Source organism: Phodopus roborovskii, unplaced genomic scaffold (genome assembly GCF_943737965.1).
Source record: "Phodopus roborovskii unplaced genomic scaffold, PHOROB, whole genome shotgun sequence".
Taxonomy (NCBI): Eukaryota; Metazoa; Chordata; class Mammalia; order Rodentia; family Cricetidae; genus Phodopus; species Phodopus roborovskii.
This window is the reverse complement of record NW_026126636.1, coordinates 13973232-14043384: the sequence shown is the minus strand read 5'-3', so window position 1 is coordinate 14043384 and position 70153 is coordinate 13973232. Positions and strand designations below refer to the sequence as shown.

At 49.0% G+C, this 70153-nt stretch overlaps 4 protein-coding genes across 4 annotated transcripts in view; all 4 read left to right on the top strand.

Moving 5' to 3' along the window:
* The window catches only part of Galp (galanin like peptide), an 8612-nt gene extending 3343 nt beyond the window's left edge, over positions 1-5269 (top strand). Inside the window, exons 2-5 of the mRNA XM_051207106.1 lie at positions 978-1026; positions 3555-3635; positions 4912-4989; positions 5226-5269. Coding sequence (XP_051063063.1) covers positions 978-1026; positions 3555-3635; positions 4912-4989; positions 5226-5269 — 252 coding nt within the window. The remainder of the gene's footprint in view (positions 1-977; positions 1027-3554; positions 3636-4911; positions 4990-5225) is intronic.
* Positions 5270-16236: 10967 nt separating this feature from the next.
* Positions 16237-21274, top strand: LOC127238487 (zinc finger and SCAN domain-containing protein 5B). The gene is made up of 5 exons (XM_051207105.1): positions 16237-16590; positions 16908-17075; positions 18364-18510; positions 20000-20147; positions 20601-21274. The coding sequence occupies exons 1-5, from the start codon at positions 16237-16239 to the stop codon at positions 21272-21274; spliced, it is 1491 nt and encodes a 496-aa protein (XP_051063062.1).
* Positions 21275-31318: 10044 nt separating this feature from the next.
* On the top strand, positions 31319-56989 carry Eddm13 (epididymal protein 13). Its single transcript, XM_051207104.1, has 11 exons — positions 31319-31403; positions 34949-34973; positions 37406-37417; positions 39201-39205; positions 42220-42246; positions 45248-45304; positions 51447-51473; positions 52657-52683; positions 53904-54025; positions 55291-55328; positions 56965-56989. Exons 1-11 carry the CDS (start codon positions 31319-31321, stop codon positions 56987-56989), a joined length of 450 nt encoding a protein of 149 aa, XP_051063061.1.
* Positions 56990-64610: 7621 nt separating this feature from the next.
* Positions 64611-70153, top strand: part of Znf667 (zinc finger protein 667) — an 8317-nt gene continuing 2774 nt past the window's right edge. Inside the window, exons 1-3 of the mRNA XM_051207806.1 lie at positions 64611-64689; positions 66229-66355; positions 67603-67695. Coding sequence (XP_051063763.1) covers positions 64657-64689; positions 66229-66355; positions 67603-67695 — 253 coding nt within the window. The 5' untranslated portion in view covers positions 64611-64656. The remainder of the gene's footprint in view (positions 64690-66228; positions 66356-67602; positions 67696-70153) is intronic.

Sequence of the window (70153 nt, the reverse complement as noted above, 5' to 3'; positions counted from 1 at the left end):
CTGCTCTGGTGGCCCTCTCTGCCTCCTCTACCCAGAATCCTCCTCATCTCCTAGCCCCGCCTATACGCCCTGCCTGGCTACTGACCAATCAGTGTTTGATTCGTCAGCCAATGAGAGAAACATATATACAGAAGGACATTCCCCATCAGAGATGCGCCTGCCTGCCTGCCTCTGCCTCCTGAGTTGGGATTAACCGGATTCTGAGGATGTCCTCCAACGCCTCTACCTCCTCAGAGTTGAGATCACACATTTCATTCAATGCTGGGGAGAGAGCCCAGGGATACACGTTTGCTAGGCGGACGCTGTACCAACTGAGCTACAACCTCCATTGTGATTTATTTGTTTCAGTTTTTATTTTGAGGCAGCATTTCACCAAGTTGTGCGGGCTGGTTTTGAACTCACTCAGTAGCCCAGGAAGTCCTTGAAACTTAGAATTCTCTTTTTGTCAAACCTGCCAAAAAGCCGCACCACCAGGCCTGGCTATCAACATACTTATACAGTTTATAATACCACATTCCTTGTTAACTCCAAGTACCACACTGTCCAGTTGCTATTGGAATTCATTCATCGCCCAGCCCAAGCTGTCATGTTTTAGACATCATATTTCTCACAGTCTGTCTGTCTGTCATCGTGTGTGTGTGTGTGTGTGTGTGTGTGTGTGTGTGTCGTGCTTTGACAGTGAGAGTGTGGAGGTCATAAGATAACCTGCAGGAGTAAGATCTTTCCTCCCACAAGGTAAGTCCTGGGGGTTGAACTCAGGTCAGACTTGGCACCAAAGCACCTTTACCCATTGAGTCGTCTTGCCCGGGCCCTCCACTTGCTAGGTTATAGGAAGTCTAATTGCACAGGGCTGAAAGAGGGACTAAGCAAAATATGTCACTGGCTAGTATCAAGGCGGTATGGCGATCTACATCACCGTAGACTTCGGGGATCTTGCCACTTTCCTCTCTTAGTCCTCATTTCTTCATCTCTTCCAGGGACGAGGAGGCTGGACCCTCAATAGTGCTGGTTACCTCCTGGGTCCTGGTAAGTTCTTTTCCTCCATGCTTCATCCCTAATTCGTGCCTACCCAATGCCGATGGCTTTGTGACCCAGCAAAGATGCTGGATTGGTTGCTTTTACATCACAGTTGCCAGAATAGTTAAGGGTGGAAAGATCCATTGTGGCTCATGGTTTCAGAGGAGTTCGGTCCATCATGGTAGGCAAGGCTTGGCCGGCTGGCATGCATCACGGAGGTGGGTGTGGAAGAACCCAGGGATCTTTATGTAGCCAAGACTACTACACCCTTCAAAGACCCGCCCCTAGTGACCCATATCCTTCAGTTAGACTCCACCTTCTAAAGGTTCCACAACTTACAGAAATTGTAGGAGAATGAACAAGTGTTTAAAACCTGAGCCCATAGTGGATGGTTCAGATTCAAACCATTACATCTGTATCTAGAGGAGCCTGCAGGGTCAGCCCAGGCAGAGGTCTGTGTGCAGAGCCCGTCATGGTGTTCAGGCTCAGTCTCCCTGTGTCTCCATTTCTGGCTCTGAGAACAGAGAGAACAATAGTGGTCCCCACATTCGTGAGAGGTTTGTGAGGTTTAAGTAAGTTGTCTATGTAGCTCAGTTGGTAGAGCTCCTACCTAGCACACTGTAAACCTTGGGTTTGATGCCAGGACTGCATAAAATTGGGTGTGGGATCACACACCTGTAATCTTAGCACTTAAGTCATAGAGGCAGGTGGATCAGGAATTCAGGGTCATAATGAGCTACTTAGGGAACCCGAGGCCATCCTGGGCTACCTGAGACTCTGTCTAAATAATAATAATAATAATAGTAATAATATAAAATAAGAGGTCCTACCCAGCCTACAATCCACAACCCCAGAGAAGCTAGAACCCTCTTTCAGAAACAGATGGAAGCAGATGCACAACTAACCACTGGGCCAAGCTCCTGGAGTGCGATCGAAGTGAGGGAGGAGAGATAATGTGAACAAAGGAGTCAAGACCATGATGGGGAAACCCACAGAATCAGCTGACCCGAGCTAGTGAGAGATCACTGACTCTGGTCTGACAAATGGAGAACCTGCATAAAACTAAACTGTAGACTCCGTTAATGTAGGTGACAATGGTGTGACTGGGACAATACATGAGGCCACTGGCAGTGGGTCCGAGATCTAACTCTAATGCACAAACTGACTTAGTGGAGCCCATTCTATGCCGAGAGACACCTGGCCCAGCCTAGACACAGGAGTGTGTGTAGGGGGTGGAGAGCTGTCTTGGTCCTGCCTCAAGGAGATGATGAGACAGACTTAGCAGACTTCCTAGGAAAGGTCTTACCCTCTCGGAGGAGCAGGTAGGAGATGGAGGGTGAGCGGAGCAGGAGGAGAGGAGGGAAGGGAAACTGGGATTGGCAGGATGGCTCAGTGGGTAAAGAAAGGCACTTGCAGCCTAATGGTGTAAACCTGATGGCCTGAGTTTGATCCTAAAAACCTACATAACTGGGAGGGGAAAGGGTTGACCAGATGGCTCACTGGACAAGGGTATTTGTCTCCGATCTTGATGACCTGAGTTCCCAGTATCCACGTGGTAGAAGGAGGGAACCAGGGGTCAAGTGGCCTATTCATATAATCACATACTGCCGCACGGTGGGTACCAGCCTCTCTCCCCAATTTACTTCCATCCCTGACTCTCCACTTCCAGGAGTGACTCTTCTTAGGAGCATGTGTAGTTAGCCACACAAACCAAGCCCAGTTCCCGCCAAATCCGCCGCACCCCATGCCCGACAATAGGCTCAGCTTTTTAGAAATAAAAGCGGGTTGAGTGTGGTGGAATACACCTTTATATCCCAGCAGTCAGGAGGCACAGGCAGCTGGGTTCAAGACCAGCTTAGTCTACATAGTGAGTTCCAAGCCAGCCAGAACTACATAGTGAGGATTTGTCCCAAAATATAAAGGAGGGAGATGGAGGTCACATGCTAGGGTTTATGAAGTGTTCTCTGCCATTCGCAAGACCGTAAACTAAACTGCTTCACGTTTCCTACGTCTTCAGTACTTTTATTATGAAGTGAAGAACTTTGTTTCTCAGAGGTCTATGAATACTCAAGTCAGAGGCTGGCAAGTTGGCTAGATGGGTAAGGGTGCTTGTTGGCAAGCCTAAGGACCAGTGTTCGGTCCCCAGAAGGAGCAAACTGACTCCCATAAGTTGTCCTTTGACCTTCATACAAGTGCCATGGCATGTGAACTGCTTCCTCTCTCTCTGTTTCTCTGTCTGTCTCTCTCTCTCTCTGTGTCACACACACAACTAACAAATAAATAAATGTAACAGAGAGTAAGAAAACCCCAGGTTGTCTTGACAACATGACAGGAAGAGCTGAAAATGTGAGATTTGTTCCCAGACACAGGAGGGTTAGAGCCCCCCTCTAAGCCGTTGAGTTAGGGATGGTCAATGGGCATCCTATCCCGAGGTTTTGCTTGGAGTTATTCTGCCAAACGCCCGGAGGGCTTTGGTGGATCCTGTGTGGCCTCATTCTATTAACCAGCTCCTCTGCTGTCTCCCATCCCTTCCCCAGTCCTCCGCCTTCCCTCAAAGGCAGAACAAGGCAGGAAGAGGGACTCAGCTCTCGAGATCCTAGACCTGTGGAAGGCTATTGGTGAGTAGCGGCCCCTCCTTCTCAAGCACCCTCCTGCACATGCTCGCTGTTGGCTTTCGGAACTGGCGGATGTGGGCTCCACTCCTCACTGCCTCTTCCTAGGTAGAAGAAAGAACGTGGGAAAATAGTGTAACTCTGTCAGGCTTTCAGTTTCTCCACAGGTAAAATCATAGCCACGACCTCATTTGGGTGTTATCTCGTACTTGGGATGTGGAGGCAGAAGCATCAGGAGTTGAAGTTACCCACAGCTACATAGTTATTTCTAAGTCAATCTTGGTCACATGATACCCCTTCCCAACACTGCCCTCCCCTAAAAAAGTAGGACCAGCAAGATAGCTCAGTGGGTAAAGGCACTAGCAATCTCCAGGACCTACAAGATGAAAGGAGAAAACTGACTCCCATAGGTTGTCTTCTTATCTGCATAGCTGTGCCAAACGTGTGCGCGCGCACACACATGCTTATCACACATATTCCATGCATGCACACATACACACACGCTTATCACACATACCCATGCGTGCATGCACACACACACACTTATCACACACATGCACACACACACACTTATCACACACACATGCACACACACATACACACTTATCACACATACCCATGCATACACATACATACATACACACTCACTACACATGTATACACACCACAATACCCCCCACATACACACATATAACACACTCATCACATACATACACACACCATACACACTACACATACACACACATACATATACACTCATCAAACATACACACACGTAATACATAATACACACACTCAGCACACATACACACACAGTCGCTACACACACACACACTCATCACACACACAAAAAAAAAACAAAAAGTTGGGCAAGCGGTACGAGTCTGTAATCCCTGTGCTGGGGAAATAGATGGCCAGCTCCGCTAGCCAAATGGGTGAGCTCCAGGCTCAGTGGGCAATCATGTCTCTGAAATTAAAGCAGAGAAGGACGGGCTGAAAGCCTGCTGTTGGCCTTGGTGCCCCCCCCCCCGCCCCCCCCCGCAATCGCTCATGAGCATGCACAGTAGCACACGCTCGCTTCCAAAGCCCTTAACGATCTGGCACACAGGGGAACTACAGTTTTCTCAAGCGAGAGTCTTGGAAGCTGACTGGGAGGGGCCAGTGAGTGCAGCGCAGGACTTAACCTGAGCTGCCTCCCCGTTATCACCTGTGGTTCTCTCCATCAGGAAGCCAGCCCCCTTTGGCATTTTAGTCCGTGACGATGCCTTGTCCCTTTTCCTAGATGGACTCCCTTATTCTCGCTCTCCAAGGATGACCAAGAGATCGCTGGTAGAAACGTTTGTCAAACCTAGGATTGGAGGTAAAGACGGGAATGTGGAAGGCGGGCATGAGAGTAGGGGAAGGAGCACCCTTCTGCAAGCCCATCTCCCTTCACACACCCCGCCTCTCCCCTCTCGCTTCATACCCCGCCCTGTCTCTCAGACTTGGCCTCAGGGACCAACTCTAATATCCAAGCCAGTCCCCAAATCGTACAGCTGAGCACTTTTCCAGATAAGCACCTAGACCAGAGCCTGATACCCTTCTCTGTTCCTACAGCCTTGCATGGCCAGACTCCTCAAAGTCCTTTAGGAACCAGTTGAGCTGGGCAGTGGTGATGCACTCGGGAGGCAGAGGCAGACGGATCTCTGTGAGTTCAAGGCCGGCCTGGGCTACAGAGCGAGTGCCAGGACACCAGGACTATTATATAGAGAAACTATGTCTCAGGAAAAAAAATAATGAGTTGAGTGCCACTTCTCTGTAGGTTTTTTTCCCCTGACCATCATTTTTTTTTTTAAAAAAAATTACTCATATTAATTTTTAAAAGTGTTATTAATTTGTTTAGTTTATTTGTTGTTGTTGTTTTTTTTTCGAGACAGGGTAGCCTTGGCGTGACGACTTGAGTTCAAATCCCAGGACCCATATAAAAAGTCATGTGTGAGCGAGCCTAGAACCCAGCCCTGTGCTGGAGGGGGGGTGGGTGGAGACAGAGAAACGCCAACACTTGCTGATTGCTGGCCTTGCTCCAAATTTAGTGAGAGACTTGGTCTCTGGTAAGACAGAGATGGATAGAGACAACATCCACTGTTCTCCACACACATGTGCGTGTGGGTGTGCGTGCACACACGCAATAGAAGAGTATGTGTCGCACTATCATCCTGATGATGACACAACCCCTCAACCTTGACTGTACTCTTTGGCTCTTGTTTTGGTTGGTTGGTTTTTCTAGACAGGGTTCCTCTGTGTAGCCCTGGCTGTCCTGGAACTCACTCTGTAGACCAGGCTGGCCTCAAACTCAGAGATCCACCTGCCTCTGCCTCCCAAGTTCTGGGATGAAAGGCATGTGCCACCACCGCCTGGCTACATTCTTTGGTCCTAGAAGGTACTTATCATTGACATGTCTATGAACCCTCTTGAAAGTCTGTGGGGAGAATGTGTGTAGCTGTGGACAAATAGTAGGCAGAACGAGGAAGGAAAACCAGAAGTGGAAAGCCACCGAGGCTGAGACAACTAAAGAGGCTTTCCTCCCTAGCCTCACCCCTAACGTCACGAGTCCATAGCTGAGGAAATGGCTCCATTGCTAAAGGGCTTGCTATGCAAGCAAGGGCACTTGAGTTTAGTTCTCCAGCACCTACATGCAGGTGGGGCTCCCAGGCTACCTACTCTTGCTTACTGGTAAGCTCCGGTTCTGTGAGAGACACAGACTCAAAAACTAAGGTAGGAAGAGGAGAGGCAGCTCAGCCGCTAAAAGCGCTTTGCTGGTCTTGAAGAAGTGCCAGATTTCCATCCCCAACATCCACACAGTGGCTCACAGCTGTCTGCAATTCCAGTCTCAGGGAATCAACACCCTTTCCTGGCCTCTGTGGGCACTAGACACACATGTGGTACGCTAACATGTATCTGGGCAAAACACAAGTTCACACAAAATAATAAAATAAATTTAAATTACTAAGAGCCAGTACAGCCATGGCCCACGTGGCCTCTCCTACATGGGAATAAGAGTAAATGGATTTCTAAGGCATGCAGGATCTCTGCCTCATTAGTGGAGCTACTCAAAACCCACCTGGGGTTTGATTTTTGATACCCAGGGAAAGACTGACCCCACAAATTGTCCCCTAACCTGCACACACGTGACATGGCAAATGCTTGTACCCCCCCCACACCACACTGAATATACATGCTAATAAATAAAATTTAAAAATTAAAAATCGAAAGGCCCTTAATCCACACAGGACACCCCGAGAGTAAGTTCTCAATGAAGAGGGGATTTATTTGTTCCAGAGGGACAGGGGTTAGGGAATAAGAGGTTAGGGAAGAGAGAGGAGGCAGAGGTGGCACCGGGCAAATGGCAGATTCTAAAGGTAAAGGGGGACCCCATGTTAGGATGAGGTGTTTAATTTTAACTGGGCATGTTATTAGGTGAGCCAAAGGGGGCTTCTGATTGCTGGACTTCAGTAAGTTGATAGCTGGACCTTGGTAGTGAGCCTCAGGAGGAGGAAGTGGCCAAGTCTGGGACTGGACCTTGGTGGCGAGCTTTAGGAGTGCAGTCTAACAGTTTTTTTTTTTTTTTAGCAAGGATGGGATGGAGGGTAAACGGTAAAACCTGTGGGTGCCGTGTTTGCCATGCTCAGGCCTGCTAGAGCCTTTCAAGAACTAACCCATCTGCTGTTGCTCTCCTGTTACAGATCTGCACATACTGGACAGGGATATTTCCAGGGAAGAAGCCAGCCTTCAGTCATAGAGACAGACACACCTCACCCCTCATTCTTTCCCAGTTCAGTCTGCCTCCATCCCCACCCCTACCCCAATGAAAGCCCTCTCAACGCCCCGAGACTACCCTACAACTGTATCCCCAAATCTCACTAAAAGACGTTGTAATATTTGAAGAATTATGCTGACATTAACTCTGCAATGTCTCCTCTGATTGGTTGTTCTTGGGGTGAGAGGTGGCTTGGCGGTTCAGAACAAGCTTTGCTCTTCCAGAGGATGAGAGTCCCGTTTCCAGCACCCACGCTGTTGGACTGGTGACCACTGGTAACTCTAGCACTAGGGGTTCTGATGCCTCTGGCCTCCTTAGGCAGGCACCTGCATTCACTTTCACAAACCCACACACTTAACTTTAATACATCAATGATAAAAATTAATATTAAAAATAAAAGTGGGGGTGGAGAGACAGCCATTGGTTAAAAGCAATTCCTACTCTCAAAAAGGACCCGCCTTCCATCCTCAGCATCCAGGGGTTCACAGCTTCCTGAAACCCCAGCTCTGTGAAATCCAACAGCTCTGACCTCCCAGGGTGCCTGCACTCAGGTACACACAGCCACCCAGAAGCACAAGAGATGGCTTTAAGGGACCCAAAAGAAATGTGGGGGAAGGTGGGTAATCATAGAACATCCCGGCAATATATTCTGACTAATTTGTATTCTCTTTCAAAAAAGTTTTGTTTTGTTTTTACATTTATTTCTAGTCCCTGGAGTCGAACCCAAGTCATGAGAATTGTTTACTTGTTGAGCCATCTTACTGGCCCAAAGTAATAGCATTCTTTTGGGATAATTCTCTGGTAGAATTATTATTACTGCAGACCTCAAGGCCAGCATCAGTACCGGGTCAGCTTCACCTTGGGCCAGGCTCTGACCAGGTTCCCTTAACCCATGCTCTCCAACTTCCTCCTTTCCAAACTGCCAAAGTACTAACTGGGCAGGGATGGGGTCTGGGAGAAGGTCCCATTTCTCTGCAGCCGCCATCTCTGGGCTTACATTTTCCGGAGCAGTTCTGCTAAGTTAAGGTGGTGGTGGGGAACCTGGCTCGAGCTGAAAGCGATGAGCTAACAGAGACTGAAGCCCCAAATGGAGGAAGAAAAGGGCATGTTTCACTTTGGAAAACGCGCATATTGCGCCAATACTCAGTCCCAAGCAGAGAAGAGGCCTCTCTTTCTGTTGCGGGTCTAGGAAGGCCCAGCTTCCCAAGGTAAGGTGTTTGTTAGAAAGACCACTGAAAGCCGGTGGTGCCACACCTTTAATCCCAGCACTCGGGAGGCAGAGGCAGGTGGATCTCTGTGAGTTCGAGGCCAGCCTGGTCTACAGAGTGAGTTCCAGGGCAGACTCCAAGTGACACTTGTAGGTCTGTGTGTATGTGTTTGTGTATACAGGGAGTAAGTAAAGTCAACACTGCTGAGTGGGGCCTAGTCACAACTGAGTCTCATTTTCCAGGGGGAAACGCAGATTCACTGACTGTGTGTAAGGACACACACACACACACACACACACACACACACAGCTTCCTCCCCTGTTTATTATAAAGACCCATTGTTCCTGGCCTCTCTGCCCAGCTCTCCGGACAAAGCCGGATAGAGTCTGACGTTGTAAGCAAGGAAAGGTATTCCAGCATTCGGGAGCCAAATACTGAGTGTTACAGCTCGGATGGAAAGGGATTCTGGCACTCGGGAGCCACAGCCCTGCTTCAGGGAAGGATTTCCCCAGGATAACAGCTCTGCTCAGGCAGGGGAGGGCTCCCCCAGCGGGAAGTTATTACAGTTTGGCTGCAGCCCTGCCTGCTTCGGGCATCCTGCAGAGTGTTCGCTAGGGGAAGGTCTCCCAGGTGAACGTTGTTGAAAAGTTAATTCTCTCTGCTCCACTCTGGCAAACCTCGTTCAAAATATTTACTGGGAGGGAAGACTCCATGCAGCCACAAGCTGAGCAGGCACAGGCTTTATATGGGGCTCCTACGGGGTGCAGGTTTCCAGGGAGATTTGCAGGGTGAGGATTGGTCCGGTTTCAATCGCTGAGCTCAGATTGGCTAGCTAGCTCAGGGATTGGTTGGTTTTTCTGCTCAGGGTCAAGGTTAGATTGGGCTCTGATTTCAGGGCCAAAGTATGTTTCTTTCTCGTCCTTTTCAGCCTTTTGGCTCTAACTTTAGGGCCAGGGCATATTTCTTTCACTGGCTCTGAATTCAGGGACAAAGTGTGTTTTTTTGGCTGGCTCTTTCCCGCTAAGGACTATTTTATTTTACAAACAAATCACAGTTTGTATTTCAGGAACATGATGGCAGTAATTTTTATTATCGAAAACACCTTTTTTCCTCACGAAAATATATCCTGTTTACAGTTTCCCCTCGCTCTGCTCCCAGTGTCTCCCTTTTGGTCTCTCATAAGAACATAAACAGGCTTGGGTGGCGGTGGTGGTGCACGCCTTTAATCCCAGCACTCAGAGGAGTCAGAGGCAGATAGGTGTCTGTGAGTTCAAAGTCTACAAAGCGAGTTCCAGGACAGCCAGGACAGGTATACAGAGAAACCTGTCTCAGAAAAAAAGAAGAAGAAGAGGAGGAGGAGGAGGAGAAGGAAGAAGAAGAAAGAGAGAGAGAGAGAGACTAAGCTAAGCAGGCTTCTAAGGGATAGTAATAATAAAATATAATGAAATAAAACAAAAACACACATTAGAGTTGGACAGGACAAACACACAGAAGGAACAGACTTCAAGAAAAGGCACGGGAATCAGAGGGTTCCCGTTCTGTGAAACATTTTTTTTTTAATTGAAAATAGATTCCTCTCTCATACAATACATCCCAACCACAGCACCTCCCTCCACTCCTCCAAGCTGCCGCCCTCCACCTCCTCCAGATTTACTTTCCCTCTCTCGTGTCCTCCTCAGAAAGAGCAGGTTAACAAAAGACTACAGCCGGACACAACAAAAAACGAGAGACAACGAACCATGTGAAAACAGGAGTAATTCTGCTCCTGAGTTCATTAACGCAGGCGCTGGAGGCATCTTCACCCTCTGCCAAGTACTTGTGTTCCCTTTTCATGAGCTGAATTGTGAAAGCAGAGTAGCTTGAAGGAGAGCCTACCTTCCCTGGCTTCTCTTTGAACCAGGCGGGATTCCCTGTAATTATTTCTGGCTAGCGAAATGTGATCCAAAGTGTTCCTTACCATCTCCAGCAGTGTTTGCCAGCTAGATATCGACGCCGCTGGCCACCTGGCCACCTTGCGAGCCCTGTGCTAAAACTGAGCTTCTGTCAATGTGGGTACATACCGCAGAACACAGCCTCCTGTTCCTTCCCCTGCTTCCGTTTCAATTTTGCATAAGCAAAACAGGTAATAAAGGCAACAAAAAATGAATCAGAGAGCCACTCATTTGCACACTCAGGAATCCAGTGAAAACACTAAGTTGGAAGTCATATAATCCCTTGGCCTAAGCTTGTAAACTCTCTGTTGTTGCTATCCACTTTTAATCCGTGGTGGTCTGGCTGAATACAGGGTGTTTTGTTGACTTTCTTGTATCTGTTGACACTTGATTTGTGTCCAAATATTTGGTCAGTTTTGGAGAAAGTTCTATAAAGGGCTGAGAAGAAGGTATATTGTGTTTTGGAGAAATGGTCTGCAAATATCTGAGATCCGGCTGGGGTGGGGTGGGGGACGACACATCCATCCTCACCCCTCCCTTTCTAACACCCCCTCACTCACCCACCCCACCTACCCCTGCCTGATGTAGTTGCCCTTAGATGAGAAGAGCCATCGGGGGGGTCCTCAAGGCCCTAGCTGGCCAGAAGACATCCATGGGCTGGTTTTGCTGGAGTTTCTTTCCAGCCTGGTCCTGCAGCCGATTAGCCCCAAATAAACACACAAATGCTAATTTAATTATAAACTGTTGGCCAATGCCTAGGGCTTCTTACTGGCTAGCTCTCTTTTAATTATTAATCCACAACTACTAATCTATGTATTTCTACATGGCCATATCTTACCAGAGAATGCCTGGTGCATCTTCCCTGGTGTTTACATGGCTTCCCTCTCTCTCCTTCTTCCTCTCATAGCCCGGACTATATACCTCCTGCCTGGCTACTGGACAATCAGTGTTTTATTCATCAACCAATAAGAGAAGCATACATACAGAGGGACAACCCCCCCCCCCAATCAGGCTGGCTTTGCACGCTGGGCATGCATGTGGGCCTCATTATTTGATAAGCAAATATGTGGTAGAGAAATGAGAAAGAGAAGCAGAGTGGCTCATGACTCTAGAAAGACGGCGACGAAAGGAAACGAAGACTTCGAGGAGTGGCCAGACATTTGTGGCCTGCTTGCCACGTGGGGTCATGGCGAAGGCAATGAGAAATAGGCAGAGAGAGGAGGTCCGCTGGCCACCTGGAGCCATGTTGATGCCCAAGTGCCACGGTCTGGCTCCCTGGTCCTACAGTGGCCAGGGTCTGTGTTGATGTCCACGGTTCCTGTTGCCATCCACCAAGTGCCACGTTGATTCCTGTGGTCTGGGCCACCTCCTGTGGCCATGTTTGAGTCCAGGGGCCATGGTGACAAGAAGACTCAGGCTGCTGCTGAGGACCATGTCTGGGTCCATGGTCCTACCTCAGCTGAGGTCTGTGTTGATCTCTATGGCCCATTATGCCACCAAAGGCCACGTGAAGCCTAGGGCCTGGGCTGCATGCTGTCGCCTTGTTGGTGTCCAGGTATCATGCTGCTGCCAGCCAGAGCCATCCCGATCTTAGTGGCCGGGGCTACCACCTGGAGCTAGGATGTCACCCAGGCAGAGCTGCTGCCTGGAGCCATGTCTGGGTAAATGGCCCAGCTGCAACTGGGGTCTGTGTTGAAGTCTGTGGCACAGGTGGCCACTAAGGCCAATACAGAGGCCTGGAATTTGGGCCAAAGCCTGCAGCTTGGTTGGAGTCTGGGGGCTATGCCACGGCAGGGGCCATACAGATATGGTGATGGGACAAAGGGGCACACTGTATGGCACACTGAGGCCCCCAATGCCACCAGGACAGAGGAAGAGGTGTCAGAGGGGCAGGAAAGGAGAAACGGAGAGGCTTTTTCTTGCTGCTTTGGATTTTGTTGTTGTTCTTGTTTTTGTTCGCTTGCTTACTTTGTTTTGTTTTCTTTTGTGGAGGGGCGCTGCAGGGGTGACGGGAGGTAAATGGAGTGGGGATGCATGATGTGAAACGCCCAAAGAATCAATAAAGAAATTAAATTTAGAGCACGCCTTTAATCCCAGCACTCGGGAGGCAGAGCAGGCAGATCTCTGTGAGTTCGAGGCCAGCCTGGTCTAGAGAGTGAGTTCCAGGACAGGCTCCAAAGCTACACAAGAAACCCTGTCTCAAAAAAAAAACAAAATAAATAAATTAATTAATTAATTAATTAAAAATTATATATCTAAAAGAAATACATCTATTAGATCCATTCAGTTTATAACACCAGTTCTTTAGAGATCTGTATATCCGAGAGTAGGGTATCGAAGTCTCCAACTATCAATGTATTTCTTTTACGAATTTGGGTGCCCTTGTGTTTGGTTCCCAGATGTTAAGAATTATTTATTGCAAGGTCCTCTTGGTGGAATTTTCCTCTGATGAATATGTAAAGATCTTCCTTATCTCTTCTGACTAGTTTTGATTCGAAGTCTATTTTGTCAGCTTCTAAAAAGACTACACCAGAGGGAAAAAAAAAAGGCTACACCAGTTTGCTCCTTAGGTGCTTTTGCTTGGAATGTTCTTTTCCAACTCACTGAGATCTGCCTGCCTCTGCCTTTTGAGTGCAGGGATCAAAGGTTCGTGCTGCCCATCAGCCAGCTATGCTTTTAGTATATATATGATTTTTATTGTTAAGTTTACCTAAGAAGCAAAGACTTGAAAATGGGGTTTTTATTTTTTATTATTTATTTATTTATTGAGACAGAATTTCTCTGTGTAGCTTTGGAGCCCATCCTGGAACTCACTCTGTAGACCAGGCTGGCCTCTAACTTATAGAGATCCGCCTGCCTCTGCCTCCCGAGGGCTGGGATTAAAGGCGCCACCACTGCCCGGCTACAGGCGGTTTTATACCACGCTAGGAACAGACACTCGGCCTCCTGCTTGCTAAGGCAAACGCTCTGATCTGTGAGCTGCATCCCCAGCTGAGTCTGATAAAATCATTTATTTATTCATTTTTTTTTTAAACTGGAAAAGGGGTCTAAGTTTCCTCAGCTGGGCTTACACTCAGGAGGCCAGGCAAGCCTTGACTTTACCATCCCCCTGCCTCATCCTCCCCTATCAGCTAGCTGGTATCACAGGCCTACAGGACCACGCCCTGGTATTTAAAAAATAATCCCCTCCGTCCATGTGGCAGCCCCAGGGTTAAATTGTAATTTAATCCGGGGATGTCTAAAATGACGTCGAAGATGACGTCGAAGGGCTCCAGGCAATCACTGTGCAGATCAGCAACCGGAAGATAGCCCCTTGGTTCCTTAGAAAAGCGACGACGCCAGACATCCCGGGCACTTTGCAGAGAGAGAGCTGGGAAGAGTCGAGGCTGCGGGGGCGCGAAGACAGGACCCCGTGCTAAGTGAAGTGCGGAGGAAGGTGAGTTGGCGAGGCTGTGTCTTCGGGTGCAGATGCAATAGAGGCTGCTTCTACGTTCAGCTGGACACGGAGTGCATGCAACTCCGCACTAGGCAGCTGAGGCAGGAGGATGCCGTCAGTGCCCGAGCTCCCGGCCAGATAGGGCACCATGGTGAAGCGTTCTCAGCAAGCAAAAAGAAAAACCCCGGGGACCTAAGAACTCCTACTGTGTCCTGGATGAACATCTTTCTTCCTCCGTGCCCGGCTCCTCCTGGTAGCTCACAATGCTGCTGTTACAGACTCCGAGCGAGCGTGGTTTCCACTTAGCTCCTAATCTATCTCGACGCTGGGCTGCTGGGTCAGGCGGTTGCGTGCTTGAATTTGTTTATTTATATATTCTTTTGAGATAAGGTTGGCCTGGAACTTCCATCCTCCTGCCCCAGCCAGGTCAATTTTTTCTTTTTCTTTTTAAGGTTTTTTGAGACAGGGTTTCTCTGTGTAGCCTTGGCTACCCTGGAACACTTTCTGTAGACCAGGCTGGCCTCACACTCAGAGATCCTGCTCCGGCAGTTATTTTTAATTAGCACAGGTATACCAAGTCGTGAGGATGAAGAACACAAGAACCCATTGTGGTGGCGCACGCCTGTAATCCCAGCCCTTGGGAGGCAGAGGCAACTCAGTGAGTTCGAGGCCAGCTTGCTCTACAATGCGAGTTCCAGAACAGGCAGAACTGTTACACAGAGAACCCCTGTCTCAAAAGACATTTTGTGTGCTGTATCAATAGTTGAGAGCACCCACAGCTCTGCTAGAGAACTCAGGTTTAATCTCTAACACCCACACTGAGGCTCACAATTGCCCGCAACTCCCAGGCAGGGCCACCAAGGCCCTGTGCAGTAGGTACAAATATGGCAGCCCGCAAACATGCGTATGAAACATCCATACACCAAATTAAAATTATTAGGTTTTTTTTTTTTTTGGCCAAGCTTAGTGTCACATGGGAGTCAGAGGCATTCGGATCTGTGAATTTGAGGAGGCCAGCCTGGTCTGTACAGAGAGCACGAAGACCTCATCTTTCACAATATCCAGCCACCACCCATATGTTTTTGTCCTTTGATTGTTTTGTTTGTTTTGTTTTGAGACAGGCTTTGTGTAGCTCTCTGTGGCTGTCCTGGGACCTGATCTGTAGACTAGGCTGGCTTCAAACTGTGATTAAAAGTATATTGCCAACCAGCTACCAATATTTTTTTTTCAACCATTTGTGTTAAATTTTCAAAGTGCTATCTTAAGCCATAAATACTTTGTCATTTATACCTAATTTATGTGATTAAGATTATTGGCATATAAACACACATAGCAATAGTTTTTAAATTTTATTTAATAATTTTGTGTGGGTTTTGTTTGTTTGGGTGGTTTCTTGTTTTTGTTTTTGAGATATAGCCTCACTATATCCTGGCTGCTCTGGAACCCACTATGCAGACCAGGCTGGCTCACAGAGATCTGCCTGCCTCTGCCTCCCTGGTATTAAAGGTTTGGACACCACCACCCAGCTCATTCTTTGATTTTTTTTTTTTAAGAGTTTTATATAACCCTTGTGTCTTTTAGACTTGGTATTTACTATGCAACCTAGGGTGATTTGTTTCAAAAATATGGCAAGTGTCATGCTCCGACCTCTCCCTTGCCTGAGACTACAGATATGTATGTTCCAACATACACAGCTAGAATAGAGTAATTGACTTAAAAAAAATTATCTTGGGGGCTGGAGAGATGGCTCAGAGGTTAAGAATGCTGGCTGCTCTTCCAGAGGACCCAGGTCCAAATTTCCCACATCCACATGGCAGCTTACAGCTGTCTGTAATCTGCTTCTGGCAAACCTCATACAGATACATGGAGGCAGAACACCAATGCGTATACATACAAAAGTTATCTTGGGATGGGGCGGAGGCCAGAAGACAGCTTGTCAGAGTTGGTACTCTCCATCACATAGTTCCAACGGGTTTAGCTCAGCTCATCGGGGTTGGCTGGAGACACCTTTACCCCTGAGCCATCTCCCAGATCCATAGGATGTTTAATTTCTGCTTTACTAAACAGTTCCAGTGGTTTTTTTTGGGGGGGGTATATTATGAAGAATGATGAGATTTAGGAGGCAGCAGAATTAAACTGATCTGGTTGCTTCTTGCCTCCCAGGCTTCTAGACCAACACTGAGCCTATCCCCGTGGTTAACGGAGTAGGTCTGTTTAGTCTGGATTCAACCCAGACATGGCTGCAAGCCTGCCGACAGACAGCCTACCGTCCAAACAGCGCCCATCATCAGCATCCCAGGAAACAGAAAAGCCAGGCTGTAACCCTGAGGTTTGGCACTTGAAATTCCGAAGTTTCTGTCCCTCAAAGAGGTCCAGTCCCATCCAGTGTCTCAAGGAGATCTCCGAGCTGTGCCATCAGTGGTTGAGACCCGACCTCCATAGCAAGGAGGAGATCCTGGATCAGTTGATACTGGAGCAATTTATGATCTCAGTGCCGCCAAAACTGCAGGCTTTGGTCAAGGAGAGTGGGGTGAAGAGCTGCAAGGAGCTGGAGAAGATGCTGAGAGAAGATGAGAGGCCTCGCCAGTGGGTAAGCAGAGGCCTCGATGGAGGCAGACCCCACTGATGGATGGTTTCACCCTTCCTTAGTTAGTGGCTCTTGGGAGGAGGGTGGGTGCTGGGGATTGAACCCAAGCCCCCACCCCTCTCCTTGTTTACTGTATTGAGACAGGGTCTAACGTAGCCCGGCCTGGTCCCTCCCCAGTTACCATGTGTAGCTGAGTATGACTTTGTAGGTCGATCCACGTCCAGGAAGACAGCTTTGCAAATATGTCAAGCTGGGCTGCTGCTATAAGAGGTGTAGCCAGGCTCTTACCTAGGGTCTCATCCTGTCTCCCCCCCCCATAGTCCATCGTCAACTGGAAAGGACGGATATACCTCTGCCGGGATCCCAGGGTTGAAAACAGAGAAGCCATGGAGGATCCGTCAAATCAGAGCGAGGAGCCGCCCAGCAGAGGCCAGGCTAGCCCAGAGCTGCAGAACCTGCCTGAGACTGAAAAGCCCTCCACCAGTCAGGCAAGTGTGGGACAGTCTCTGGGGGGGGGGTGACTTGGGAGAAGGAGCTAGAAGGTAGGAGTTTTTGAGAGTGTTGAACACAGGTTGTAGCTGTGTATCCCATGATTGGACAGCTGTGCAGAATGAAGACCGGCCTGCCTGCCTGCCTGCAGTAAAGCTTAGCATTGAGTGTGTGGAGAAAAAAGCCTCTCCGATGACAATTCAGCGGGATAGGTACTGATCTGTGGGTATGTACAGCAGCGGAATATCATTAGGCACTGTGCAGTGGCATTTCTTTTTCTCTTCCCAGCTGTGTTGTTGGCTGTAGGCTGCATGGGACTTAGACCCTCTGCATATATGTCACAGTTATGTATGTTGCTTGGTCTTGTAGAACTCCTAACAAACAGTGGGAGCAAGGGGTGTCGTCTCTGGCTATTTTACTGTCCTTTGGGACCCTGCTTCTCATACTGGGTCACCTTGCCCAGCCTCAATACAAGGCAAGGTGCTTAGTCTCAATACAACTTGATATGCCATGGCCCCCAACTCCCCCCACCACGGGAGGTCTGCTCTTTTCTGAGTAGAGATGAGGAGTGGGGGAGGGCAAACTCTGGTGGTGATTATTGTATGTGCGTGTCTTTGGTTGTTCTGGAACTCTGTAGACCAGGCTGACCTGGAACTCACAGATCCCGCCTACCTCTGATTGATATATATATAATATATATATGTATATATTATATATATATATTTGAATGAAAGTGTATAGAGGGGTGGTGTAAGCAGTTGCCTCTTAGAATCTTAATAATACCCCCTTTTCCCTGCTGGACCCTGAGCCTTGGGTAGGGTTAGTGGAAGCATGTGTTGGTATCGTTTTGAGACAGGGTTTCACACTGCAGCCCAAGCTGCCCTAAACTTACTTCATCTTACTGCTTCAGCTTCCTGAGTTGTAGAATTACAGGCAGGTTAGTTTGGATTTAGAAAAATGGTCTCTCTTCCTTGTCTCCGTTTGACTCTCTGTCTCTGTCCTTTGTGTCTGCCTGTCTCCCTGTGACTGACTCTCTCGTCTCTCTTTCATCTTGGACCAGCTCATCCACATAATTCCAAGTTTCTGTAGAGGATAGGCTATTTTAAGTGTGAGGCATGTGCTGGAAGGTACAGACCAGTGATGCAGATAGATCTGTATTCGTGGTGTGTCAAGGGAGAAATTTGCAAATAACCCCACTTGAATGCGAAGTCTGGGTCAGAAATAGAGAGCTTTGAGAGCAACTCTAGCGTCTTACCTGGGTCCTCACCTGTTCCCATCCCATCACAGTCTGTAATTGGAGGCTCTGAAGTGGCCCAAGCCAAGGCAGATGACAGGGATGACGACGTGGTGGAACTGTCACAAGACAGTCCCAGCGGTGGCTGTGCTAGGATAGAGTTCCTGAACCTGCCAGGGACTGAGCCGTCTGTCGGTCGGGTAAGTGTGTGACACAGTCTCTGGGGAGAGATGGGAGGTTTGGTAAGGGTTGGGTTCAGACCCTTCAGCCAGAGATGGAGACAACACTAGCTCAGACACTGGTTAAAAAAAGCAGACACGCCAGCCTGTCTCCTTCCCACTAAGGCAGAGAGGGGACTGGAGAGCTGGCTCAGCTGTCAGGAGCACTCCCTTTCTCCAAGGACCAGAGTTTGAGTTGCAGCATCTTCTTCAGCCGGCTCGCTCGTGGCTGCCTTTAACTCCAGCTCCAGGGGGATCGATCGCCTTGTTTCCTTGGGCACCAACATATAAATGGCATATACTCATAGGCACATAAACAATAACTTACAACAGAGTGTAGAAAGTGCTGGAGAGATGGCTCAGTGGTTAAGGCACTTGCTGCCCAGCCTGACGAAATCAGTTTGATTTCTGGGCCCTTTAAAATGTGAAGGGAGTAGTCTTCTATTAGGGACCTGTTTGGCCCCAGGGGGTGATAGCTCAGGGATGCTTTAGGATTCTTTTTGTTTGAAGCAGGCTGGATTTCAACTAGCCACATATGGAAGGCTGGTCTTGAACTTGTGACCTTCCTGCCTTTACCTACCAACAGCTGAAATTACTGATCTGGGTTACCACACCCTCTGGAAATGTTTTAGATCTGTCAACCTTCACTTCTGATCTGGTGGCTAGAATTTTTTTTTTTCCCCCTTTTATGAGAGATTCTCTCAACATAGCCCTGGCTGTCCTAGAACTTATTATGCTGGTTTCAAACTCAGAAATCTGCCTGCCTCTGCCTTCTGAGTGCTGGGATCAAAGGTGTAGCAGTCCACAATATATGGCAGAGGAGACCCCTCCCCACATCAGAAATACTCATTCAACTTTCTTTTTTGTTTGTTTGTTTTTGAAAGTTATCCTATTTTGGGTGGGGAGGAGACAGGGTTTCTCTGTGTAACAGCCCTAGTTGCCATGGAACTAGCTCTGTAGCTCAGGCTGGCCTCGAACTCACAGATCTGCCTGGCTCTGCCTCCCCAGTGCTGGGACTACCTACCACCTGCCTTTATATGTATTTAGCTTTTGTGTGTGCCTGGTGCTTGTGGGAGTAAGAGGGTATCAGACTCCCTACCCTCGGTGCTCGTAACCTCTGAACCATCCCTCCTAGTCTCATTATCCCCAACTCTGAATAGCACCAGGTGGAGAGGCAATTTGCATGTTGAGTCAAGGGCTGGGGCCAAACGTGCATAGAGATTTAGAGTGGCAACTAATCTAAGGTTTAGAGGCCTGGTTTCTCCACATGAATGACAGACTTGCACGTAAGAGGAGAATATTTATTTATGTGGGGTCTTGATCGGGGTGGGCCATAGGAGTAAGTATGAGCGCCCCCACAACTCCAGGAAAAACTTAATGGCCCAAATCAAGTAGAGACAGGTTTCTATGCTCCACCTCTCCCCCGAACCAGCACATACCCATAATCGTTCTGTCATTGTCTCCTGTCAAGAAACAAGAATCCTTGATGCAGACGGTCCCTGAGAGCAAAGATCCAGACTGCCGGAGAGCTGAGCAGGACTCCGGGAGTGAGTCTGTGCGGGGCTGGGACAAGGCCTCCATGCTTGTATCTCAGGACCCTCAGCCAGCACAGGGTCCTGGTGAGTACCAGGTGGGAACTCACCGGGGGCTTAGTATCCCTTGTCCCCCACTCCCATCCCTTTGTGTGTGTGGGGGACTGGACCCCCCACTTCCCACTCCCCTCCATCTCTAGCTTTCCAGAGAATTCTACAGGCTGAGCTCTGAGGCTTGGGGTGTGGATGGAATGTTCCCAGCCAACACCAGAGCTTAGTCCCAAAGGGTCTGGTGTGGCTGGGGTGGTCTTTAGAAGTGCTGTGTGTCTCAGTGGGCTTGCGGCAAAGCCTGACTGCCTGTGTTCAATTCCCAGGGCCCTCGTGGTGACAGGAGAGAATCAACCCCAAAAAGTTGCCCTCTCCGCCCTCCATATTTCCTAGGGTGGCACCTCTCTCCGTAATCCAGTAACTAAATGTCATGCTTTTGAGACGGGACTCTCAAGTTTTAAATGTTGTATGTGTGGAATCCCTTCCCATCAGATGCCACGATGCCCCAGGAAGATGCAAAACTGGATGCTGTCACACCGTTCACCCACATTCTAGAAAAAAGAGATACAGCCCTGAGTGCAGATCTTCAGAGTCTCTGCGGTCCCCAAGCTCCTACTTGCAGAGGAGGGGCCTCCTGTGCGGACAGTACTGAAGATGGGAAGCTAGCAAAGGCTGCCCAACCACAGCCTGTAGAGCCGGTTGATCCCCTCCCGGGCCAGGCTCGGTTTGAGTGCCGTGAATGCAAGAGGGGTTTCCTTTACAGGTCTCAGTTTATCATCCACCAGAGGTCACACACGGGAGAGAGACCCTTTGAGTGCAGCCTGTGCAGCAAGGGTTTCCTGCAGTCCTCGGACCTCCGAGTGCACCAGCGCACCCACACCGGTGAGAAGCCGTACGTGTGCAGAGTCTGCAGCAAGGTGTTTGCGCACGAGTCCACCCTGCTGGGCCACAACCGGATCCACACGAAGGAGAAGCCGTACACGTGTGAGCACTGCGGGAAGTGTTTCAGCCACAAGGGCAACCTCAACGTCCATCTCCGCATCCACAGCGACGCGAGACCCTACGCTTGCAAGGAATGTGACGCGGCCTTCCGGCAGCAGGGCACTCTGAAGCGACACGTGAAAACCCACTCAAGAATGGCGCCCGTGATGCTATCCCCAGATTGAAATGGTTTTTTGTATCCCCCCTCCCCTAGAGAGACTGTTGCTAGGTTACCCCCGTTCCATGACCACACCTTCCTTGGGAGCACTTAAAAGGATGTCTCATCTCTCTGAAGGTCTGAGGACATCCTGGTGTTTGTTTGGTGAGACAGGAATCGCTGTGTACCTCTGGCTGTCCTGGCTAGCTTGAAATTCAAGAGACCCACTATTTCCCTAGGTAGCCCGTAATGGCTATGAATTTGTGATCCTGCCCAGTGTTGAGATGGCCCTCCTCGGCAGGTGTTTGTTAGGCGTTGTTTTTGGTTGACGTTCTCAAGTTGTCAGTATTGAATAACAAAATGGGAGTGAATAACAAAATGGGAGTGAGCCCTCATAATGCTGTAAATGTGATTTCCCAATAAACAACCTGGCCAAGGATAATGCTTTTACAGTAAGCTGTGTGTATTTCTCCGTTACTATTTTTCTTAATATTTCAATGAAAATTGAGAGTTTCAGAACAAGGTGTCGGCTGGCTCACGCCTTTAATCCCAGCACTCAGAGGCAGAGACCAGGTGGGGATCTCTGAGTCCCAGGCCAGCCTGGTCTACAGAGCAAGTTCCAAGACATCCAGGGCTACACAGAGAAACTATGAAAACTGAGTTTCAGGTAAATATTTAGAACATATAGTTAATGTTTTTAAATTAAGACTTCTCATGTAAACTTTGAGACAAGTTCTTCCTTTGTAGCTGTGGCTGGCCTGAAGCCCACTCAGACTGGCCTTGAGGTCACAGAGATCATCCTGCCTCTGCCTCTATCTAGAACGCTGAGATTAAAGGTGCGACTCGTATTCGTGAGTCAATACCATGGCACCGTGTGTGGAGGTCGGTGCAGCCTGAAGGAGTTGGTTTCCTCTTTGCACACTGGGCTGCTGGGATTGGATACAGATGGCAATGGCTGGCAAAAGTTCCTTCACAGGGTCACATCCTACAAAGTTAGAGACATGGTCACACATATTTTAGTCCAGGATGACCTTGAGTCCCTTTTTTAAAAATGTATTTATTTCACGTGCATTGGTGGTTTTTTGCCTGCATGTGTGTCTGTATGAGAGTGATGGATCCCCTGGAACTGGAGTTACAGTTAACTGCCATGTGGGTGCTGGGAATGGAATTGTAACCTCCATCTTCCAAATTCAGGGGCTGTGGGTATACAGCACCAAGTCCAGTTTTTTTTTTTTTTTTTTTTTTTTTTTTTTTTTAATCTGGTGCTGGGGATTGAACTCGGGCTTCTTCACACTAGCTAAGCACTCTGACAACTGAGACATCTTCAGTCCTAGATGTAGTGACCAGGGCACATCTTTGGTTCTGAATGTAGTGACTAGGGGCAGGTTTTGAATGGCAGAGTGTAGTTACCCATGAGTACCAGCTCATCCACCTCAATTATTCTGTAAATCTTTTTTTCTTTCTATTTTGTTTTTCACAAGGTTGCTCTGTGTAGCCCTGGCTGTCCTCGAACCCAGATCTACCTACCTCTGCCTCCCGAGTGATGGGATCAAAGGTGTGTACCACCACCGACAGGCATTTTTTTTCTTTTCGAGATAAGGTTTTGATATGCAGCATTGAGTGACCGAGAACTGTGTAGCTCAGGATGGTCATGGGCTAGCCTCCTGTTCTCTGTCTTCAGAGTTCTGGGATTACAGGCTTGAGCTATCATTTCCATCACCTGGAGCTCAAAATAAGTTTGGGTCAGGATCTCACCTTGTTTCCCGGGCTAACCTTGAATTCACCACCCCTTGCTTAAGGGCTTGGGTTCTGGGATTACAGATCTAAGCCAAGACATCTAGCCAAGCATTAAAGTTTTGTCTTTTTCTTTTTCTTAGCATCATGTATAGTTATGGAAATGTCCAGCAGGTGGCAGCAAGGGCCCTTTTCTCACCTGTGGGACAACCTGGTTCTGCTTGACAGTGTAACGACCAAGGGAGTGGTTTTCTTTTCAGTGTTTTTAGGTTTATTTATTTACAGGCATTGTGAGTGTTTCCGGTACCTATGGTGGTCTGAATCAAGGCATCGGATCTCGTGGAGTTGCAGTCATAGATAGTTGTGAACTGCCATGTGGATGCCGGGAATTGAACCTGGGTCCTCTGGAACATCAGCCAGTGCTCTTAACTGCTGAGCCAACTGAGGCTTGATTGAAATTCTTGACCATTCCTGCCCTTTCTTCCCGAGTGGAGGGTTTACAGGCATTGTTGGGTCTGAGGAAATGCTGAAGGGAGACCGCAGACTCAAACTGCATGTAAGAGCAAAGTGTTTTTTATACCACATGCAAAACGGTGACGGATCCCGAGAGGAACCTGTAGGCTCCTGTAGGCTCCTTTTAAGTATAGTTAAGGAGTTTTAAGATTAATTAGATGACCTCAAATTTAATTGGTTAAGCAAGCATCAGTTACATTGGTATATTTCTAACTGGCTGAGGTTTAGGTTTATTATTTTTGGACACATCTGCATAAGCTTGGATGTGACCCAGAAGGGGGTTGCTGGGTTTGTCCCTGAGATACTGTGAGGCTGACTTAGGCTCTCCGCGTTCTCCCTAGACCCTGAATGCTATAGTGGATAATTAGCTCTTTGTTGGGAGAGACACCTGTGTGTCCTCAGAGACCTGAAACGGAATTCAGTTGTGAAGTGTGAGAGTCTAACACCGTAGCGTGTACTACCATGGCTGCCGTGTGCGTTTTAAGAAGTATTTATTTAAGTATGTGTTTATGTATGTAGGGGGAGACAATGGGATTTGTGCATGAGCGTATAGTGGCCCAGAGAGGCCAGAAAAGGATGGATGTCGGATCTCCTGGAGCTGGAGTTGCAAGCCATCATTGCGGGTGCTGGGAATCCAGCCCAGGTCCTCTGCAAGTGGAGTATGTAAGGATTCAGGCATTATGCTGCCTGCCCTGTCACCTGGCAGAATGCAACCAGGCAGTGCCCGTGTCAGACCAGGGTTCCACGGCTAAGTAGGCTGTACGCAGGTGCAAAGGACCCTTTAAAAGAAAGACCCCGCCCACTTATGCTCTCTTCCCTCTGCTCCCTTGGGGCAGACAGGACTTTTCCTCTCCCTCTTCTCTTCTGTCCTCTCTCTGTCTCTGTGTCTCTTTCTCTTTCCTTCCCTCCCTCCCTCCGTCCCTCTGTCCTACCCCCACTCCCTCCCTTTCTAATAAAACTTCTCACTTAAACTCTGTCTGCCTGGCGTGTTTTCCCCCTGCCCCGGAATCTGCCAAGGTGACTCAGATGGTTTTCCTGGCATTTCCTCCTGACTGTGGGATGTGCCAGGACCCTATAACTTTCAGCTCGGCCACTTATCCTTTATAACAGTACATGCTCTTAACTACCGAGTCGTCTCAGGATGATTACCTGTAGTGCCCTTGGGGGCTGTGAGAGGGCGTTAACTGGAGTTAAAGATGGTTGTGAGCTATCATGTAGGTGCTGAGACTCGAACCTAGGTCCTCTGTCAGGGGAGCCAGTGTTCTTAGCCACTGAGCTGTCTCTCCAGCCCTCACTGTAACTGATACTCTTAAATTCTCTCGATTGGGTACCATATGATACATCAATGCATATATACATTACCCAGTGTTTAAAGCTTTCTTCTGGCAAAATATCATTTACAGTGGAGGCTTTTTGTTGTTGTTTTGTTTTTTGAGACAGGGTTTCTCTGTTGCTTTGGAAGCTGTCCTGGAAGTTGCTCAGTAGAACAGGCTGGCCTCAAACTCAAAGTTTTCTTTCTTCCTTTTTAAGATGTATGTATTTATTGTGTATACAGTGTCTATACATATGCCTGCAGGCCAGAAAAGGGCACCAGATCTCATTACAGATAGTTATGAGCCACCATGTGGTTGCTGGGAATTGAACTCAGGACCTATGGAGGAGCAGCCAGTGCTCTTAACCACTAAGCCATCTCTCCAGCCCCACAGTAGAGACTTTCAAAGTCTCTTCTGCTGTGGGACAGAAGCTTTTCAGAGCCTCTTTCCCCATCCAACCCATGACTTAGTGTCCACTAAAGAATAATATCTTCATAATATATTGATAACTGACCCCCCCCCCAAAAAGCTAGCTAGCTAATCAGATGCATGGTACATCCAGAAAGGTCTACACCACATAGTGTAGAGATGAGAGATGGCAACATAGAGTAATCTGTAGGGAGGACTGTGCTTTCTAATCAGCCTTAGTTTCTGTCATTGGAAACTGGAAAACTATTTGTATTATTCTTTTAAAATTTTTTACATCCATTTATTTGTGTGTGTGTATGTGTGTGTGTTTATACACGTATGGAAGGCATCGGACAACCCCCTGGAGTTGGTTTCTCTCACCATCCTTTGGACCCTGGGGATGGAACTCAGGTTCCATCATGCTTGGGGTCAAGTGCTTTTGCCCACCAAGTCACAGGGCAGAACCACTACTTGCATTTTAATTACAAAGTTTCTTGATGAATATTTAGCCAGCAGGAGGGAAAAAAAAAAAGCTTGCAAAATAGTGTCTCCAAGAATTGCCAATTATTGAGCCTGAGTCCTTTGCCAAGGGAGCCACAGAGAATTAAGAAACTTCAGCAGCAGCTCCTGTCATCAGGCAGATAGAAGAATCCAAGTGACAAAAACATCCTGGGTGCCAGCTGGCTAATTAGTCCCCAGCACCACAGGGCAATACTCCTCTAGCTATTTCAGAGTCTAACTCTCCTGAATGGGTTCAAATTGATTTATTCCCAAATCCTTCTGCCAAACTCAGGGCTCTGTTTTTCTCCTTGGTGTTTGTTTTTTCGTGTGCCAGCACAGGGTGGGTGGAGTAAATTGGTCACAATGATCCCATGGGGAGAACTGTTGTTCAGAGTCCCCGTGGGAGCTACTAACACTACTTTTAATGAGGCCTGGGACCTGGGACCGTGCAGCTCAATTCCTGCCAGCCACTGTTTTAAATTGGCATCAGAAAGTTAACTCAGAGAACCGGGGAAAACATCCTTTGTCAATTGCTGGCCCCAAGGGTGCCTCCTGCCTTTACTCAGCTCTCATTAATTTAAAAAGTGTTTCTTTTCTTTTTTCATTTTTTTTCTTTTTTTTGGTCTGTGTCTGATCAGAAAGACAATACACACATATTCATGAAACACATTTGAAAGCACAGGGAAGGAACAACGGAGAATGTTTACATTGGCCCTAACCCCACCCTTTTATTTAGTTTAGTTGCTTTTTTTTTTTTTTGAGTCAGCTGTCTCTATTCACCACGTGGGTTCGGAGAATAGAACTCGAAGAATAGAACTCGGGCGGGCTGCCAGTCTTGGCAGCAAATGCCTTTCCACCTTTCCCTGATGAACCATCTCGCCGGCCTACACTTTTGTCTTAAACGGAGTCTCCTGTAGCTCAGGTTGGCCTCTAACTGGCTATGTCACCAAGTGTGGTTTTGAACTCCCGAAGCCTCCTACCCTCCACCTCCCCAGTGCTACATTTACAGGCAGGGGTCACAGTGATTCCTGACTCTAGTGACAGCTTTAATACTGATGGTGGCTTTTAGAGATTCTGTGTGTATGTAGAAATATCTACATTGATGCGTATAAAAAATACAGACACAATGTAATGACAACACGCGGGGAGCCTGGGCAGATTCCATGGCAGACGGACAAACACACCAGGCAGACAGAGCTTAAGTGAAGAGTTTTATTAGAAAGGGAAGGGAGGAAAGAGAAAACAGGTAAAGAGACAGAGAGGAGGGAGACAGGAAAAGTCCTGTCTGTCCCAGGGGAACAGCGGGAAAGAGAGCGTTAAGTGGGCAGGGGTCTGACTTTTAAAGGGTCCTTTGCACCTGCCTGCAGACTAGAACTCATGGGACCCTGTGCTGACCAGGGCACTGCCTGAGTGCATTCTGCCAGGTGACGGGCAGGCCAGCGTAATGCCTGAGTCCTTACATACACATATAGCTGTCCTTTAGGATTCATGAGAGAGTAGTTCTCATACCTGCTCCTAAAAGCCAAAATCAAGATGCTCAAGTTCCTCATTTAAAAAGAAAAAAAGTGTCCCAATTTGCACATAACCTATGCATCGTCTCATATTCAATCACTTCAAAGCCAGATGGTGGTTGTGCACACTTTATTCCCAGCACTCCAGAGGCAGATGTAGGGGGATGCCCTGTGAGTTCAAGGCCAGCCTGTCTATATAGAGAATTCCAGGACAGTTAGGGCTACCCAGAGAAGCCTTGTGTCAGAAAAACAAAACAAAAACAAACAAGCAAACAAACAAAAATCAACCCAATCTGATGCATCGAAATCCTTCGCAAATAATTATTACACTACATTGTTGAGGTGGTAATGAGGAAGAATCTGCACAAACATGCCCCTCTCCAATAATGCACCTAGCAGCCTCTCAATTCCCCCACACCACACACACATGCATCCGGCCACGGTGCTCCCTGAATAAGCTTCCCTGGCCCTGGTAAGAAACAACCAGGAAGTTGTGTGTGGGGTGGGGTGGACATTGTGCACGCATCCATGGTCTGTGACGCTGGTGCCCTGAGCAGGACAAGGACAGTGGGCGCAGAGGAAGTCTGCATCGCTGTCTCAGGCGGTGACAAAGAACAGCAAGGTGGTTGTGGGAAATCCCCTAAAGCAGTGGCTCTCAGTCCATGGGCTTCTGTGGGGTTGCAAACCCTTCTGTGGGGTTGCAGACCAGATACTTACATTCTGATCCGTAGCAGCAATATTATAGCTGTGAAGTAGCAATGGAAACGATTTCGTGGTGGGGGAGGGTCAACACAATGTATTAAAGGCTGCAGCATCAGGAAGGCTGAGAGCCACTGCTTGAAGGGGGAAGGTCACCTGACAGGGAGAGCGTGTCCCCAAAGGACACTGGGTGTCCCGAGACAAGTGAGGACAGGGGGGTAGCCCGGCTTAGGGCTCAGGGTAAACACCGCGGTCAGCGATAGAAAACTCTCCTCCCCCCCCCTTCCCCTGTCCCCTCCCCTCCTGTCTCCCCTTACCCACCCCCCCCCCCCTGCATCCCTCTCTAGCTCCCTTCCTCTCCTCTTTTGAGACAGGTTCACGAACACCCCGCTGGCTTGCACAGGGTCTCTGAGTGTGGAAAGGTCTGCGCCGCCTCCGAGCAGGTGTTGGAGAAACTAATGTGTGGGAGGGAGGATTAAAGAGAGACGGTCCCAGGGTCGCACAGGCGTGGAGGAGATTTGTCTGCTAGTCTTCCAGGAACAGGTGACTGCCTAGGGATGGGAGAGCAAAGGGTGTGGGGGGCGAACCCGGGGGAGGATGCAGACTGCTGGCTCTCCAGGGCCAGGACGGGGCCACACTGTTCTGTCAGCGCGACACGGACCACTGACAGCAGAGTCTAGACACTCCTAGACAGAGCCCCTGCCCCTGCCCGCTGCAACTGCAGGCCGGAGACAGCCTCCGGCAGCGTCCCGGAACGCCCTGCCCTCCTCGTCTGACCCTGGGCCGGGCTGCCTGGGAAGAAGGGCGCACACTTGAGAGAACTCCCTCAGCAGTCTGGCACGTAGGCAAGCCAGAGCAGCAGCCCACCGTGGGCGGCGCCGCCCCCAGGCAGACGTCCCGGTGTGCACGAAAGAAAGCCGGAGCAAGCCAGCAAGCAGCACCCCTCCTTCGTCTCGGCTTCAGTTCCTGCCTCCAGGAGTGCTGCCCTGACTTCTCTGACCTTTGATCTTAACACTGGAACCTGTGCCCCAAATAAAGCTTTCCTCTTCAAGTTGCTTTTAGTCTGGTTTTTATTTATTATTTTTATTTATTTATTTATTTTGGTATCACAGATTGAAACAGAAAGCAAACTCAGCCAGTCCCATCCCAAGGCAGGAGGAACAGGGTGAGAATTTGAAAGCAGCCAGTCCTACCTCTCCCGCGAATAACATTTGGGATGCTTGGGACACTCGTGCAGCTTTCGGTTAACTACCAAGTCCTTTCTGTGTAGCAGGCATTGTGTTGGATCAGGGATAGTGTGAGAAAAGAGTCCTTGCCTGTGAAGTCTCACAGGCTGGCGGGGATGACAAACACTCCAGCTGAGGTCTCTTCCCTCCTCTCTCTGCCCCCCTCCTCCTTCCCCTTTTCATCTGATAGGGTATTTTGTTTTTTGTTTTGTCTTAAGATTTATTTGTTATGTACACAGTGCTCTGTCTGCATGTATGCCTGCCCTGCCAGAAGAGGGCACCAGATCTCACTATAGATAGGTATGGGCCACCATGTGGATGCTGGGAATTGAACTCAGGACCTCTGGAAGAGCAGCCAGTGCTCTTAACCTCTGACCCGTCTCTCCAGTCCCATCTGATACAGTTTTATGTAACCCAGACTGGGTTCAAACTCATTAAGTAGTCAGGACTGACCTTCAATCTCTCATCCCCGGCTCCTGCCTCCTGAGTCCTGTCCTGGAACTCTCTCTCTCTCTTTCTCTCTCTCTCCTTTCTTTCCTCCCTCCCCCAAGGTTCTCACTCCCAGCCATATCAGCCTGGAACTTAGGAACCCATGATCCTCCTGCCTCAGCGTCCCGGTGATGAGCTCCGGCACAGTCAGCTCTCTGTGGCTCTCAGGGATGCTCATATCATCTCCTAGAGCACCTGAACTGAACATGCCCATCCTCCACCAAGAGAATGTCCTCATTGTGACTTTGCAGCCAGGTACAGCGATGTTCGCACCTCATCTCAGAAACTGGGAGGCTGAGGCAGGAGGATCTTAGATTGGAGGCTAGCCTGGGCTACAAAGCAAGACCCTGACCTAAGGGCATATACAACGGGGAGCCTAGGAGATGGCAAGGCAGGTAAAGGTGCACGCTGAAAACATGGCAGGAGACAAGCAACTCCACCGTGTCATCCGTCAGCTGACCGCATCCAGGAGCCCTTGTCCGCTCGTGCACACGCCCACAGCACCCCTCAAAACAAGCAAGCAAGCAAACGTCAAACAGAAATAGGGGACCCGGTGTGGCTTGGTTGATGGAATGCTTAATGCCTGCCTGGGTTCGATCCCTAGAACCACGAAACTGAGTGTGGTGGTGACACTTGCCACCCCAACACTGGGGATACAGGGGTACAAAGGTCAGAAGCTTGAGGTCGTTCTCAGCGACACAGTAGATTCCAGGCTAGGTTGGGCTATAGGAGGCCTAGCCTCAAAAAAAAAAAAAAAAAAAATTAAATTAAAATTGTTCTTGGTGTGGTACTACATGACTATAATTCCCAAACTTGGGACACTGAGGCAGGAGGATCACCATGGATTCGAGTCTAGGCTGGAATACAAAATAGGATCCTGGTCTCAAAACAACAACAACAACAAATCCAGTAGGGGCTGGAGAGATGGCTCAGAGGTTAAGGGCACTGGCTGCTCTTCCAGAGGACTTGGGTTTGATTCCCAGCACCCACATGGTGGCTCATGATCACCTGACCTCTGGTGCCAGACGGTATGGCACCCTCTTTGGCTTCCGAGGGTCCTGAATGCGTGTGATGTAAACACACATGAAGGCAAAACACCCACACGTGTAAAAGTAAAAGACAAAAACTAAACAACAGCAGTGAGGGCTAGAGAAATAGCTAGGCCGTTGTGAGCACTTGTTGCCATTGCCGAGGAATGGATTTCAGGTCCCAGGATTTGTGTCGGGCAGCTTTCAAATGCCTGTAACTCCAGCTCCTGTGCACGCATGCATGCACACACGCACACACACACAGAGAGAGAGAGAGATAGAGAGAGAGGCAGACAGACAGACAGACAGAGATTTTAACACTTCCAAAAAAAAAAAGAAAACAATTAAAATGGATGTCACCTAACATGTCACCAAACAAGATGTTGCATTAGGGCCACAGGAAAACAAGCAAGTGCACCCCAGAGTGTGTTGCTTTAAGAAAAAACGTCAGGTGCCAGTGGGAAGGGGCAGTTCCTGGCCTGGCAGCTGGTGGCGTGGGCACCATCTCACCAGCTGGCTGCCTCCGGGTAGCTGGAGGGCACGCGTGAGCGCTTAATTTTGCCTCGAGAGCCCAGGAGAACAGTGAGTGAGCAGTGTCCTCTTGAACCTGGGAGGGGAAGACCAGATAGATACTCTGTCCAGGCCCCACTATGTGCAGATTGGAGCCAGTTCTGAAGAGGTCCCTGGTGGTCCTCCTTTTCCTGGGCCTGACAGACGCCTGCATTCCTCGTGAAGGTAAAGTTTCCACTCACCCCTCATCTCTTCTCCGTGGCGTCTTAGGATGGAGGCTACTGGGGCTGGACTCAATAAGCAACTCTGAGGTCTACCACAGGCTTCCTTGCTTTAAGCTTAGGCAGTCCATTCTTTTTTCTTCTCGTGGAGATGGTTGCATGATTCCTCGGTTGTTTGTTGGTCTTGCCCTTAAAGACTCTGGTGGCTTCATGAGTTCCTAGCTGGTGGCCTTACCCTTGGAGGTACTAGTGTCTACATTAGTCCCATGCTGTGGGATTTGCCCTTGGGGACACTGATGGCTTCATGAGTCCTAGGTGGGTGGTCCTGATCTGAAGATCCTAATGGCTACATGAGTCCCTCCCTGGTGGCTGTCCCTGGACACGGACATACTGTCACCTACATCCTGGTTCTCATAAGTGTGTCTGTCGGCCAGCCTCTTGTCTTCATCCGTTCCTCATTAGTCATAGAGTCCCCTGGACTGCTCTGTGTCACTGCAGAGATCAAATTGGTGTAGTATTGGGAGCCACCAGCCCTCTATCCGGTCCTCTGCAGTGTAAAGATGCCAAAGACTACACCGGAAAGACTGGAGCCTTGTCACGAAACTGCATTCCTCCCCCACTATTAGATCTGCAACGCTTTCAAGTTTTAGTTTGTACTCAACGCTGGTATTAGTCAGGGAAGGGCGGGCACAGCTCTGTCTTGATGTGAGCCTCGTAATGAACAGATAACCGCATCCCAGTAGAGGGCTCTAGGTAAGACCATTCTGGAAAAGTGATGTTTGAGACGAGGCCGGCTAAGGGGTTGGAGATTATTTCAGGCAGATGGAACTGTGTGTGTGAGAAGATGTTGGGCTGGAAGACACCTAGTCCCTTCAAGGCTCTGAGAGTAGTCAGTGTGGCCTATTGGTGGATGGTGGATAGAATGAGGGCACAGTGGGTGAGCAAAGGCTCAAGTAAGGGTAGAGAGAATGTGGGAATCAGAGTATACTGGTTATGGGGGTCATATGAAGCATATGATTGCTTGCTCCTCCTTCCTTTGACCCGTCTTTCCTTCCTCTTTTATTTTAAAATTTGTATCTATCTGTCTGTCTGTCTGTCTAATATATCATCTATATCCACATATTTATCTAACTTTCATCTATCTCTCTGTCATCTATCATCTACCTACCTTCTATCTATCTATCTTTCTAATCTATCATACTACTTATCTATCTACCTACTTTCATCTATCTAGCTATCTATCATCTATCTATCATCTGTCTACCTATTATCTATCTCTCCATCTACCTATCATCTTTCTTTCTTTCTATCATCTATCATCTATCTACCTATCATCTACCTATCTACCTATCATTTATCTCTCCATCTACCTATCTACCTATCATCTGTCTGTCTGTGTGCCTGCCACAGAGTTCATGTGAAGATCAGAAGACACCTTATAGGAGTTGGCACTCTCCTTTCACCATGAGAATCCCAGAACTCAGATCATTAGGCTTTGGCGAGGGACAGTGCCTTCGCCTGCAGAGTCCTCTCACCTGCTCCTCTTCTGGGCCCTTAGTCTTCTCCTGTCTTTCGTGAACTTGAAACATTTAAATGCTTCTGGCTGGTTGGTCTCAGCATGTCTCCTAGACTGAGTGTCCTATGATTAGACTGAGGTTGTGCATTTGGGGGCAAGAATACACCAAAATAACACTGTGCCCTCATTGGGGAGTTATAGCCAAGTGATTGATAATGGTTTGTCTCTCGCCTGTGATGTTTGCTTGGCTAAGGTTATTGGAAAACCACGTTTCTCCACTACCTGTTACCATTTCCCTTATTGTAATTGATACATACTATAGGGGAGATACTATACATATGTGTTCTTTTTCTTTTCATCTTGATCAATTTATTTTAGCATCCAACTGTAGATCTTGCCTTAAGAAGGGATTGCTGGCAGTGGTGGCACACACCTTTAATCCCAGCAGAGGCAGAGGCTGTTGGATCTCTAAGTTCAAGGCCAGCCTGATCTACAGAGAAAGTTCCAGGAAAGCCAGGACTGCACAGTGAAACCCAGTCTCTAACCACCTCCCCAAAGCAGGGGTAGTGGTGGATTGCTGTAGTGTCTACCAAACAGAGATTTTTCTGTTCTCTTTATCTGTTCTATACATATTAATTGTAATTCCTAAGTAAGAGAGGGGCTGATCTAGGAAGATGGCTCAGTCGTTAAGAGTGCATACTGATCTTGTAGAGGAGCTGGGTTTGGTTCCCAGCACTCAGCTCACAATGACCTGTAACTCCAGGTCCTTGACGATCTGATGGTTCTGACTTCTGCAAGCACCTTCACTTGTGTGCACACAACACACACACACACACACACAGAGAGAGAGAGAGAGAGAGAGAGAGAGAGAGAGAGAATTAAAAATAAAATTTAAATTTAGAAAGAGAGGAGGTTGACTTATGTGAATGTTCATAACAATGCAAACTCACAACGCCTTGTCTGTCAGTGGATGGTCTTTTGATGGGTCCGATGTTGACAATCACAGGTTCTCTTTCAGACATGCTAAAGCTGAAGAGCCTGTAGATGACTGAGGCACCCACAGGCTGCACGTTTCAGAAGAACATCACTTGGAATGTTTTGTTCACTCCTCTACCAAGAATTCTTTGCCCAATCAGCTTTGCAAATGTCTATTAGAACAGAGCTGAGTCCAATTTACATGTGTCTCCTAGGCCCTAAGCATAAGCTGGAGGATGAAGCAAGTGAATGTTGGCTGGCTGGGTGGGTAGATGGAGGGGCGAATAGGTATATGACTGACAAGTAGATGATAGATAGAGGGATAAAAGGAAGGATGTGCGGATGTGTGGAAGGATGGGTGGATGGATAATGAATAAGTTTATGAGTGGTTGAATAGCTGTAAGGTTAAATAGCTAGGTGGGTAATTGATGAATGGAAGGATCGGTGGATGGATGATGGACAAATACGTGGTGAATGGATGGATGGGTAGATGGACAGATGAGTGGATGAGATGTATGGTGAATGGTGGAATGTGTCAATGGATAGTAGATACATTTATGGATGGATGAGTCGATGGAGAGCTGGTGAAGCAGGTATATGGGTGGATGGATCAAAGGATGGATGGGTAGATGATTAACAGCTGTTGATGAACGGGTAGATATGTGAGTGGATGAATGAATTGAGATGGATACCGGGTACATTTATGGGTGTGCAGATGAGTAGACAGATGGGTGAATAGGTGGTTGGAAGAATGGGTGAATGGATGATGGGTAGGCATATGGCGAATGGGTGGGCGGATGGGTATAGGAGAGGGTGGGGAATCGGTAGGTGGATAATAGGTGTGTGGGTGGGCAGACACGTAGATTGACGGGTAGATATGTGTGTGAGTAGACGAGGGAGCCTGAGGAACTTCCATAGAAGCCGTGGGTATTAGCTAGGCTGCAAAACCACAACAGTCGTGGTGCTCTTGATTACTGTAGTGACTCATGTCTAACTCTCTCCCTGCGCCTTCTTCCTGGTCCTGCTGGAACCCACATGAATGATGCTTCTGCCTCCAGTCGCAATGCAAGAAAAAAGTAAGAAGCCCCATGTTTGTGCCCTCACAGATGGCTCCTCTCAGAGTCTGTTGGGTCTGGAAAAGCCTCTGAGAATTCTGGGGGAGGGTGAAGTGTGGCTTCAATCTGTCATACAGAGGGTCATAAAATAACTATTAAAAGTAAGCAGTTACCAGGCATGATGAGATGCGCTCCCCAACACTCGGGGAGATGAGGAGGGCCAGGAAAATTGGAAGTCCAAAGTCACCCTCAGCTACCCAGTGAGAACAGGGATAGCCTGTGCTACGTGAGAGCCTGTTTTTAAAAAAAAAAAAAAAGAAGAACAGACTGGTTTAATAGAAAACAGCTGGATCCTCACATCTGTAGCCGCAGCCATTATGTTATGAAGCGTTCATTTGATTGAAGTTTGTTAAACTGCAATCTCAGTCATGGAAGGAGTTGAAGTGGTGTACAAACTCTGTTTTAGCCAGAATTCTCCAGAGAACCAGAAAGAACAGACCAGAGAGAATAAATAGAACATAACTAAATGGAAGTAGTCTGGAATAAAAATGAAATAGAATGAAAATATAAGAGAAGTAGGTTAGTACCAGGTAGTAGTTTAATCTCAGCACCCAGGAGGCAGAGGCAGGGGCATCTCTGTGAGTTCGAGGCCAGCCTGGTCCACATAGTGAGATCCTACCTTTACATTGGTTCCAGGCATCAAACGCGAGGAAAAGAAAGAAAGAAAACAGAACAGGATAATATATAAAAGAGTAGGAAATAGACTATAACAATAGGATAGAGTAGAATAGAAACAGAATAGAACGGACTAGGATAATCTTAGGAACAGAATAGAATAGAATAGAATAGAATGGAATGGAATGGAATGGAATGGAATGGAACGGAACGGAACGGAATGGAATGGGATGGAATATAAAGGTGTGAAGGAATTTATTGGGGGATATTAGTTCACTTGATGGTGGCGACTGAGAAAGTGCACAACAAAACATCCCAAGCAGCCAGGTGTGGTGGCACACACCTTTTATGCCAGCACTCAGGAGGCAGAGGAAGGCGGATTTCTGTGAGTTCGAGGCCAGCCTGGTCTACAAAGTGAGTTCCAGGACCAAGGTTCCTGGTACTCAAAGCTACAGAGAAACACTGTCTTAAAAACAACAACAAAAAGAGAAAGAACATCCCAGGTTGGTAGTGTGGCTCAGTCCAAATGGGAGTTTTAGAAACAGAGACCAGTGATATAATTCTGTCTAAGGCAAAGGTCCACGGGCCCATGGAGTCACTGACATAGCCTTGGAGTTCCAAAGGTTCAGAATCTGGAGTTTTGATGTCCAGGAGTAGGAAATGAAGGATATTACAGTTGCAAGAGAGCAAGTATATTACCCTTCTTCCGCCAGCCTACTGAACAGCACACGCATCTGTTGAGCGCCATCTCCTCCACAACACACCTGCAGACACTCCAGGACCACACAATCATCCTCAGCCAGTGCTGAGCCACTTAGAACCATCGATGCAATGATGAGACGAAACCAAGCTTTCCCAGCTACCTGAGTATCCCTTAAGTCAGTCAACCATCACACCCTTGAAAAGTCCTCAGGGATGGATGACCCAATGGTTCTTGCACATGATTTCTCCATGACACAAGGAACAGGGGAAAGGCCAACGAGTCTATGAATGCCCAGAAAGTGTGAATCCTTGTCTTTAATCTTACTGCCTAGGAAAATTCCTAATACTCAGCTGGAATGAATACATGTGCAAGTGTAAGAAGATGCTATTCTTTTGGCGAGAGCATAGAGAAAGGGAACCTGGTGGGAATTAGGTACCTAACATGCCTTGAGCATTGCAAACACGCCATGCAATTGTGTTGTCAAATCCAGGTTGCCAAACCTCCGAAGCCACCTACACTGTGCCGGGTGTGCAGTATTTACCCGCCAAGCCATCTCACCAGCGCAATTTCTTTTTAAAAACAAAGTCACACTATGTTAGCTTAGGCTTGCCTCAAAACTGTGGTAACCCCCCTGCCTTAGCCTCCTAACTGCTGAGATTCTTGACATGAATCACTACGAAGGGCTGGAGAGATGGCTCAGCTGTTAAAGGCTAGGCTCACAACCAAAAAAAGTAGTTTTTAAATGTTTCTTATAAGAACTAACTATCGGGCTGAAGAGATGGCGTGGGGGTTAAGAGCACTGGCTGCTCTTCCAGAGGTCCCGAATTCAATTCCCAGCAACTACATGGTGCTCATAGCCATCTACAATGAGATCTGGTGCCCTCTCCTGGAATGCAAACATACATGCAGTCAGAAAACTATATACATAATACGGATGCAGAGGCTGCTTATACTGAGGTCCAGCTGCATGAATGAAGTGTTCTTTCTATATAGATGTGCACCTGTCTCTAGATATACATACATACCTACATACATATATATGCAAATGTGTACCTATGTAAAGCTGACTTACAAAACACAAGACTAAAGGGAATGTCTCCTTCAGGGTTTCAATTGCTGTAAGGAGACACCAGTGACCACTGCAACCTCTCACACAGGAAAACATGTGCCAGCCAGGTGGGGCTGGCTTACAGTGCACAGGGTTAGTTAGTACATTCATGTCACGGCAGAACACAAGCAGACATGGTGCAGGAGAAAGCTGAGAGCTCTACATCCGGGTCAGCAGGAAGCATTTGAAACCTCAAAGCCCGCCCCCCCCCATTATACACTTCCTCCAATAAGGCCACACCCACTCCAACAAAGCCACACCTCTTAATAGTGCCGGTCCCTAATGAACAAGCATTCAAGTCTATAAGCCTATAGAGGCCATTCTTAATTCAAATTACCACAGGAGGATTCTGGGTGCTTTTGGCAATCAGTGTTACCGCTATTTTGACTTTTCTTAACTAACTGCATAGAAGCTCCTCACTTTATAACAATGGGCCTGTAACCAATCCACCAAGCAACAAAGGAGTACAGGGAGAGAGTTGAGTAGTTTGCCTGCGTATTAACCCTACTCTGTACTTTGCCTCCGTTTCCCATGCTGATTCGCTGGCTCCTGGTTCTGGCTCCTCGTCCAGTCAAATGTAAGTCACTGTCTATATAAATAAGCAAGGGTTGGGGTGGGGGGATGGGATTGACTTCAAGGCCCGCCGTTCTCTTAGATCTGGTAGAAATGGTACTCGAAAGAGAGGAAGAAAGAATCATTGGTTTCCATGACTATAGTTTGATATTAACATCAATAGGATTAATGAACTAACCTGGGTAGGAACCCACTCTTATCTGCACAGCCAGGCTGGACTGGGTGGGTATTCACTGGAGAGTTTCAGGGCAGACAGGCTCTCTTCTCTTCTGAGAAGTAAAACCATCTCAGACTCCAGTCAGAACAGAAGGTGATGGTTGTTATGGAGACCATATTCTGCTAATCTCCCGGAGGTCAAATGGAACAGGAAGGGTTTGGGTTTCTCACATAACTGGTACCTTGGAGTCCTCACTCCTGGAATAAACATGTCTCCAAAGAGAAGGAGGGACCTTAGGTTACACCAAAGCTCCCCATTCTGGTTCCTTACCCTATTTGGAGTGTGCTGAGGGACAATACACAACAATGACTTAACTGACTCCATATTCCTTCTCAACTTTGATTGCACAAATGTTCTAATTGGTCCCGGCTCATCCCTCCTCCCTGATGTCCTCCTGCCTACAGTGCTGAAAGGTAAGAGTCTCGACCTGTTTCCTTCCCCATCCGTTCTAGTTTGCCCCACAGACATAATATCAGCTGGTGTTCAACCAGCGTTTCCTGTGCTGTCTCCACAGCCCAGCTTCTCATTTAGGGACCAAAGAGAGCCGAGTACCTAGAATACCTGCTTTGACAGAATTCAAGATCACTCTTTTTCCTCCAAAAATTCAATGTTTTTTTCCCTGGGTCCATTATGCACCTGTTTTGCATCTTGGTGAGAACAAGATCAAAGCAAACTCAGCCGAGAAATGAGAGTAAAGAGAGAATTATCATCCACAGTAGGCGAGGGGAGGCTAATGATTTCCAGAGCAGAGCCCTCCTGCGACAAAGGAATCCACAGACTCAAACAGGAAAGCGCTCAAGGGAAGGCGTATTCCCCAGTGTGCTTATTGAAGGTTCTATCTAAAGAAGGGACCATCACATTGTGGGGCATGTTTAGCTCAAGGTCATGTTAGAAGAGTTAAAGATAGCAGCCAGGAACACATCTGCGCATGCCCAGTTTGAATCACAAACACGGTGGAAATACTTCTGAGCATGCTCAGCTTGGGTTGTAAGATGAATGGCAGGAACATCCCTGAGCATGCTCTGTTTGTGTCATAAGACAGTGGACTGGAATCTTTCTGGCATGTTCCATCTTTAATCATGAAATTGTCTTTGTTTCTGTCCCAGCCTGAAGCTTATATTAGCAAGGAAGACCTTTTTTTAGGGACAAACTCCTTCAAACTGTCCTTTTACTCCACCCCCCAGTGGTCAGACATGGCGGTGCACATCATTAATATCAGCACTCGGGAGCTAGAGACAGGTGGATCTCTGCGTGTTCCAGGCCAGCTTGGTCTGCTGCAAAGGGACTCTTGGAACCAGAGTCTTCATCTCTGGCCATGCATCATGTCCCAATGTAGATCCCACTTCCCAACACGTTCCCAGCCCCCAGCATCTGACCTTGTTTTTCACTTTCTAATTATGGCTTTGTCTCTATACCCATCCAACAACGTTCTGCTCCAACTTCATCTGTAATTTTGGCCACCACGTCATCTCTCCCGGCCCTGCTGCCAATCAGGAATCGTGGGTAAGCATGTGAGTCACGCTGATAATGTCATGGACTGGAAAGTTCAGTGGATAACTTTGAGTAAGAATTTGCAGACTAGAAGGTACGTTGGGAGATAGATAGAGGCAGGGGCTCTGTGAGTTTGAGGCCAGCCTGCTCTAAATAGAGATTTCATTTCCAGGACAAACTCCAAAGCTATACAGACCCTGCACACACGCACATATCTTTAAAGGGGGTAGACAAGATGGCTCAGAAGGTGGAAGGGCTTGCCACTAGATGACCTGACCTTGTTCTAGAGACACACACAGTAAAAGGAGAGAATCAACTCCAGAAAGTTATCCTTTGTCTTTCACGCATGCAGTGCAGTATGAGCAACTCCTCATTTTAAAATTAAGAACGGGGGGGGGGGAGAGGGGGGACTGGAGAGATGGCTCAGAGGTTAAGAGCATTGACTGCTATTCCAGAGGTCCTGAGTTCAATGCCCAGCAACCACATGGTGGCTCACAACCATCTGTAATGATATCTGCTCCCCTCTTCTGACCTGTAGGGATACATTCAGATAGAATACTGCATATATAATAAATAAATAAATATTTTAAAAAAATAAATAAAGAACGGGCCAGGGTTTAGAGAGATGGTTCAGTGGTTAGGAGCACCTACTGCTCTTCCAGAGGATCTGAGTTCAGTTACCAGCAGTCATGTCCAGCAGCTTATAACTCCAGCTCCAAGAGATCCATTACCATCTTTTGGTCTTGGCAGGCAATGCACTCACACATACACACACACACACATTTAAAACTTAAACATTAAATCTTGGCGGGGGGGATGACATGATAGGTAGCTCCTCAAATAGCATTAATATGCACATGCATGCACGTAGAAAACTGATAAGATTTTAGCATGTGTCATGCTGCTCAGGTGATGGAAACCCAAAGGTGGAACTCGTTCAGAATCTAGTGGGTCACAGCCATGTACTGCGTCACAGTCATATGCTGGGTCAGTGACGAACTACATACACTCCAACAGACCTTCAAGCGACATGTCAATGCCATAACCAAAACCTCAGTTTAAGGAAGCCTACTCTATGATGCTTGCACAGTGATGAAATTGCCTTCAGACCACACTGGAGGCAAACGATGCCTTACGTGATGGAGCTGGGGCAAGGGAATTCTAAATCAGTGGTTCTTGGCTTTCCTGATGCTGCGACCCTTTAATACAGTCCCTCGTGTTGGGGTGACCCCCAACCACAAAAGTATTTCCGTTCCCACTTCATAACTGTAATCTCGCTACTGTCATGAGTCATAACGTAAATACCCGATGTGCAGACGGTGTTAGGCAAGCCCTGTGAGAGGATCATTTATTTGACCAGCAGGTTGAGAACCACTGCTTTCATGCTAGCTGGTGGGTGGGTTTTCCTTTCTTCATTCGTTAAAGAATGGGAAGACTTTCTGTGAGTTCGAGGCCAGCCTGTTGTACAGAGAAAGTTCCGGAACATCCAGGGCTACACAGAGAAACCCTGTCTTGAAAAAACCGAAATGAAACAAAAGAAGACAGGAAGACAGCTTGGCACCCAGTGAAAGTTCAACGGCAGACGTAGGTTTACCAGGTGGAGGAGGGACTCTGAGAAGCTCAGCAGCTCTAAGGGGTTAGGCGTTTTTTATTGTGGGTTTAGGACATCCCACCTGGTAATTCTCCCTCTATCCTGTTTTCTATTGGTCTGAAGTTGTCTTTGTGTCCCTTCTGCAGCAGGGACTGAGTCTCTGTCTATGTCCACAAATGCGGAAACATCTGGGGACGGAGTGGGTGTCCCAACATCCTTTGCTCTTGGGGTGTAACAGGTTCAGAGAGATCTATCTACCACACTGTGTGAGGGAAAATGGGCTGCATCTCATAGCGATAGAAACTGCTGGGGGGGGGCAAAAAGCCACAAAGAAATGGCATCTTAGTGCTGGAGAGATGGCTCAGCGGTTAAGGGCACTGGCTGCTCTTCCAGAGGTGCTGAGTTCAATTCCTAGCAACCACATGGTGTCTCACAACTGGTGCCCTCTTGTGGCCTGCAGGCATACAAGCAGACAGAACACTATACATATTAAGTAAAAAAAAATAGCCAGGTGGTGGTGGCACACACCTACTTAGGAGACAGAGATAGATGGATCTCTGTGAGTTCAAGGCCAGCCCTGTCTACAGAGTGAGTTCCAGGACAGCCTCTAAAGCTATAGAGAAACCCTGTCTCAAAAAATCAGAAAAACAAAAGAAACAAAGAAATGGAAACTTATTGCCCATTGTTGAGGGCAAAAATCCCATTAAAACCAAGCAAACTGGGCTTATAATACTCCACCTTCATCCTAGGTGACCTTGGCCTCCTAGGTCCTAGGACCTAACATGCCATAGCCACATTTCCCCCAGAGAGTTGGCTGACCATTGGACTGGGGAAAATCCACTAACTGTGGATATTTTTTTCCTGTTGCAATTGCTGTGTGTGTTGACATCATTTTTTTTTCTGTCTCCTTCCTCAGGGCTGATGAGCAGACTGTCCCCAGAAGGTAAGTGTGTATCTATGCCCTCAGCCCACAGTCTTTCTTTCTTGTCAATGGGTGACACAGCCCTGTCGAGGCTACAGAATGTCTCGTGTATTACCCAGTTCCATGTTTCCTTTATTTGCCTTTTAATGTACACAAAAGATTTGTTGATATTGAAGGGGCCCCATGTGCTGAGGCGTGCGTGCGGAGGTAAGACAACACTTGGCATGAGTTGGTCCCAAGAATGGAACTCAGATCTTCAGACTTGCTAGCCAGCACCCTTACATGCTGGCCCATCTTGCTGTCCCAGAATTTTTGATGTGTGTGCATGTGTGTGGGGTACACACCTGTGCATTCATGCAAAGGCCAGGGGAGGACATTGGGTATCCTGTTCTATTTCTTCCAGACCTGTTTACATGAGTACCTCCATAAGCCTGGAGCTCACTGTCTTTAGGTCGGCTCAACCCAGCAGGTGCCTGGGATCCTTCTGTTCTGTGTCTCCCTACCATCTCTCTAGTCCTCCGCCTCTATTTTTGGTCAAAAATCAAACTTTTTTTAAAAGACATTATTTATTACGAATATATGTTCTGCCTGCAGGCTAGAAGAGGGCACCAGATCTCATTACAGATGGCTGTGAGCCACCATGTGGTTGCTGGGAATTGAACTCAGGACCTCTGGGAGGGCAGCCAGTGCTCTTAACCTCTGAGCCATCTCTCCAGCCCCCAAAATATCAATCTTATGTTGCATTAATAACTGTAATGCTATATATTATGATATATACATATATGTGGTTTGCAACCTTCCTAATGCTACAACCCGTTAATAGTTTCTCATGTTGTGGGGACCCTCCCAATCGTAAAATTATTTTGTTGCTACTACATAATTGTAAGTTTGCTGCTGTTGTGAATTGTAATGTAAATATATCCGGTATGAAGGATGTCTGATATGTGACCCCCCCCCAAATGGGTCACAACCCACAGGTTGAAAACCATTATGATATAGTAAAATAATATTCCCTTAGCATCTATACAATCAGCTTGGAGTTGAGAGTGGGTAAGGTTAGAGCTATCAGGGACAAAGTGGCAACTGACAATAAAAAATCAGCCACAGGCCAGCAAAATAGCACACTGGAGAAGAGTCACTGGCTGCCAAGCTTGATAAGCTGAGTTCATTCCTCAGGACCTGCGTGGTGGAAAGAGAGGACTGACTCCTCCGAGATGCCCCCGATCTCCACACGTGTGCCGTGATGCACACACACTCCCATTAGTTAAAACGGAATGAAAAAAAAAAAAAAAAAAAAAAACACCTCTGTCTACTTCACAGGGCTTCTGGTCCCCTTTCTCTGCAAGTTGTTGGAACCCATGGATATTATTCATTGGGGTGGACATAGTTTGGGGACAGTCTGTGTACCTAGTGAGTCCCAGGCTGTATCTTTTACTTTTCTCATAGCGGTGACAGAATGCCCCAAGCTTAGGAGAGGGAGGGTTTATCCAGCTCGCAGTTTGAGAGGGCAGCATGTTGGGGAAACCATGGTGTCAGGAAACCTAGACAGCTGGCTGTGCTGCCTCCACAGTCAGGAGACAGAGAGTGACAGCTGCAGGCGCTCGGGGCACATAATCCTTTCCATTCAGCCCGTGGGATGATGGTGCCAGAATTTAGAGTGGGTCCTTCCAGCATCAATTAATTTTTGTCTAGAAAATCCCTTACAGACATTTCAGGAAGTTTGTCTCCAAAGTGAGCCTGGATCCCATGATGCAGACATGATCACAGATCAAGCTGCGATTTGAAATCCTGCCTCAAAAGACCAAGAAAAAAATTATTAAGCACCTTAAATGAGCTAATGGATTTTCAGATCTTCCTCAGGCTTTTTTTTCTCTCTAAGTGGGGGAGATGCCATGCCATACTATTAGGGTGTGTGTGTGTGTGTGTGTGCGCGCGCGCGCGCGCACACGCGCTGTCCAGGACATCTCCTGTTTTAACAGTGACATCTCTCATTCTGGGATCCTTTGTATGTAGGTACGAAGGTTGTTTGTCCTACTTGGAGTTTTTTTTTTTTTTTTTTTCCTTTTTCTTTTTTGAGACAAGGATTTCTGTGCAGTCCAAGCTGATCTTGAACCTCCAGCCCACTGCTCCTGGGTGATGAGATCACATTTGTGCACCATCTGAATATGATGCCATTATGTATATGTGCAGTCCGTGCAGGTGTGCATGTTAGCGTGTGCATGGGTGTGTGTATCGTACATGTTCCTGTGGAGGTCAGAGGTCATTGTTGACTGTCTCCTTCAATCACTCTCCACATTAGTTTTTCTTGACACAGGCTCTCTTCACTGAACATGGAGTTCACTGTTTCTTTTTATTAACATTGTTTGTTTGAGACAGGGTTTCTCTGTGTCACAACCCTAGCTGTCCTAGAACTAGCTCTGTTGAGCAGGCTGGCCTCATACTCACAGAAATCACAGAGATCTGCTTTCCTCTGCCTCCCAAGTGTGTGCCACCACCGCCTGGCTAAAATATATTTACTTTTATCTGATGTGTATAGGTGTTTTGCCTATGTGTGTGTCTGTGAGCCACGTGCATACATTTCCTATAGGGGCCAGAAGGAGGCATCAGACCCCCTGGAACCAGGAGTTACAGGAAGTTGCGAACCACCCTCTGGATGCTAGGAATCAGGAAGTCTTTGGCAAAAGCTCCAGTGTTCTTAACTGCTGAGCCAGCTTTCCGACCTTCCCTGATTTTGTTTTTATGTTGAGGAAATGGAGGAAGAGGGTCACACAGCTGGAGGTGGCAAGTCCTGTTTGTTCAATGACACCTCCCTGGCTCTTAGAACGGAGTCTAGGATGTTAAGACGGCTCATGCGTCCTGGCATCATCCGGCCATAACCTCATCTCTCTGCCCTTTTACACCTGACTTTTCAGGCAGGGCCATCCCCACACTCCTCCCTACGTCTTGGATAAGTTTTTCCTTTCCCTTCCAAGTTTTGTTTTGTTTTGTTTTCCCACTCAGCTAACCCCTGCTCATCTTCCAGGTTTCAGACAAAACAACATATCCTCCTCCAAGACGCCTTCCCTGGTAACCACTCCAGGTCAGCAACCACCACCTCTTCACAAGTTCCCACCATGCCCTGCAGGTTGACCAGAAAACTACTCGGCTCTCTGTCCCAATTCACAGGGCTTTTGGTCCCCTTTCTCTGCCAAGTTCTCGGAAACCATGGATATTGTTCGTTGGGGTAGATATTGTCTCACCCAAAACTTTGCTTGCACCCAGGATACAGTAGGTGCTCCGTATGTTTAATTGGAGAGAGTGGTTTCAGACTTGAGTTTCTGTCTTACCCTGTAAATTGAGAGTTGAGTTGCCTGCTTTTTAATAGCGTTCTCATCTCCGGCCTCTGACTGGTCGGGGATGCTTATTTGGTGGCAAAACTATTAATCTCTCTCTCTCCCTCCCTCTCTCTCTCTCTCTCTCTCCCTTCCTCCTTCCCAACCCCCACCTTTATTCCCACCCCCTCCCTCCCCCATCTTTATTCCTACCGTCCCTCCCTCACCCACTACACACACACACACCTGTCTCTCTGCACCCCTGTGAACATGGATGCATTCATCCTCCCTTACAGACCGGACAGAAGAAGAAAGTAAGTACTTTGGAAGTTTATGATCCCCAACTCCTCTCTCTCTGCCCCCAAATCACCAAGGACGGAGCTCAGAACCTCATGTGTGCTGGGAAGATGCTTTACCATTGAGCCACACCCCCCAAGTCCTCACTAGACAAGTGTTGTAGTGATGAGTCACACCCCAGACACACATCTTACTTCTATTTTCACATTCTCACTTAACTGCCCAAGATAGCTATGACTTCAACTCTGTCTCAAAATAAAAAGTAAAAAGAGAGAGCAGCTCAGTGGTGGAGCCCCTGCCTAGGATCCCCAAGTGAGGGGCTGGGGGGCATGGATCATCGATAGCACTGTCTAAAATCCTCCAGTAAGGGTATGGGGGTATGGCTCAGTGGTAGAGCCCCTGCCTAGAATCCCCCAGTGAGGGGCTGGGGTATGGCTCAGTGGTGGAGCCCCTGCCTAGAATCCCCCAGTGAGGGGCTGGGGTGTGGCTCAGTGGTGGAGCCCCTGCCTAGAATCCCCCAGTGAGGGGCTGGGGGCGTGGCTCAGCAGTAGAGTGCTCTGCTAGCTTGTACAAGGCCCTATACTGAATGCCTAGAGCCACAACAAAAAAGTTTGCTAGAGCAAGTAATTCACAAGCTAGGCAGAGAAAAATCAGAAGTAGTTTGGGGAACTCTGTCGAGACAGGATAGTGGGGCTAGAGGATGGGGACTGGGGAATGATAATGAAAATAGAATGGTGGACGGTCAACAATAATTCCCTTGATTTACCTGGTCCAGTCCATCGTGATGTCCCTGATGTAAGTATATCCGATGTTTCTGAGTGGCTGAGCCCTGGCATAGACTCTACCCATTCGGCATCTCTTACCCAAATCTGGAGAGCACCCAAGTCCAGAACTGGATGTGGTGGCTCACACTTGTCTTTCCAGCCCTTGGGAGGCTGAAGCAGGAGGATTGGCTGATTCCAACCCGCACCGAGAATTGGCGGGTAGCGCAAAGGATAGCCTCGGTCTACGGAGTGAGAAGACCCTGTCTCTAAAATGGCAAAGAAAGGGAGGGTAGAGAGGTGACTCGTTGGTTAACAGCACTGTCTGCTTTCCCAGAAGACTCGAGTCAGCGTCCTAGCACCCACTCAAGATAGCTTACAATTGCCCGTGACTACAGCTGGCCTCCGAGGACACACATGTGGCATCTGCTTACACAGACACATAAATAAAAGTAAAGTAAGCCTTAAAAATAGTTTAAAAAAAAAAACAGTAAAAATGTCACAGAGGCATTTTGGAATAGGGATGTTCAGCCGGTGCAGGCGCTGATGGGAAATCGCTCATTGGACTTGATATGAGGTAACGCTGAGACCACAGTAGAACGGTGACTTTGCCTGCTCGGGGACCCTGCAGACCTGGTCTCCTCTCCAAGTTCATTCAACGGAGCACAAGGACAATTGTTAAACACTTTTTAATTATTTTAAGTGGGGGGAAAAATGTAAGCGCCAGGGACGGAAGGTACTGACATTCATTCTATTCTCTTGCCCATTCCTTTCCGCACCGACGCCTTTGATTCTGCTTCGAACCCGCCGTCCAGTGAAAAGTAAGTTATCTTTCCTTTTATATGGCTGGTGTATAGCAGAAGGGCCTCCAGTAGCCCAGGCTAGCCTCAAGCTCCATATATAAGCAAGGATGGCTTCAAACTCTTGATTCTGTCTTGTAGCAGAGTTTCCCAAGGCCGTTTGGCCCCAAATAAACCCACGGACGCTATATTAATTACAAAACCGGTTGGCTGGTGGCTTGAGCTTCTTATTGGCTAGCTCTGTCTTAATTATTAACCCATAACCACTAATCTATGGGCTCACATGACCTCTCCCTTCTGCCTACACTTCCCAGAATTCTCTTCGTTGGAAGCCCCGCCCATCCATCCTGCCTGGCCACTAGCCAAACATTAACCAATAAGAGAAACATATGTATAGAAGGACAACCCCATCACTGTCTCAGCTTCCTCCGTGCTGGGATTACAAGTATACACCACCATTCCTAGCACAGGGAAAGAAATCGTTTTTATAGTTGTTCCCTTCTGGTGGTAACATGGATGTTTCCAGACACTTGGAAGGAGAGGGGACAAGAAAGGACAGAGTCAGGCATGGGGGTACATGCCTATGATCCCAGCCCTCCCGAGACTGAGGCAGGAGGATTAGCAGCTCAAGGCTAGCCTCAGTTACATATTGGGTTTGAGGTTAGCCTGGGCTACATGAGGTTCCACCTCAAAAAAAAAAAAATAGCAAAGAAGATGGGAAGACAAGAGGAAAGACGGGATGGGAGGGGAAGGAAGGGGAGGGAGGAGAAAAGAAGGCTATTTTTGTTGTTGTTGTTGTTGTTTTTTTTTTTTTTTTTTGGCTGTTTGGGGTTTTTTGGCTTGGTTTGGTTTGGTTTTTTGTTTCTCAAGGCAGGGTCTCTGTGTAGCCCTGGCTGTCTGGAACTCAATCTATAGACCAGGCGGACCTTGAACTCAGAGATCTTCCTGCCTCTGCTGGGATTAAAGGCGTGCAGCACCACCCACCCTTTGAGAAAGCTGTTTTTAGAGGAATTTACCTACTTGTGGAGGAGAATCCAGGTGGCCTTTAGGCTCCACCCACTTTCTGGGTCTGCATGGTGGGGTTCCAGATTCTGAGCAGATCCTCCAGTCTCCCCATTACCCTAGAGCATGAGACAGCAAGCCTTTCGTGTGTTTATAGCTAGAAAACAAAACAAAGCTCAGTGAATTACCAGGAACCAAGCTTTCCTCCCTCGTCAGGGAGAGCAGGGGGTGGAGGGAGGGGAGATGCTTTTCTGATGCCCTCCAGGTGTCTGGAGGGTGAATCCCCAGGGGAAACTGGGGCCAAGGGATTCCAGTCAAAAGGATGAATGTGTCTTAAAACATCAGGTCACAGACGATACAGGATGTGTATGCTTGCCGGTGTCATTTGGACTGGATGACATTTCCACGTCCCTTGTGGGGAGGGCCCTGCTGAGGATGCTCCGGGTGGGATGGGAGATGGCCAGGCCTCGTTAACACCCTTTTCCTCTCCTCTTGGATCTTCACTTCCGCTGAACCCCAATGACTCTGCCTGGATTTCCCTTTCCTTGATGCTCCTGTTTCAACAGTATTGAAACGTAAGTTCGCAGTTCCTTCCTTCCTCCCTTCGTTCCTTCCTTTCTTTCCTCTCTCTCTCTCTCTCTCTCTCTCTCTCTCTCTCACACACACACACACACACACACACACACACACACACACAGGACCTGAGTTCAGATCCCACCCACATCTGGTAGCTCATATCTGCTTCTAACTCTAGCTCCAATGGATCTGATGCCCTCTTCTGGCTTCAGCTGACACGCACACACACACACACACACACACACACACACACACACACACAAATAATAACAACGACAATAATAGTAAATATGGAAACAGGATTCTGGGGAAACAACCCAGTGGATAAGAGTGCTTGCTGTTCTTGCAGAGAACACAAATTTGGTTCCCAGCACCCATGTAGGGTGACTCCCACCTGTAACTCCAGATGCCTGAAGTCCAGTGCCCCTTTCCGACCTCTGTAAGCACCTGCATTTATGTGGTGAACACACACACACACAGATACACACATACACGTAAATAAAAATGAAAACAAACATTTTTGTAATTGGAGATTATAGAGGCTGCTCAGTGGTTAGAGCACTGGCTGCTCTTACAGAGAACCTGGGTTCAATCCCTAGCATTCACATGGCAGCTCACAAGTATCTGTAACTTCATTTTTAAGGGGACCCAACACCTTTCTTTAACCTCCAAGGGCAGCAGGCACACATGTGGACACAGACACATGCAGGCAAAGCACCCAAACCTGTGAAATAAAATAAATAAAAGTGTAAAGGTAATAGCGACGTGAGATGTCCTAACTACCATTCTGTTCACCACCGTCGGATTCTCTTTGGATCTCCAGGTGTCTTGGGGCATCCCTTTTCATTTCAGCTCTCCTCTAAGTCCCACTGTCCTGGGCTCTGGGCTTTTGGTCCCTACCTCCAGGCATCTAATGCTGCGATTTTATTTCTCTTGTGGTCTCTTCTCTCGTGGACCCTGGACTCGTTACTACCTTCTGCCTCCTGGATGGGCCGCAGAGATCCTTGGTAAGCACCTCGCTCTGTGTGGGCCTGGGCCCTGTGCACCGAGCTGCTGCTGCTGCTGCTTCTGCTTCTTCTTCTTCTTCTTCTTCTTCTTCTTCTTCTTCTTCTTCTTCTTCTTCTTCTTTATCTTCTTGCGTGTCAGAGTGTGGGGGGAGGTGGAAATCTGAAATGTAGTGTCAATGAGGGCAGGCCTCCCCGGAAATCCAGGACCTGTCACGCACTCACCAGAACCCATGCCAGAGTGGTAGTGCACACCTATAACCCTGGGGCCAGGAAGACACAGACAGGTGGATCTATGGGCCTCGCTGGCCAGCCAGCGTAGCATATTTGGGGAGCTCAAGGCCAAGGAGAGACTCTGCTTCTAAAAATAAGATGGACAGCTCCTGAAAAAAAAAATCACAACTAGGGTTGGCCTCTGGCCTCCATACATGCAGGCTTGCATGCCTGTGCACATGGTACACTCACTCACACACACAGAGAGAGAGAGAGAGAGAGAGAGAGAGAGAGAGAGAGAGAGAGAGAGAGGAGCAGGATGCTTTCTCAGGTAAAGACACTTGGTGCTAAACCTGATGGCCTAGGACCTAAGTTTGAGTCCCAGGTCCCACATGGTGGAAAGGGTGAACTGACTCCTGCAAGTTGTCCTCTGACCTCTAAATGCTTGTTAGAGCATGCTTGTGCTCACAGTCATGTGAATAAACATATATATACAAATCATAATAATATAACGAGAGGGGGGATTGCTAGGCATAGTGCCATGTGCCTTTAATCCCAGAGGCAAAGGAAGGCATATCTCTGTGAGTCTGAGGTCAGCCGGGGCTACATAGCAAGTTCTCGGTCAGCCAGAACTACACAGTGTCTCTTTCTCCAAATAGAAAGTTTAAAGAATACATTATACCCTTAACATGCCTTCCCAAACTGTGTCAGCTTATAAAGTGTCACAGCCCCAAGTTATATTTTGAGCAATTAAAGCATGTTTCACAGAGACAGAAAAGCCAAGCTTCCGTCAGATGGGGAGACAGGTGTTTGGACAGATGGGGAGTTACAGTGTAAAATATTGTCATAGTTACCCTGAGAGGGACCAGGCTGCTTTAACAGGTGGCTGTCAACCAGCTGTCTGCCTGGCAGAATCACACTCTTCAGAACCACAGAGCGCCTTTAGCTAAGGGCTGCCTTGTGTAGCTTAGTATCTCCTAAGCGTGTTTAGTAGAGCTTTTGTATCATCAATTTATTATTCCCAGTCTCTTCTGTATTAAAAGGGAGAGAGGGAGGGAGGGAGGGGACCACAGCAAGCATGAAAGAAAGCAGGCAGGCAGGTGGGTGAGGGAGCAAGGGGCAGACAGGCAGGCAAGTGGGCCAGAATTCGGCAGGGCTTGTTAGGATACGGGGCTTGGGGGTGAGCCTGTGGGCCCTGTTGACCTGAGCTCTGTCTGGCCACCGTTTGATTCTATCTGCAAGTTTCTGTTGCCTTAGGTCTGCTGAGCCTCCAAGTGCTGCATGGTGAGTTGGTGGCTTCATCAATTGTTTTGTTTTGTTTTGTTTTGGAATATATAGAGCTATTAGTTTTTGGGGGTTGGGAGAGCCTTTAGATGTCACCAAACCCTCCCTTCCTCACCCTCACCATCGTTCGCAGCATAACCATAGGGCCTCATGCATCCAGCCAAGGGAGACTACCTCACATCCCACCCAGTGTGCTGAGTCATAGCCTAGGTGTTGAGACAGAACAGGGAATATGATTTGTGAAATATGTTCCCAGCTGTAGCTGGCAAGCTGAGTGAGATGGTTCAGGCCTTAATGCCCGCACTCAGGAGGTGGGCACAGAAGTTCATCCTGTGCCACATAACAAGTTCAAGGTCAGCCTGAACTATGTAAGACCCTGCCCCAAGCAAACAAACAACGATCAACAGACAGGGAAATGGCTCAGTGGGAAAGTCACTTGCCGCTGACCTGAGTCCAGTGTGGAGGTGATACAGGTAGAAGCAGGAGAGGATCGACCCTCATTAGTCATGCCCTGACCTCCACATGTGTACCTAGATGCACGTCTACACCACACACAACCATCGCCACACACCATACACATCCCCACATACAGACAGACCCTACACCACACACGCGCACATACCACCACCACACACACCCCTATATACACACAGACCCCACACCATACACACCCAGGAACCACCACCACACACCACCATACCCCCCATACACACAGACCCCCCCCACCCGCACACTACCACACACCTCCAATACCCTCATATACCCACAGACCCCAAACGAATTTGCAGCTAGTATTCTGCTGAGAGGGTAACCGGGTGCTCAAGGAGCCATCTCAGAGTCCGAGCACTGTTCTCCGAGGCGAGGAGCGCAGGGGACCTGAGAGCCCAGTGTGATAGGGGTGCTGGAGGGAGGTGATACCTGAGCAAGGACTTGAAGGAGCAGGCGGGACCCACACACACGTGCATACCGTATGCATTCGCGTGCATGCGCGTGTGTCTGGGGAAGGGCGCTTCGTGCAGGGGGGTAGCATGTGTGCAGCCAGGAGGCAGTAGCGTGCCTGCGTCAAGGGACACCAGTGAGTCCATGGGCAGTCCTCATTCAGTCCCTAATTTCCCCTTCCCCCTGTATCCTTCTTCCTCTCCTTCCTTCCCTCCTCTGCGGGCTCCATCTTTTTCCTTCTCAGAAGAAACGGATGACTGCAAAGAAGAAGGTGGGTGGGGCTGCGTGCCCGTCCCCGCCCCCCCCCCCCCCAGCTGCGGGCAGTTAGCGCCTTCCCTCTGAGTGAGGTATGACGCGCTACCCGGGGAAAGTTCAGAGTTCAGATGCATCAGTACCTGAGTCTTCAGGAAGCATCAGTAGTCCGCAGCCACCCTCTCCCTCCTCCTCTGCTCCTCGGTGTGGAGGTGCCCGACACAGGGAGGTAAGAAGAGGCATCCTTGCCGGGTGGTGCATGCTGCTGTCAATCCCAGCACTCGGGAGGCAGAGGCAGGTGGATCGCTGTGAGATCGAGGCCAGCCTGATCTACAGGGCAAGGACAGCTAGGATTGTTACACAGAGAAACCACACAACGATAGTAGAACACGTTGTCTTAGTCACTTTCCTATTGCTGCGATGAGACGCCGTGACCAAGGCAACGTATAAAAGGGAGCATTTAATTGGCTGGTTTTCTTATAGTTTCAGAGGGCGAGTCCGTGCCCATTGTGGTGGGGAGGAAAGGCAGGCGGGCCAGCATCAGCATGGTACTGTGGGAATAACTGGGGATTTACATAGGACCCACGGGCGTAGGAGAGACAGAGAGACAGAGATGAAGATGGAGGTTTCTCTCCCACCCCAAATAAACACACGGATGCTCTATTAGTTATTAAACTGTTTGGCCGATGGCTTAGGCTTCTTATTGGCTAGCTCTCTCTTAATTTTTTTAACCCATTTCTGTTAACCTAGGTATTTCCATGTGGTCTTATCTTACCAGAGAAGGGTCCTTCCCCAGCTACATGGCGGCTCCTCTCTGCCTCCTCTCCCCAGCATTCTCTTCCTCTGGCCACCCCCAGTCTATGCCTCCTTCTTGGCTACTGGCCAATCAGTTTTATTCATCAACCAATAAGAGAAACATATATACAGAAGGACATCCCCCATCAAAAAGACGGACCGAGTTAAGGTTCTCACAAAAGGTGGTTTGCTGAGTGTTTTCTTGTTTGTTTTCCAATGTGCGGGTAACTCATTGATGCCTAGATATGAGGAGAGAGAAGATGAAGAGTAAGTAGTTTGCCTGGGAGCTGAATGATGATGACAAAAATGGGAGAAAATGGCCACAACATCGAATGCTTAAAAAAAAAAAAAATCAACCCAGGAGATACATAGAGACCCAAGCTGGGCGTGCCAGAGAGCAGGGGCTTGTGGGTATTATCACTCATTCTCACCGTTTTTCCTTAGTGAAGTCTCCCCCAGCCACCACCACAGCCAGGGTGTTTGTGAAGACTAGTGGCTGGAGCTTTTGGAGATGTGCCTACATGGTGATGACCTTTCTCTTCGTGTCCTACAATAAAGGAGACTGGGTAAGGAGGCCGCGCCCGGGGAGGCGAAGAGGAGAGGGAGACACAGAGTAGAAAGGGGAGGAGTCTGCACAGCGCAGTGCAGCAAACGTTCTTGTCTGACTGTCTTTTGTGGGACCGCCTGCCAGCTCCCCAATGACAACAGGGAGGCTTAATATTAATTATGAAAGCTCGGCCTTAGCCTAGGCTCCCCCCCACCCTCAAACTAGCTCTTATAACTTAAATTAACCTGTCTCTTTTCATTTATTTATTTATTTTTCTTTATTTTATTTTACACACCAACCATAGTTCCCCTCTCTCCTGTTTCCTCCCCCACCTCCCTCCTACCCCCACCCCCATCCAATTCAAGGCTAAAATAAAAAAAAAAAAAAAAAAAAAACCACTGGGCACGGAGCACATAGGACAGTGGTTCTCATCCTTCCTAATGTCCCAACCCTTTAATCCAGTTCCTCATGCTGTGGTGGCCCCCGACCGTAAAATCATTTCCATTGCTACTTCATAACTGTAGTTTTGCTACTGCTATGAATTTTAAATATGTGTGTCTTCTGATGGTCTCAGAAGAACCCTGTGAAAGGGTCTGGGGTCCCGTCCCACAGGCTGAGAACCACTGTGCTACATTCTTACCAGGAACGGGCGGACGTCATACGTTAGGTTTGAGGGCTGAGGGAAATGGGGAGACCCAGGAGTTGATTCGGGAGCCCCGGTTATCACAGAGGTGACCTGGCCTTCCAGAGGACTCGGAACAGGGTCTAGAGATGTTTTATTTTGTTTTCCTTTTTTTTAATATTTAAATTTGAAACAGTTGTTTTACATGTCAATCCCACCCCTCCCGACCACCCCCACCAAACCCCATCCCATCCCCTTTCTGCTCCCCAGGGAGGGTGAGGCCTCCATGGGGGTGGTCCTCAAAGTCACATCATTTGGGCGGGGCCTAGGCCCTCCCCCTATTTTATTGTATGGGCTACCACCGAAGGGTGGAATTTAGGGAGAGGCTAGGGACAGCTCTCAACCTCCTTGCACCATGTGGACTGAACGTGACCCAGGTCAAAGGCCGGCAGCGTCAGACCTGTGTTAGAAGCACTGCTTGGGGATGTGGCAGGGCTTAAGAAAAACAAACAGGGGCTCGGGAACACAGAGAGGCTTGACCAGTCACCCATCCACAGGCGGCGGGAAGGAGGGACAAGGTGGGAGGGAGGAGGCGGGTTGGTTGATCTCTCTCTGCTTTTTAATTTTATCTCTCTGTCTCGTGTCCTCATCATCTCCCCCAGTGTTACTGCCATTATTGTAACCCGGACCTGAATTTGAGGTATGGCATGGCAGGGAAGGACATTTCCCCTTTTGCCAGTGGCTCAAGGGAGGTTAGCTTTAAAATCTATTTATTTATGCCAGGCAGTGGTGGCCCACGCCTTTAGCCCCAGCACTCGGGAGGCAGAGACAGGTGGATCTCTGTGAGTTCAAGGCCAGCCTGGTCTACAGAGTGAGTTCCAGAACAGCCAGGGCTACACAGAGAAACCCTGTCTGCATGACAGAAGAGGGCATCAGATCTCATTATACATGGTCGTGAACCACCGTGCGGGTTCTGGAAGGGCAGCCAGTGCGCTTAACCACTGAGCCATCTCTCCAGCCTCAGCTTTAAACTTTTCTCGTTACAGTTTGTTATTAAAAGACATGGGCATTGGCTCAGGGGCCCCAAGGCCAAATCTTAACACAAAGGAGATTTATTTCCCCAGAGGGACAAAGGGCAGGGATAAGAGGCAGACACAGGAGGAGGAGGAAGGGGAAGGCAGCAGGGCAGAGGTATTTGTCCCAGAGGGGACAAAGGACTGTCTCTGGGCAGTCAGGACACAGATATGGCGCACAGAAAACGGGCAGTTTGTAAAGGTGAAAGGTGAAACCCCTGTGTCTTAGTTAGGGGTTTCCTGTTGCTATGAAGAGACACCACTACCATGGCAACTCTTTCTAAGGAAAAAGGACTTAATTGGGGTGGCTTAGTTCATCACCCTCATAGTGCAAAACGCAAGCAGGCGTGGTGCTGGATAAGTAGCCAAGTGTCCTACATCTCGGCTTGCAGGCGGCAGGAAGTGTTCCGAGACACTGGGAGTGGCTTGAGCAGATACGAGCCCTCAGATCCCACCTCCACACTGACACACTTCCTCCGGTAAAATCACACCCACTCCAACAAGGCCACACCTACTAATAGTGCTACTCCCTTTGGCGGCCATTTTCTTTCAAACCACCACACCTTGTCAGGATGAGGTGTTTAATTTTAACTGGGCATGTTAATTAGGTGAGCCAAACGGGGCTTTTGATTGATGGGCTTAACACACTGACAGCTGGGCCTTGGTAGTCAGCCTCAGGAGGAGGAAGTGGCCGAATAAGGTGATAGACTTCGATGCATAGCTTTAGGGGTGTAATGTAATGTTTTAATGTGTGTGTGTGTGTTTGCAAGGAGCCACAAGCTCCAATGGGTTAGTGTCTGTCCAATTATTATTATTTGCATGTGTGCATGTGTACCTGTGTCATGGCACACATGTGGAGGTCAGAGGGCAGCTTTCTGGAGTGAGTTCTCTCCTTCTACCCCTTGGGTCCCAAGGATGAAACTTAGTCTTCAGTCTTGGCAGCAAAGTGGCTTTACCTGCTGAGCCATCTGTCTGGGTTAAGGAGAGTCTGCTTATTTATTTATTTATTTGCTTAGGTTTCTTTTTGAGACAGGGCTTCTCTGTGTAGCTCTGGAGCCTGTCCTGGAATAGCTTGGGGGAGTAGGAACAAAGTGGGTGGGCCATGGCCCTGAGGAGTGTGGTCCAGGATGGCGGCCGGTGAGCGGTGCAGGCTCAGGGGCTGCCCACGGAGTCCTATCGGGAGGTTAGGGAAGGCATGTGGGGGTATATGAAGATGGAGATGCATGTCCAACTGTGTTTCTCCCCATCTCCCGTCTTTCTCAGAGATGATCCCTGCTGCTCTTTCTAGTGTGAGCCTGGTCCACCTCCTTCAACCCACACAAGCCCTCCAGTTCCCAGGCATCTCACCTCCCAAGGTGGCCTGACAGCCCGGAGGGCAACCCAAGCGTCTGCAAGGGAAGTCTCAGTGGACCATGCCAGCGGAATGAGCCCTGCGGGGGTTTCCCCTCACACCTTCTCTTCAGCCTTTTCTTACTGTTCCTCTAATGAAATATGCTGTGTAATGGCTAAGGGTGTCTTTCTTGTGTTCACAAAACCCAGCAGACGAACACAGGTGGAGGGGTGCTAAACGTCATCTGTAATTTTTAAATAAATATTCTTTACCTCTTGAGTCGGTGGGCCTGTGTGTCTCAAGGGCATCGGCTTAGCAGCTAGCATCTTTACACACCAAACTTACCTTGCTGGACTTCAAATACAAATTCAAGGCTCCAGATTTTCCGCCTTTTATTTCTTTTCTTTTACGTGTATTAGTGTTTTGCCTGCCTGCATGTCTGTGTGAGAGTGTTGGCTACGCTGAAACTGTAATTACAGACAGCTCTGCGCTGCCATGTGGGTGCTGGGAATTGAACCTGGGTCCTCTGCAAGAGCAGCTAGTTATCTAAAATGTAAGACCCTCAGAATGAGGAGTCTCCCAGTTTCAGTTGGTACTCCCAAGAACGCAATGGCCGGTCCAGTTGATGCAACATGCAAGAGGCTTCAATGAACAGGAAACGTTTGCATAAACGGGCCCCCTCAGCACACAGGCTAGAGAGAAGCACCATCCCCCGGGGCACAGGTGTTTTTAAAGGAAAAACCCAGAAGCTTAGGGAGGGGGTTGAGTAGTGACCCTTTGAGGCCTGATGGTCTCATTGTTAGGGTCAATAGACCTTAGGGCCACAGGGTATGCTAATTAATCTTGTCTGGGCAAACCGGAGGTACAGTTATCTCTTTGTTTCTTAAGGACCCTATTTACCACCTGCTGACTCACAAGAAAGGAGGGGCAGTGTGAATTCTTGGTATCTTGCTATCTTAGGGCCAGTGGTTAGCAAATTCCGCCCGGCATTCCAATTATTTGGGCTTCATTTCATTTCTTTGCTAGTTTAAGTCATAACCACTCTGAGCAATCTCTACAGCCCCCCTTTATGGTTTTGTTTTGTTTTTGAGACAGGGTTTCTCAGTGTAGCCCCGGCTGTCCTGGAACTCGTTATGTAGACCAGGTTGGCCTCGAACTAACAGAGATCTGCCTGCCTCTGCCTCCTGAGTGCTGGGATTGAAGGTGTGCCCACTGCCTGGCTTATTTCCTGTTTTTTAATTCTTTAATAGGCACGGAAAATGAACCCATTCCTGCACCCCAAAACAGTAGCAAAGTAGATGCAGGAGAATCAGGAGTCTTGGGCCACTCTTGATTACATACAAGTGAGTTCCAGGCCAGCCTGGACTATATGGGAATTTGTCTCAAAACACAAACAAGAGGGTGAAGAGATAGAGGCTCAGCAGTTAAGCGCACTGGTTGCTCTTGTAAAAGACTTTGGTTCGGTTCCCAGCATCAGTAACTCTAGTTACCGAGGATCTGTCGCCCTCTTCTGGCCTCTGCTGGGAACACGTGGTGTACTTAACATTCGTGAAGGCAAAACGCACAGAACGTAAAAATAAAATCTTGGGGACAAAACGACCTGGGTGTTGGTGGCGCACGCCTTTAATCACAGCACTAGGGAGGCAGAGGCAGGAGAATATCTGTGAGTTCAAGACCAGCCTGGTCTGCAGAGCGAGTTCAACAGGGCTATACAAAGGAACATGTCTCGAAAAATCTTAGAGGGAGGCAGCCTCCCTGGCTGGACTTGGGAGTCCGGGAAAGACAAGCCAAGGTCCAGGGTCAGCTGTGCTCACATCTGTTTTCCACCTTCCGACTCCTGCCTGCCACAGGCGCTGCAGAACTACAACTCCCACAACCCTTCGCGCCTACCCGTGTCCTCTCCCTCCTCTTTTCCTAACAAGTCGCACCTCAAGAATATCTGGAACGCGTTTTCAGCCTCCCAAATCATTCCTTGATGCAGGCTCTTCTGCTAACAAACTCCTTTTCTGCTGACAGCCACACCTCCCGCCTCTCTGCTTCTCTGAAACGTCAATACCCAGAAGTCGCTGGGCCACTCCAAGCCTACTAGATGGGTTGCCTTGGAAACAGACAAATGCCAGACCGACCAGAAAAGAAAGCAGGATTCCGATCCGTGGAGAGCTTGTTTGTTCGCTTCCTCTTTGTTTTTTTGTTTTTGTTTTTTTTTTTTTCTTTTCTATTTTCTTGTTTCTTTCCTCCGTCTTTCACTCCCCCACCCCGTGTACAAGCTCTAATTTTTTCACGCATCCCCCCCCATGGTGTTATTCCCAGCTCCCACCCCCACCCCGCCCCTGCCTTCTCCTCAGTCCCCTTCCCCATCCTCAGTGGGCAAAAGGGGGCCACAGAGCATGCAGACGTGTCCCGTCCTCAGTTCTTGCCTTGGAATCCTTGGGTCCTTAAGTCTGGCTAGCTGGGCAGTTGCAGGTATGAGGCAGGAGAGGCTAGTCTGCACTTGCATGGCATGGCAGCCTGGTCCTGAGGGCCCGAGAGGTCTGCTGGGTGTCCTTAGGAGTCAAACCCGGGACGAAGGGCGGAGGCGCCTACTTACCATCAAAGTGGGACCTGGCCCCCAGGCTCTTCCAGCATCGCTCAGTCCCTAGCTGGTCCAGCGACCTCTTGCCTGGCTTACCCGGCCCCCCCCCACCCTAAACTTCCCCAGCCCGGGTATTGTGCTGGACGTCCCTCCCGCCAAGCTACCCCTCCTTTATAATTCAGCCATTTGGTCTGCTCTCTTCACCCCCTGGCCTCTTGATCTGGCTCTCCCCCGCCCCCCTCTCCCCACGTGGCTCAGGGGCTTGTTCTCTCTGGGCTCTCCCAGATGTCCCTGCCTCTGACCACGTCTCCCTTTTATTCTACAATAATCCTCCTCCACCAAGCCAGAAGCAGTCAGTCATGCCTGAAAAGTTTTTTGTACCCTGATCAGCCTCTCTGCCGATGCAGCAATCCAAATCAGACCAGATCAAACCGAATTAGAAAAAGCCCACGTTTTATGAATACAACGCTCAAGGATGGCCCTCCAGTCCTCCAGAGAGACGGGAAAGGGAGACCTGAAACAAAACAAAACAAAACAAAAACAAAAAACCCGCTGTTCTCTTGGAGGACAGTTTAAACGCCCCGTGGGGAGTGTGGTCTTGAGCTTCTCTGAGGGAGGGGTCAGGCTTTGTCAGGCTTTCTCCGAGGCAGCAGGGTTTGGAGAGCGATAGGGGAGGGGACTTGGGTGGAACTTACACCGTAACAATGTCCCTTTCCTGCTGGGCCATAGCGCCACATGCTTTTAGTCCCAGCACTCTGGAGGCAGAAGTAGGCGGATCTCTCTGAGTTCAAGGCCAGGCTGGTCTACAGAGTGAGTTCCAGGACAAGCTCCAAAGTTACACAGAGGGACACAGGCTCCAAAGTTACACAGAGAAACCCCGTCTCGAAAAATAAAAATTTTTTTCTTGTTCCTTTCCTTTTTATTATTTTTTTTCATTCACTAGCAAGTAAGTATAACCTACAGTCCGCCCCCTTTCCAATCTCCATGACAGTGGTGATTCCATAGTTCCTCGTGGGTAGATGGAGAAACTGGGTTGTGAGAATCTGAGCCGCACCTCTCCTTTGGGGCTTCCCACCCTGTACCCCCTATTCTTGAGATGGGGCACTTTTAGTCTTGGTTTCCCCCTTCGATAAATGAGTGATGTGTACAATTCAAGCGTTGTGAGACCTCCTCCCAGGCCCCTCCCTATTCCACCACCCCCGGCTCAAGATCAGGGGCCTCGGGTAAGATACATATGCTCCCATCTGTGAAATGAAATCACAGTATTTGCCTCACGGAGACGCAAGTGCTGTTGAGAGATGGGTACCGCTCGCACAGAGACCATTCAGATGTCACCTCTAATGCTCATCGCTGTCAGTCTTGACTGAGGATCTAAACCAAGCCGCTTCCATCCCTCTGGGCACCTGGTGTGTTCACACACGGGCTGGATGTATTGAATTGTGCGGCCGCCACGCTTTCCCCTGTGCAAACACCAAGGGCTGTCTTCTTGCTAAGGGATGCTCTAGGGCCTGGTGTAGAGCTTGTCCTTATCCTGGCGATCTCTGTGTGGCGTGAGTCACTCCTTGTCCTTCATTGAGCCAAGAGTTTCTCAAGGATTATTACCACCACCGCCACTCCGTTTCGCCCTGGTGGGATGTGAGGCGGCTACAGAAGTGCCTTGGATGGAGTTATGATTTGATAACGTAGAACCAGAAATCATTAGGGTTGCTCAAGGGCCTTTCCCCTTATACGTGAGATTTCTACTTAGATCCCTAAAATCTCAGCAGTGGTTAATTGTGCAGGACTTCCGTACTCGGCTAAGGAGAGGCCTGAACCAGACCCCAGGGTGGGACCCTCCTCTTCCCTCTCTCTAGTGTCCATCATTTCCCCCCTGTCTTTCTGTCCTGGGGCAGAGGTAAACCTGTCCTCCCATCTCAGGATCGGGTCACTAGGTCTGCAGATGGGAGACCCTGAAGGCCGAACCGCCCTTCCCGCAGGTTCTGGGCGTGGTCATGCATACACACACACACGCGCACACACACACACGCGCGCGTGCATACACGTGGTCATGCACACACGCACGCGCGCACACACACACACACACACGGTTATGCACACACATGCACAGTCCCTTTGCACACACGCGCACACACGTGGTCATGCACACACACAGTCCCTTTGCACACACACATGCACACACACACAGTCCCTTTGCGAGGCGGGAGGCGGACGGTGCAAGCTCGCGATTGCGCGCGGCGCGTGGGAGCGCGGTGCACCCGAGGCGTGGAACGCTGGGAGGAGCAGCACCCCAGGATGGATGCGTGCTGCACGGACGCCAGCGGGATCCCGGCCCAGCCCGGCCCACCCCACCCCAGCCCACCCCATCCCACCCCAGCCCACCCCACCGCACCGCACCTCCGAGAGGAGCGCGCGCCCGCGCCCGCAGGCGAGCAACGCCTCCCTCGGCGCGCGCTACGCCAATCTGTGCAGGGCGCGGCCCCGCCCCGTCTCCCGGGCTCTGATTGCGCGAGCAGCGTCAGGGGGCGGGGCCCGCGCTCCCGGGGAAGCCCAGGGGGCGGGGCCGCGCCCGTGTACGTGTTGCTGGCCGGGGCAGCTGGAGGAGCGGCCCCCGGAGGGGACCCCTGCGGGCCCGGGAGGCGAGCGCGCAGGCGCGGGGGCTCGGCTCGCCCGCAGTTCTTTCCGCAGCTGTGAGGTTGAGGGCGCAGCAGGGAGGCAGGTGAGGGGGCTGGCGGCCGTGTGCGTGCGTGTGTGTGTGCGATCGTGCGAGTGTGTGCGCGATCGTGCGAGTGTGTGCGCGATCGTGCGTGTGTGTGTGTGATCGTGCGAGTGTGCGCGCGCGTGTGTGCGATCGTGCGTGTGTGCGCGCGCGTGTGTGCGAATGGGCGGTTTGCGTGGCCGAGCACTCTGAACTGCTCTCGTGATCTGAGACGGTTCCGAGCTCTCCTCCCGCCCTGTGCAGGTTTGGCACGCTTTGTGGGGTGGACCCGCTGTGAGGATCCTTCAGGTGATTCCACGTGTGTCTGTGTGTCTGTGGGGGTGGGGAGAGGGAGGGAGACGGCACACTAGGCCTGTGGGCCTCCAGAAACAGGTGAGAGACAGACAGACTGACTGACTCACTGAGTGACTGACTAGGCCTGTGGGCCTGAAGAAACAGATGAGAGACAGACAAACTGACGAGGCCTGTGGGCCTCCAGAAACAGGTGAGAGACAGACAGACAGACTGAGTGAGTGACTTGTGAGGCCTGTGGGCCTCCAGAAACAGGTGCGTGCACCAACTGTGATCTGTGGCGTGCGGAAAGATGTGGGATGTGGGAACACGGTTCTGAGCATCCGGCTCTACCCGCGGGTGTGTGCGGCAGACTGATGGGGCTGTTTATAACAGTCTGGGAGTAGTCAGGCCCCAACAAGTGTGGGTACCAACTGCATCGTGGGAAAAGGAAGCCACCGAGGGCTGGAGGGGGCTGCAAGTGTAGGCTGGGCACACAGTCCTGGGTGGGTCTGTTGTTGCTAGCAGTGTGTGTGTGTGTGTGTGTGTGTGTGTGTGTGTGTAGAGAGAGAGAGAAAGATGAAGCTGTTTATCATAGCCTGGAGATACCGCGTGCCACCAGATGTCAGTCACTGGCTTTGTTGAGCGTGTGCCATTGTGGCCATTGATTGTGCCTTATCTCATCTGTTACTATGGCAACAGGCTCCTGTACAGCAGGAGGTGGCGATGGCTACTCTGGAAAGCTGAACCTTCCCATCCAAGGATGAGACTTCTCCTTCTGTACAGCAGGATAAATAACGCCCGTCAGAGCGTTGAGGGGAAGGCTAAATGGGATAACAAACACATCTGGTGGCCGGTATAATGCCGGGTCATACTGAGTGCAGTGTAGGGTCAGGCCGGCCTCTGTTGCTTTCGTGCTGTGTCAGTGACCTGTGTGCAGGTAGGATTGCAGTGACGAATCCCAAAAGAATGTGTGTCTGCTTTTGGAATGTGGCCATCGCCCACCTCTAGCCGATGTTCCGGTCTCTCCGATTTGAGTGCGGTGCATCCCCACCCCCTTGTACCCCTAGGGGAGCAGTTACCTCCCCGTGCCTGCCTACCCTGACCTGCGGAACCTGTTGTGTATCTTCCTAATCAGGGTATTGAGGGAGATAAATGGAGGTGGTGGGGTAGACACAGAGGGCCTGGGGCCAGCCACATTTAAACACTAGCATGGTGGACGTCACCCTTTTGGAATGACCGGCCTCGTGGAGTAGCCTCAGCCATCATCAGCAGACCCTTCATTTCATCCCATCCCTTATTTTCTTCAGTATTGGTCACTGCCAGAAGAAGTAACCCATTTATTGGGCCTGTAACCTGAAAGGAAAGAATACAAAGGAAACGTTGCTGCGCTAACAAATTACCCCAGATTTAATGGTTTCAGACCTCGATGTGTAGTCAGTATTTACCGATCTTTGAAATTAATTAGTCCAACCGGTAATTACTCTGTTACTTCTTAAAGTCCCAATCCCGGCGTATGCTTTTTGTTAGGCAGATTCTCTGGGTGTGGCAGCTGCCGGGGTAGGGCAGTGAGCGAAACCGTCAGGATCCTTGCTCTCGATCCTGGGTCACCGCGTGCCATGTGGACTTGCTTTCCTTGCCTGAATGGATGGTTCACGGGGACAGGTACCACCTCACTTTAACTCTCCCTGTAGCGCCTGGCACCTGCAGTCACTAGTCAGAAGGCGGGCCGGGGCCATGCACATGTTTCGTCTGTGTTCTGATCTGGAGCCTGCGGTGATTTTAGGAGCTGAGTGTTGTATGATGCCTTCCTTGCTCCTTCCCAACCCTAAGCGGGTCACTTATGTGCGTGCGCACACACACACACACACACACACAGACACACGATGGATGGATGGATGGATGGAAGGAAGGATGGAAGGAGGGACGGACAGACTTGTGGAGAGGTGATTGGGGACCAGGGACTTTGGGACCACTCCAACGGCCATTGAGTTTCATGATCTCTCTTTTTCTGCCAGCACTCTGCCTCAACCTCTGAATGTGAACCATCAAAGTCAGGGGGAAAGGATGCCTGTAGCACGAGGGAAATCAAAATCCAAGGTAAGTAGTGACCCCCTCCCCACATACCCTATTCTGTCTTATAAGATGTGGCCCGTTTGTTTCCTTTCTGGAGACCTCCTGCCTGTAAGAGCCGGATGTGACGCCTGGTGGTCCTCCTGTTTCTATGGAGATGGGACCTGAGGAGTAACCGGTACCCAGAAAGCTGCTGTGGGTCCCATCCCCATTCCTCTCAGTGCTCACATGACCACTCACAGCCCATTCAGCATCCTTAAGGACTCTGCAGGACTCAGAGATGCCCTCCCCACAAAGAACATGAGAGCTCTGTAGCTTCTTTGGCTGGGGATGAGTACCCAGGGGGGACCCACACAGCCAAAGGTGTGTGTGTGTCAGATTAATCCAGCTGTATCACTTTGTCTTTCTTTGTAAAGCCAGTACTCACATGGAAGAGGTTTACCTGGTCACGGAACAACAGTGAGGAGTATAATTTCAGAAACAGAAAAGTGAGCGCACAAAGCACTTGCTTCCCCGCTGGAGTTGATCAAATGAGTGTCACATCCACTCAAGGGCAGTGTCTCATAATTTCCAGCTGGCCAGTGGTGGCTCACCCCCTTTTAATTGCAGCACTCGGGAGGCAGGTGGATCTCTGTGAGTTCAAGGCCAGCCTGGTCTACAGTCAGTCCCAGGACAGCTAGGGCTACACAGAGGAACCCTGTCTTGAAAAACCAAAACCAAAAAACGAACAAACAAAAACCCCACATTTCTCAGTCTGGAGATGTTGCTCAGTTGGTAGATTGCTTGCCTAGGATGCATAAACCCCGAGTTCGAGTTCCGGCACCCCCCCCCCAAACAGAGTGTGTACTCAAGAGATAGGGACAGGAAGATGGAGAGTTCAAGGTCGTCTTTGGCTACATAATGAGTCCAGGCTAGCCTTGGCTACCTGAAGCCCTGTCTCATACTAACAAGACACATTTCCCTCAGTTTCCTGTGTTTGTTCTCCCTTGCTGTCCCAATAACTTTACATCAACATACATTCCCTGCCATTTCTGACTTGGTCAGGATTCAGGCACAGCGTGGTTTAGCTGTGTCTTTTGCTCCTGTTTCCCAGGATTCAAATCAAATTGTTGACTAACTTTATTTTCACTAGGGGCTTAGGTTGTTTTCCAGGTATGTTTGTTATTAACAAAATTCTGTTCAGTTTTACATTTTTCCACATTTTCCACCCTTCTCCATTTTCATGGGAGCAGCACTCAAGCCAGAAGAGGGCATCAGATCTCACTACAGATGGTGTGAGCCATCATCATATGGTTGCTGGAATTGAACTCAGGACCTCTGGAAGAGCAGCTAGTGTTCTTAACTCTGAGCCATCTCCAGCCCCCAACGCAGCATAATCTTTAATAACAGATTTATTGTGTTACATTACATGCTATTAAATTTATTTAATATCTCTGCTTTTTTTTTTTTTTTTTGTCCCAGAACTCCTGTCATGATAAGTCTCACATATTTGTCATTTTTCTCCACCATACAGTAGGAACTTTTGAAGCTCATGGCTGAATAGACTTGTAACTTTATTCATTTCAGGCATCAGTGACTTTTGGAGACATAGCCATCTACTTCTCACAGGAGGAATGGGAATGGCTGAGTCCCATTCAGAAGGATTTGTACGAAGATGTCATGTTGGAGAACTATCAGACTCTGGCCTCGCTTGGTAAGGTGTCTCTATGCTCCTCTCTGTCACCCCATCAGTAATCCGAGACCAGCCTGTGAAGGCATGTGTCAGTCAGGGTCTATTCAGGAGATTGGAAGCTGCTTAAGTTGTGTGCCTTTCTTTTTAAAGGCTCTGTGTGTCCGTGTGTCTGTGTCTGCTTCTAAATTACACAGTCCGTCGAGTTTTACTGTAATCACAGCATTAGACATCAGTGACCATGGTCAGTTTTAGGACATTTCCATTACGTAATCTCCAAGGAAACCCTGTAATTGAGAGCAATTCATTTCCCTGGAGACTGGGCAACCCGCAGCTCTTGTTCTGTCTCTTTGGAGTTGCTAATCTGAGCCTTGTGTGCAAAAGAAATGGCAAGCGTGTGGCCTTTTCTCTCTTAGTATACTGTCTTGAGGTCCGTCCCATTGCAGCGCACATCAGTACTTGGTTCTGATTCATTACTGAATAATTACATTGTCTGCCTAGACTTCTTCGTCCGGTTTATGTCTCGTTAACCGGTGGGTATTTAGGTTGTTCCACTCTTAATGAGTTGCCGCCGTGAGGAGTCATGAACAGGTTTTTGTTGTTGCTGCTGTTTGTTTCTCAAGACAGGGTTTCTCTGTGTAACGGTCCTGGCTATCCTGAAACTCGTTTTGTATGCCAGGCTGGCCTCGACAGTTTGATCCCACAAACTGTCCCCTCCTCCAGGCTTGATAGAACTGAGATAAGTACTTACATTTACTAGTTCAGCATAAACGACACTACAGAGGCCGCGCATGAGGCGGAGAATTAGGAGCGATTCAGGGGAAAGAGTGCAGAGTTGCCATGCCCTCCCTAAGAATGCTACTCCCCACATGTGTTCGGCAGCTCAGTACTTTTAGTCTCCTCCTTTGGGGACGTAGGGGCTTCGTTATGTTGGTTGGATCGATCAGTCTCCAGTCTCTCACTAGCCCTGTGGTGAAGTCAGGGGATGGGATGGAGCTCTGAGCTCTAATCACTGTAGGTCTCTTGGTTTCTCTGGCCAGTCCCGAGGAGCCCCTGTGCACTTGCTAACTCATTAGCCTAGGAAAGACACCACTTCGTAGAAAATCACCATTGCCCACCCTTATCTCTACCCTATCCCGTTTTTAGCGGCCCCTCACATTCTGTATATTTCCACTGCGGTGACAAACCCACATTTTTATTGACACAGGTCCTGGCTCCAATTTCTGTGGCGCCCTCGTAATGCTTGGTTCCTTTATCTGTTCCCTGTCCAGGTCTTGTCTGTAGGAGACCAAATGTCATCGCCTTGTTGGAGAAAGGGAAAGCACCATGGATGGTGGAGCCGTCAAGACGGCGCCGCGGCGCTGGTAAGTGAGGACCACAGCCTAAGTCACATCATTCAGTCTGCAGAAAGATGCCAAAGCAATACACACACTAGCATACCTGTACACAACAGAAATATACTTTACAGGATCTTAAGAGCTGGTAGTTCTAGAAGGAAGACTCTAGCAAACATATGGTCTGGTGACAAATCGCTTCCTGGTTCATAGCTGGTGCCTTTCTTCCTTTTCTCAACACTGGGTTTCCCTGTGTAGCCTTGGCTGACCTAGCGCTCACTCTGCAGACCAGGCTGGCCTCAGACTCACAGAGACCCGCCTGCCTCTGCCTCCCGAGTGCTGGGATTAAAGGCGTGCGCCACCACCGCCTGGCAGAGGTTGCCTTACTGTACTGTCGTCACTGGGTAGGGAAGGGTGAGGGAACGCTAGAAGGACACTAATACCAACCCGCAAAACTGATTGAGTTCGAAGAGCCCTTGCCATGCATCCTAGTGGAGAGGTGGACATATTCTCCTGAGCGCCGTGGGATCGCTGTTAGATCAGGCACCTGACCTTTTAAGGCAGAGGTCACTCAAGAGGGCAGCACTTTACCCCCGGAAGAAAATCCGCCCCAGCCGGACCCCTCTCTGGGGCAGAGGGTTAAGGAGCCGTTCCGTGCTGTGGTCTCTACAGCTCCTAAAGTATGGTCCAGGCTCCTCCATGCTTTTGGTCAGATACCCGACGTAAGTCATGTGATGTAAAAACTTCCTGCTACTCCTGGAAGTGTTATGAAAGTCGGTGTTTCCTGTGTTTGAGGGAGTTCTCTAAAGCCTCCTCCCAGCCATGCATCTCATGGCTCATGCCTCAGAGGCTCTCATTGTGGGAGTGCCCTCCCCCCCTCCCTCAGCCCTCCTCCTGCCTTCTTTCCCTGAGCCTCTTACTCTCTCTTTAGAAGACGCTCCTCTCCAGGTCAAGCCTCCTCTCCTCTCTCAGGCCCCAAATGATGTTTGGCTCTGGAATACATTGAACTTTATACTACTCCACACTCTTTGTGCCTCAAGGCCTGATTGTGGTCTTGAGACTTCACAACAGGCAACCCTCAGCTTCTTTTCCTGAAGCAACGGTTTGTTGCCTACCGGTATTCAACAATCACCTGGGAACTTCCTCTTTGAGACCTCCCCACTGCACATGGCAAAGCCTCGGGCCTGTGCAAAGGGCTTGGGTGTAGGTCTTTAGGGAGAAGATAACAGATGTTCATTTAGTCTCTGCTTGGCGTCAGGTATGCTCTGCGGGTCCCGGTCCCTCCCAGCAACGCTGTAGTGCGTGCAATTAGCGCCTTTGCGTCATGGGCAAATGGATGGGGCACTTGACGTACCCAGAATTGGAACCTAGTCTGCCTTTGTGTTCATAATTCGGGTCTTCGCCTCCTTCCCTCTGACACCCCATGTCTGTGCTTTCTCTGTGATCAGAAGAGGTATCGGCTGACCTCTCTGATGACAACGCTCATTACGATAATGCTCGGATTTCAACGATTCTGTTACTCCTTAAACGGTCTTCATCTGATGGGCGGTGGTGACAGCACTCGGGAGGTGGAGGCAGGAGGATCTCTGTGAACTCGCGGCCAGCCTGGGCTACAGAGGGAGTTCCAGGAAGGCCTGTTACACAGAGAAACCCTGTCTCGAAACAAAATAGATGCTTGTCTCTTCTGTAATGTTTCTTTTTGGCTGCTGTTCAGTGACTCCCTTGGCACAGAAACTCCTGTTTGGTTGTCCCAGTTAAACATCTTTAGTCTGAGTCTATAAATAGCACTTAATGGAGTTTTCGTGCAGATCACCGTACCAGGACCTAGGTACAAGCCAGGGAGAAAGGCCACTGATGGGCAACTTTTAGTGACCAAGAACTTATGAGAGCAGTGTGGTTGTCACTTTTCAGTCACTGTCAAATGCTGGAATCAGCACAATAGAGAGAGGCTTAATTTGGTTCATGATTTTGAAAGGTTTAGTCCAGGGTTGACCGGATCCATTGTTGTTGAGGCCCAAGACGAGGCATGGTACTGGAAATGTGGAGTGAGGACGGCTTAACCACGCGGTAGCCAGGAAGCGGAGAGAACAGGAGGGGTCTGGGGACACGGTGCGTCTTTCCCAGGCACACCTCCAGTGACCTACTTCCTCCATTTTTGCCTTTTCTTTTTGGTTTTTCGAGACAGGGTTTCTCTGTGGCTTTGGAGGCTGTCCTGGAACTCGCTCTGTAGACCAGGCTGGCCTCGAACTCACAGATCCACCTGCCTCTGCCTCCGAGTGCTGGAACTAAAGGCGTGTGCTACCAACACCCGGCTTCAGTCCAGCTTCTTATTTTCTCCAGCCTCTCAATAATGCCAGCCTATTAGGAATCCATCAAGGGGTTAATCTAACCAGTGAAGGTAGATGGGCCCTCACTGTCTGGTCACCTGTTAGGGATTAGACCCACCTTCTGGGGAACATTTTCATGTCCAAACCCCAGGAAGTTATGT

Excerpts from the sequence above, each read along its gene's own strand:
- LOC127238487 (XM_051207105.1), top strand. The coding sequence starts at position 16,237 with ATGGCTGCAAGCCTGCCGACAGACAGCCTACCGTCCAAACAGCGCCCA. Across the intron at positions 18,511-19,999 it reads CTGAGCCGTCTGTCGGTCGG|AAACAAGAATCCTTGATGCA; the intron begins GTAAGTGTGTGA and ends TCTCCTGTCAAG. Across the intron at positions 20,148-20,600 it reads TCAGCCAGCACAGGGTCCTG|ATGCCACGATGCCCCAGGAA; the intron begins GTGAGTACCAGG and ends CCTTCCCATCAG.
- Eddm13 (XM_051207104.1), top strand. The coding sequence starts at position 31,319 with ATGTGCAGATTGGAGCCAGTTCTGAAGAGGTCCCTGGTGGTCCTCCTT. Across the intron at positions 31,404-34,948 it reads CGCCTGCATTCCTCGTGAAG|TCGCAATGCAAGAAAAAAGT; the intron begins GTAAAGTTTCCA and ends TTCTGCCTCCAG. Across the intron at positions 51,474-52,656 it reads GAGCCTCCAAGTGCTGCATG|AAGAAACGGATGACTGCAAA; the intron begins GTGAGTTGGTGG and ends TTTCCTTCTCAG.